The sequence below is a fragment of the Pogoniulus pusillus genome, chromosome 21 (assembly GCF_015220805.1).
Source record: "Pogoniulus pusillus isolate bPogPus1 chromosome 21, bPogPus1.pri, whole genome shotgun sequence".
Lineage (NCBI taxonomy): Eukaryota > Metazoa > Chordata > Aves > Piciformes > Lybiidae > Pogoniulus > Pogoniulus pusillus.
In genome coordinates, this window is record NC_087284.1 from 1,690,486 (window position 1) to 1,762,574 (window position 72,089).

Below are 72,089 nucleotides of genomic sequence, written 5' to 3' on the forward strand. Positions count from 1 at the left end.
CAGAGTTTGTTGTTAATTTTAGTGAGTGCTGTGCTGGTGACATTTTGAATAATCTGACCTTTTAAAATCCAGAAATAATATTTGGGTAAATTCTAAAGAGGACTCTCCAAAGTGCCTGGCACAAAGTAGAATATCATTTAAAATGTTGCTGTGTTTTCTTCTTGATGCCTGTTGTCTGTAATCTGGACAAACAGATCCTGTTACTGCACAATTTTACAAGCAGTTTCAACAGACAGCAGGTTCTTTGAAGAAGAGGAAAGCATCTGAGTTTGGGTTGGGCTGCTTTCCTAAAAATGTAAAGTTTCAGTTAAACTGTCTTAAAGTGCTAGTGTTAGTTCTCTACTTGTGACATATTGAAGTAGCTACCACATCTAGCTGTTTTCCCCACTGAGGATTGATGGTTGTAAATTAATTACTTCAAGTTCATAAACTACCAAAATCTTCCTCTTGGAGCTTCAAAAGTACTCAGAGAAGACTATGAATGAAAGTGTCCATTTTCAAAATGCTCCTCAAAAGATACTTCTTGGGGTGCAGGAGTTATAATGCAAAAACCGGAATGTCTTAGAATCATAGAATCATAGAGTCAGGCAGGTTTGGAAGGGACCACAAGGATCATCCAGTTCCAACCCCCCTGCCATGCCCAGGGACACCCTACCCTAGAGCAGACTGCCCACAGCCTCATCCAGCCTGGCCTCAAACACCTCCAGACATGGGGCCTCAACCACCTCCCTGGGCAACCCATTCCAGCCTCTCACCACTCTAATGCTCAACAATTTCCTCCTCACATCCAGCCTGAACCTACCCATCTCCAGCTTTGCTCCTTTCCCCTTAGTCCTGTCACTCCCTCAGAGCCTGAAAAGTCCCTCCCCAGCTTTTTTGTAGCCCACTTCAGATCCTGGAAGGCCACAAGAAGGTCACCTCACAGCCTCCTCTTCTCCAGACTGAACAGCCCCAACTCTTTCAGTCTGTCCTCATAGAAGAGCTGCTGCAGCCCTCTGGTCATCCCCGTGGCCCTTCTCTGGACATACTCCAGCACATCCCCATCCTTCTTCTAATGCAGGCTCCAGAATTGGATGCAGTCTTGAAACAAGTCTTTATGTTGGGGAATTTTTAATGGACATGCTATAGAGTTACAGTTTTAGCTGTAGCCATCATCCTGTTCATCTTCCCAGTTAGAAAAAAAAATCTCTGATACCTCTGTATTGTTCCATTCTGCAGCCAGTAATGAGGCTAACCTGGCTCAGCATTTATTCTCCAGTGGTAGTCATACCTACATGTTTCTCAAAGGTAGGTAAAAGAATAATGTGGTCATGGAATAATATGCCTAAAGGTTATTTTATTGATCACTACCAGTAGCTGTTTGTCATCTTTAGTCTTGAACATTAAGATTTGCATTTGTTGGATCATAGAATCATAGAATTGTTTAGTTTGGAAAAAGACCTTGAGGATTACTGAGTCCAACTGTAAACCTAATACTTCCAAGTCTATCACTAAGCCATGTCCCTAAGTGCCACATAGACCTTTTAAATACCACCATGGATGGTGACTCAATCACACCCCTGGGAAGCCTGTTCCACTGCTTGATAACCCTTTCCTTGAATATTTTTTTCCTAAGATCCAACATAAACCTTCCCTTGTGTATCTTAGGTTGCTTCCTCTTGTACTATTGCTTACTTTTTGGGAAAAGAGTGATTTCCACCTTACTAGAATCTTCTTTCATATAGCTGTAGTGAGCGAGAAGGCCTCCTCTCAGTCTCCTTTCCTCCAGACTAAACAGCCCCTATATTCCCTCAGCCACTACTCTTTAAGACCTGACCTCTAAATCCTTCACCAGCCTTTTTTCTCTTCTTTGGACACCCAAAATTGCACACAGTGTTCAAAGTGTGACCTCACAAAAGCTGAGTACAGAGGGACAATCTGTTCCCTAGTTCTGCTGACCCTCACACCCACACAAACCTTTGAGAATTCCTCTTCTACTCGATCTATGGATTTTATCTTTACAAGTGTCCAGTTTCACTCAGAATTTTGATATCTGTCTTACTTGTAGATAGTTCTCAGAACACCATGTCTTCATCCATCACAGCTCCATTTTGAGGCAGAGCTCTATTTCACTGCCATATTCTGCTAGCAGTGCTGCCAACTGTTAATGAGTCCAAACCTGTATGTAATATTCCTTGGCAACAAACAGCAGAAATGTGTCATGTAATTTTATTATGCATTTTCTTTAATATATGTTATGTTTGCTGCTTGTTTACCCATTGACTACCACAATAGTGTTTTCATTGGTTCTGTTGTATGTTCTCTGGAATATCTACAGTTAGCACAGAAACAAACCATTCCATTGCTAGGTTCAAATTTATTGAGACCCTGACTATGTAATGAATCTTCAAAATCCATACCCATGCTAATATAAATGTCACTGGAAGAACCTTCCACAGCAGGTGAAACCAGCAATACTCATCCTGCCTTCCCAGTGTTGTGCTCTACCATAGCTTTCACTGGGTGGGTGCTTTGCATGCAGGCTCAGCAGCAGTTCTTGTGCCACTTTCCTGAATGGCATTACCTCTAAAGCCCTCCAGATGATTTTGTTATTGTTTGCTTGGTTTTGATGACCAGAGATAGCTGTGACTTTTAAAACATTTCTGTCACTTCACCTGATTCTTAGGGTTATAGAATGTATCGGCTTGAAAGGGACTCTCAAAAGTTACCTTGTTCAACTCCCCTGCAGTGATCAAGGGATGTCTTTAATGAGATCAGGTTGGTGAGGACCCCATCAAGTTTGACCTTGAATGTCTCCAGGGGTGAGGCCTCCACCAAATCTCTGGGCAACAAGTTGCAGTTATTTCACTGCTGTTATTGTAAAGAACTTCATCCTGACATTCCAATGTCGCAATGATGGGACAAGGGGCAATGGATGTTGCTCAAAGTTGAGACATAGGAGGAGGATTTTTTTCACTGTGAGGGTGACAGAACACTGGAACAGGCTGCCTAGTGGGATTGTGGCGTTTCCCTCTCTGGAGATACTAAAAATCTACCTGGCCGTATTCCTGTGTGATCTGGTACAGGTGATCCTGCTCTGCAGGATGGTTGGATTAGATGATCTTTTAGGTCCCTTTCAGCCTCTGACATCAGGTTATTTAACCTGATCTACTCTGGTCTAGTTTAAGACCATTGCCTCTCATCCCTACATACTCTTGTAAATAATCCCTCCCTAGTTTTATTGTAGGTCCCCTTTACATACTGAAATGCTGCTGTAAGATCTCCCCAGAGACTCTTCTTCTCCAAGCTGAACAACTGCAACTCACCCAGCCTGTCTTCATTAGAGAGGGGCTCCAGGTGCTTCCTACCATCCTACAGCTAGGAAGTCAGAGCCCTCAAAACCAACCTGGTGATACAGATTGTGCAATTACTTCTTATTCACTTCAAGAATGTTGTAGGCTTTAGTAGCTTGAATTGCTGGAATAGAATACTGAAAACAACACAGAAAACCACAATAAAATGAGGATAAATGGAATCTCTCAGAATTTGCAATGAGAATATGTCAAGTAGAGCCTGTATTGTTGCACAGGCAATGACAAATCTTTCTCAGCTATCTCAGATATGACTTGTTGCTACAGAGACACCCACAAAAAGACAAGAACAGCTACCCAAAAATGTGGATTTATTTTGAACAAAATTGCTTGGGACTCCTTTCAACACAATAGAATGACAAGTTCAGATGTTGTTCAGGAATGTACTGCTACACAACCAATTAAACTTTAACCTTAAGGTTTAAGGAATATTCTTCCTAGAAAGATGAATTAAAATGTGCTTGCAATCAGTCATGAAGGGAAAACTTTCATTCACAGAATCACAGAGACTAGAAAAGACCTCTGAGATCAAGCCCAGTCTATGACCCAACACTGATATCAGCTAAACCATGCCACCAAGTGCCTCATCTGATCTTTTCTTAGAGACCTCCAGAGATGGCGACTCCACCACCTCCTCAAGGGTACCCAACATATGCACTCACCAAAAGCGAGGTGAGGACTCATTCGATCCCTGGAAATATACTTAGATGGCATCCCATTCTAAGGCAGAGAAGATCTGCAAGGCACCTACAGGGCCCCTTCCTTTGAGGACAATCAACTCAAAGTAGCTCTGTAAGGGGACTCCATTTATTCTCTAAGTTGAGTGTGTGCTGTGGTCACTTCTAATTAGTTGATGGGCTGAGCTCACGCAACCACACAAAAGCAAGGTAAAAGCCTGGACTCTGGTTATTGACTTGGAGGTGGCAAGATGATCTCTATCAACTTCCAGCAAGCCTCAGCTTTTCCTCAGATGTCTCTAAGTCTTTTGTGTTTCTGTCAGGACATATTTGCCACATTCTCACCTTATGTTATAGTAGGATATCTTTCTTTTTCTCAGAAAATATTTAGGTTAATTTTATTTGCCCAGTGAAAATATTTGAAGGACCACATTGTTCTATACAACTGCCTGTGTTTTTTATGTGCTGCATATTTCTAAGGTCTAAAAAAAGCTTAATCTGATGAAGAAGGAAAAGTCACTAAAAAAAAAAAGTCGCTGCATCTATATATATCTAGGGTAGCCATCAATATTACTGGCAGCAACTACTGGTCAGCAGGAAAAGTGTGAGGAAAACAAGTCCTCCATTCATCTGCTGAGAAAAAGAACTGTATTGCCATTAGCAGGTGTGTCTATAATCCTGGGTACATCTTCATGACAAATATCTTAGATAACTCTATTATTTACTTTGTAGTTGACCATAGTATATAACATTTAATCTACCAAAACACAAGCAACTTTAAGGTAATTGTTTTGTTAAAAGAATTAATAATAGTGCAGAGATCCCCAGATGTCTCCTTAAAGTTCATGATGATAAATCAGTGAAAATATAACTTGTCTAATAAATTACTTTTAGTAATAGGTATGCTTGATATTTTATCTTTCCTACTGTTTAGTGTGACAAGTTCGGCTCAATGTGCTTCTTTCATTTCACTTTATTTGCTTATATTTTCTTTAAATATTGATATGAATTTTGGAAGGAAAAGCTTTAAATTTGAGCTGCACACTTGAGGTCAGACTATTCCCCAATTCCATCTGTGGAGGCTGTAGCTGAGAAGAGCAGTTTTCTTGAGTTTCCATTTAGAAGTGTTGATCACAAACACAGAAAATGAGGATGCCTTCTAAAGATTTTTGTTCAGTATTCTTTATTTTTCAGTGTTTTGTTTTATTTGTCCTCTGGGTTAGGAGCCTTAGAATGGAAACAACTTTTGTAATTAGACAAATTTCATTCGGATGCAGGAGCAGCCTATACCTAGCACCTCCTTCTGTGATGTGTGATGAGATCTCCAGTACATTGCAAACTAGCACAATGTGGCACTTCTAGAACCCAAGCAGTGCCAGGTAACCTGCCCACATTCACAGTGACCCTGTGTAAACTCAGTAGGTCATCAGTAGTATTGCATACAACCAGGATAAAGATTTCCTGTCTTTCTTGTCAGTGCTCAGCCTGTTGAGAGTGGGCACATACAGACAAAATGTAGCTTGTACCTGACTCACCTAAGAAAACAACATTGAGGTTAACATCTATTTTTAATTGAGTATAAATTCCTACTTTTCTGCTATGATGAATAAGCAACATTTTTGAAACCTAAACGAGTGTTGGTTAAAGTCCAAAAATTGAAGTTGGTAAGAAAATTTGGCACCTGTTTTTTAAAGAAATGGAGTTGCTGATTATTTGAAAGCTCTGCCAGTTTGATATTGAAAACAATCATCAGCAATTAACACAATCTGCTATCAGGACTAATAAGGAACCTTACCATCTCCTTTGTTCTAAGTTTTATACAAGGCTTTCATACGCACTATGTATACATTTACTTCAAAATGCAAACCACATCTCATTTAAGTGGTCACAACCATGCCAAGGCCTTTTAATAAAGATTGTTTGAGACTTTGCTTCTTCAAAGGTGACATTAAATAGCTGATTTTAAGCAGATAGTTATCAAACTCAGTCTTCCTTACTGTTTTTCAAGTTTGTGATGTTTAAAAAGAGTAAAGAAATTAATAATCTGCTCTATACATTTTGGGTTCCTTATGAGCTCTCACTGTAAATAGTCCCATGTACACATCAGACCTCTTTCTATAATACAACGATAATGCAAAGGAGGTTTTAGAATCAGAACCATAGAATGAGTCAGGGTTGGGAGGGACCACAAGGATCACACAGTTCCAAGCCCCCTGCCATGGGCGGGGACACCCTACTCCAGAACAGGCTGTTTTCATGTAATATCAAAGCTGTTATGGACCATTAATGGAATTAGAATAGGTTTATTTCAACTTACTTTTCCAGTAAGTAGAAATTTAATAGTTGCCATTCCTTGTGACATTTGTAACTATATGGAAACAAGTATTCTTGAGTTGTTAAGTCTTGCTCCAAGTAATCTATCACTGGCAGTTAGAGAGAAAATTGCTGTATTTGTGAAACTTACAGCAGACTCCTGTCCTTAGCTGTAGGATGAAAATTATCTGAGAATACTCTTGGAGTTGGGAAGTCAAGCTGAAAACCAAAATACTTTCTCTGTTGCTCCTTCCCCATAATGCCAGGAGAAAAGATAGTTTGATGCAAACAGGGCACTGTAAGCATTTAAATTTAGTGAAGAGTTTCTTCACAGCATCAGTTTTTTTCAGAACAAAGACAGCAATATTTTGTTCTCTGCCACCTTGTTAGGAGTAGTAAAAACTACAGTACTGTGGGGTATTTTTGTTTGTTTTGTTTTTTAATGTAGGAACATTGGCCAGAAAAAAATAGCATAAAGAGAAAATGAAATAAAATTGCTATTAAGTCTCAAGAAAGAATGTTTCTTTTTCTTTTTGGAAGTGACTCTTACCAACTGATTGCCATTCATTATTAGAGACTAATCAACTACTTTAAGTTTCTTCTTTGCTATTGTCTTCCTATATTGTTTAGGTGAAGACCACTATGAAAACTATGTATAACCTTTCAAATAAGCAAATGTGTCTACAGACTTTAAGGCTGAGAAATCAGATAACTCAGTATACGAGGAGCTCCTAACAAAAGGCTGAAGCTATTTCTGTTAGGTTGCATTAAGCAATTTACATTGTGCTTTGTATTGTTTAGCCAAACTAATCTTGGAAGTTTAACCTTTAAAATTTCATATTGCAAAGTATGTTGATCCAATTGTTAACTCTTAATGCTTTTAGCTCTATAAACAACATTTGACATTTACCAATAAGAAAATTGAATTTCTTCTTTGCTATTGTCTTCCTCACCAATGTTTGAAAAGCTTTTTCTTCTCTGGCAGGGCAATTTTGGTGTCACTGCTGTTCTTTTGGTTTTGGTTTTGCTTGGGTTTTTTTGTTTGTTTGTTTGTTTTTTAATGGTGAAATAAATTATGACATCAGTGCAGACATCACTAGAAGTTAAATGTTTTACAATGAAAAGTTTAAGGCAGACATTCATGTTTTTGCAGTGACCACTGTTTTCTTGCCTTTATTGAATAAACCAAAAATGCTTTAAAGAATAAATGGGGGAAAAAATTATTCTAGGGTGTGCCTGATCCCAAATCACAGCAGCACTGAACTAGATGTGTAGGCATGAATCGTCAAGAAGTGCCATTACTTTTGCTATGGTGCCTCATGTGTTTATACTTCCTTCTGATATATGCCTTCATGTAATGCTGCAATAGATACAGTGCTTACTGTTTAATTGTTTTAGTGCCTTTCTTGACAGGAGTTCTGAGGAACTGGGTCAATCTTCAGTTAGTGTGGCAATGTTTTGAAAGCACATCTATGGCCTGAACATCATTCCTGGTCCATATATTTTCCTGAAGAATCCACAAAAGGCCTTTAGGAAAGTTCAAATATTATGCAGCAACTTACATGCATGATGTTCCGGAGATTAAAAGAGTACTGGTAACCATTGGAAAGGAGAATAATTTACAGGACAGGCTCTGCAGCAGTACTGGTCTTTGATAATACTACAAGAATGCTACAGATTTGTTTTTTTTTTCCCACGTAATACCGAAGCTGTTATGGACAATTAATGGAATTAGAATATGTTTCTTTCAGCTTCACATGACGTAATGTCTCACAGTGTATGAGTTGTGTTTAAATGGCATGTACTTCAAAATACAAACATGTTGTGTACTCACCCATGTTTGCTCTTCTATTAATGCCCAAACCTGTTGGAGCAATCCGAAGACAAAGCCACAGACACAATGACGCCTTGGGGACACCAAGTGAGGAGTAAGAGTCAAGCAAATGACCACCTCAAAACTAGCCTAGTTCTGAAGAACAGTTAAGGACACAGGATTTTGAGAAATGTTGGGCTCTGCTACATATAAGTTGCTCGTTTAGAAACATAGCACAGAGGATCTTTTCACAATATAATTAAGCCAGGTTTAAATACAAAATGCAACTGATCCCGTGCAGAAAACAACAGTAGTTCCATTCTTCTATCAGATATTACTCCTTAATTAATTCCTAGAAAAAATGGGTGGACTGGAGCTTAACTTACATTCTGAGAGGTTCTTGGAGCTTCAAGTAAATTCGTGATTTAAAAAACAGCTGTTAAGACCCACCATAAAATTTACAAACACAGCATTTGCTCCTGGTAGGAGATTTTTATGCTGCATCCACACAGATTGGCAGAAATGGTAAATGTAAACTCTGGGTCTGCAATGGGAAAGTCTGGACAAGTCTCATTAGAGAAATATGCATTTGTTATCCTGGTGACAGGGGAAGGAGGACAGCTACCATATCTCCTTAGTATCTCAAGCAAGATGTGAACACTTTTCAAAAGTCCTACATATTTCTTTTGCCCTTTTTTTGCTAACATTGTTGAAGAATAATGCAGATCCCAGAATACAGCATTTTCCTTGATACGGTCTTCCGAGTTCTATCACAATAGACTGAGTGGTTTAGAATTCTGCATTTCATTTCAGTTGGTTTTTAAGTCTTACTTCCTAGAGATCTATATCTAAGCAGCTAACAGCATAAATAAAAGCATAGTGTCAATTTGAAATAGTAATGAGAGGCTAATGTGAACAATATGAGGCTAAACGGCTGAAAAATCATTAGTGTCACTGCAGATTGTCTATATGACTGTGTACAGAGACTATTCATACAAGGTATATGTATACAGTAAACATATGAGAAGCATGATCATTTTGGTTAAGATCAATGGAAACTGAGGTTTCTGAGCTCCACAAGGGAGATTAGCACAGCATCCAATCACAGCTCTATTTCACAGAGAATGTGCAGTCTTTTCTCCAGAGCTCAGAAGGTTTGGTTCCAGGTGTGTTGAGAAAATGAGACTTCAAAAAACTCTTAATTATTTTTCATTTACTTCTTCTTCAACCCACAGCATTGGGTTTTATTCAGAACATCTTAATGGGGATTATTTCTATTTTCTTTGCCAGCTGGCTCATAGACTTGTGTTGTTATGGACAAAACTCATTCAATACAAAATAGTCCCAGTGAATCATTAATTTTGTGTTAAATAAAACAACTTTTTTCCTTTTTCTTCTTATGCCTGATTTGTCTGCTTTAGATGAAGTTCCACTGTTCTTTTTAAATCAAAGAAAAATTACTATTCCCAGTCAAGCTTATAGTACAGAGTACATAATGTAAGGAAATGGGATTTGCACAAATCCTTCTTCAAAGCATTAGTGAGTCAATGCTACTATTTGCTTTTTCTGCATTGAAATAATTGAGAAAATACTTCAAAATTATGGGCTTTTTGCAATGAAATATTAGGCTGGTAGGCCATGGACTCAAGAGATATTAGGCAGAATTTTTTACTTCCTTCTGATTGCTTACAAAATAGGGAGAAATCACACAGCTGACCACACTGCAGCTACTTAATGCTGCTGTAAATAGATCATAATGAGCATGTAGTATACTTGATTGTCTGTGATGATAAATGAAAGGGTGCAAATTGTTCAGCATCACTGGAAGGAGGGGGAAAAGAAAACAACCTTCCTGATTGCAGATGCAAATGGTAGCAATTTTTCTTTCCTGCATTAATTAATGTAATTCATATAATGCATATTACTTCATTCAACAGCAAAGTTCTCATGTTCAGTTCACCAACATAAACTACTTTAATTAGTGAGTAATGACAATTTAGTTTAAAAAAAAAAAACAACCAACAAAAACCAAAGAAATAATTCTTCGGCTATATAGAAAGAGCTGTGATGCAAATACAGTTTATCAGCATAATAAATCCACTTCCCTAAAACTCTTTACAAAAAGAGCATGCTTAAAGCCATTTGTCTGCTTTCTTCCCTTCTAACCTTCCTTTGTGTGTAGTATTTGACTGCAAATCAGCATTTTACAGTCTCTAGTCTTCAAATCAGATCATCTTCTATAAGCATTACAAATTAAAAGAGCTTTCAGTATCTGAATTCCAGCACGGCATAGACAAAATAATTCATTGTCTAGAGACCATAACAATTTTTAATGTGCATTTACAGAATAAACAGAGGGCTGAATGGAGTTAAGCCAGTGGAACTGAAGGAATGTATTACAAAATCCACACAGTGCTGAATTACAAACTAAAGTGTGGTGTTTCATCAGAAAAGAAAGATGTCTATTGGCGGCATGGCACACATACAGTATTAAGAACTGGCTTTCATGAGGACCAAAGGATGTCTACTCTGAAGTTCTATCACACAGATCATAAGCAGTTTACAGAATTAATTTAATTTTGCATATACAGGAGCTGCAAAATTGGAGAAAATACACTCAAATATAGAATGCACACACACACAAAGTGTATATATATAAACCTACAGCTGAACACCAGAGATTGGCTCAAATCTAGAAGTGCCATCAGTGAAACAAGAAGCAAACAAAATGAGACGGGGGGGGGGGGGGGGGGGGGGGGGGGGAAACAAAGGGGAAAATAAAAAAGCCTCCCATATAAATGATAAAAAAAATATCTTCTTTTGTTTTCCAGAAGCAAGTCTGTTTAGCTGCTTTGTAGAACCTTTTTTTCTCCTTCTTATTCCTCATTAAAAAGAAAAAAAAAAAGTCTTTTTTGCTAAAACTTGTGGGGTATTTTATTTGTGTTGATGTCAAATCACAATGTTTTGTTTCATTATTTGGCCTCTGTTTGCTTCCATGCTGGAATGGTTCTTTCAGCACAGGGAACCAAATGTCATCCATGGTTAATTCTAACATACTGATGACTCAGAGGCTAACCTCTGAGAAGTCAAGGATGAGGCTTCCCTTTGCCGAAAGAAAAGGAGGTTTTGCTGTTACAAAACTTGATTACATCACACCAGTTCTCTTTAAATAAAAGATCTGCAAGACACCAAAGAAAATCAGATGTATAAGGAAAACATGTGGCATCCTCTTCTTTTTGTATTATAGTATTTATTGTAATATTTTTGTTTGTACTTCCTGAAGAAGGTGCTCCTTGTGTAGAGATTTAGAGTACATTGGGTGCAGAGTGGTGGTTGGAGGTTAGGGTCAACTTTGCTGTCCTCTCCATGGATTTTACAGGCGAATTGCTCTTTGCTTTAAGAAGAGAAAGTGATATTGGAAAATGTCAGCACTTTTAGATTAAAGCAAAGCACCCTTCACAAAGCCACAAACAAGAAGCAGGACAGAAAGTCCATGGCTTGTAGCTATCCTCGCACCTGCGGAAGAAGTTATAAGATATTCGCTCATCTTGAAGATTTCCAATGCTCCTTATAAGGCTGTTTTAAACACACACATTTATATACTTAATTATCTCGCCAGGTTGGCTCTGGTGCCCATGAATGTCTTGGCATGCACTGCAAATAACAACACATACAGAGTATTTCAGTCCCAGGGAGGCGAGCATTTTTAGTTTTGCTTTGCTTTTTTTTTCTTGTCTGTCTCTTTAAACAACATTATCCAGTGAAACCACACACCAAATGAGCAAATCAAAACAGGAAACTGAAACTACCTCAGACTGTTCTTTACAAAATCATTTCCAGCATTACATCTTTGCCTACAAAAAAAGTAATCCAACAGCTAAAGAATATTTCCTTGTGAAGCAGAGAAGGTACTGGCAAATGACTGTGTAATTTAAGAGTTCTGGAGTATTTGGTTTTGAGAAGTTATATTTCCCTAGATTTTTCTTTCTTTTAAAAACTCTGTGCAAGCAATGGTACATATGGCTACTTCTGAACCCCTTGTATTTTAAGTGTTTCAGTATGTTATCTGAATAAAAGCATACAGAACTAGACTAAGCTGAAATGTCTGCACACCAGAAACATATTACTTCAGGTGGAAATCACAAATTTAATTTAGCTGCAGTGCATATAAGAGGTCCAATTATAACAGGTTTATGCATGAGTAATAGATTTTATGCATGTGATTTATACTTGAAAAGGATAAATATTATTGATGGTTACAGGCATCAGTTCTATAGCAAAGTACTATTGGTATTATAAGCACCCCATAATAATGCCGGACTTTTTATAACTGATTTGTTTGTGGATTTTGATTTTGTTGTTTTGTTTTGTTTTCAGTCTATTAATCATATATAAGCTATTTTTGTAAAGGATTTAAGATTAAGCTGGATGTTGGATTTTGTTGTAGCCCAACATTTCTCTTCTCATCAAGAGCATACAGTGAAAGTAAAATCTTAAAGCAATTTTCTTATTTGAGTTTCCAGAATTTATCAATAAAATATTTCTCTGTATCTGCTAATTATAAACACAGCAAGAAATCTGTCTGTTCCTCTTTAGTAAATCCTCTTCAAAAACAGGCAATTCAGTAAATCCCCTCTCTGAGCACTGCTTCCTTTTGTAAATACGTGGTGTGAAAAGTTGCATGTACAGTACTTGCCGTAAAAGACTCATGGTTCTCTGTCACATGGATAGAGCTTTTAAATATCAGTGATATTTCAGTTGTCCATATGTGAATTTACTTTCTAAGTGAATGTGTACTCTGTTTTAGTAGTCTGCCAGGCTTCTCAAAGCATTTGCTCTGTATTTGGAACGAGCAAGCACACAAGTAAATTTGCTGTGACTTCTTCCTGTGTGTTGTTCTCATACAGGTGTGATTTACAAGCTTGTGCCCGAGGACCAAACTCAGGTTCTGGTTCTTTTGCAGCATGACTTTGTTCTCTCTTTTATGTAAAGTGTTAACCCTCCTGGGGAAGTGGTCTTGACGCTGACCCTCCCTGGGAGTGGGTCCAAACACTACCAGGTGTGATGGTTTGCCCACTTCCACTTCCTGCCTAACGCCCTATGAAACCAGAGGAACTTGAGGGTTCTCTCTCGCCCTGCCTCCCTACTTGCCAGCATTGCCTTCCTGTTCCTGCTACTCTTTCTTTTACCACATGGCCATCAGTCCACGAGAGGGCAAACTCATTGCCACCAAGCTGGGTGTGTTTGCATATTTTGTGTCTTCTTTTCCCTTCCCTATGTCTTTTGTAACTCCCCTACCTCAAGTACCTTTTATTTATTGTTACAATTTTCTCTTCCAGCTTCCAAATTGAAGTGAGACTATTTGTTTTTGTGTGCTTCACCTTTTTCCTCTCTACATCTAATTCCTTTTCTTTGGAAAAAAGGGTGAAGAGGGAAAAGCATCCTATAAATTCTTATTGGTTCTATTAACACTGGGAAATTTAAACTGGAACCAAGACAAAAGTGTAAAATCTGTCATTTGACAGACTTCCTATACTTTTCTTTCCCCTTAACCCTTCTTTCCCTGACTAGGTTAGCAGAGCTTGGTTAGAACCTTGTTTGTGTTAGACTAATGATTCTTTTCACTCATCTAATTTAACTATGTTTTGTTTCAGCTAGAGAAATACACAGCTGGAGACAATTTTAAATATTTTAAAATATGTACAGTGCAAAGAAGAACTACTTGGTAGAATCACATGGATTTTTTTTTCTTTTAAAGAGCTTTTTAACAATTCATGGCATCATTTGAAAGCTGTAACATGTTGAAGAGAAACATGATGCAAACCAGATTTGACAAAACAATGTAATACTGGGGAAAAGAGCACTGTGATATTCTTAGACAAAGCATTCTTTGATTTTTGTTTTGCTTGGGTTTTTTTCCATATGAAGACCTGTAGGTGCCTCGAGTAGGGCTCATATATTACATATATATGGAGAACCTCTTTATTCGTAATGTTCATTCTCTGTATAAATCACAACCTCCCTCCAATTCATGTCACATGTTTTAAATGCATGTTCTTCTGAAACAAGTGGGTGTTTCTTTATCTTACAAAGGATTTAGGTTAGAGCACATGCAGTAAATGCAAAGCAATACTGAACATGCAGGGAAAATTTAGGTGAAATACAACTAAAACAATTTCAGCTTTAAAGTGATGAAAGAAACTGTTAATGTTGTAAATCACTGTCATAAACAGTATCTTCTCTGTTGTTTTGGGAACTAATGAGCCAGCAGTGTGCCCAGGTGGCCAAGAGAGCCAATGGCATCCTGGCCTGCATCAGGAACATTGTAGCCAGTAGGACAAGGGAGGTTATTCTTCCCTCAGCACTGGTCAGGCCACACCTTGAGTGCTGTGTCCAGTTCAGGGCTCCTCAATTCAAGAGAGATGTTGAGGTGCTGGAAAGTGTCCAGAGAAGGGCAACAAAGCTGGTGAGGGGCCTGGAACACAAACCCTATGAGGAGAGGCTGAGGGAGCTGGGGTTGTTTAGCCTAGAGAAGAGGAGGCTCAGGGGAGACCTCATTGCTGTCTACAACTACCTGAAGGGACATTGTTGCCAGGTGGGGGCTGGCCTCTTCTCCCAGACAACCAGCAACAGAACAAGGGGACAGAGTCTCAAGTTGTGCTGGGGGAGGTACAGGCTGGCTGTTAGGAGGAAGTTGTTGGCAGAGAGAGTGATTGGCATTGGAATAGGCTGCCCAGGGAGGTGGTGGAGTTGCTGTGCCTGGAGGTGTTGAAGCAAAGCCTGTCTGGGACACTTAGTGCCATGGTCTGGTTGACTGGACAGGGCTGGGTGCTAGGTTGGACTGGATGATCTTGGAGGTCTCTTCCCACCTGGTTGATTCTATGATTCTAATTAGTATCTCCTGATGTGTGTCTGTTTACTGGCTTAGTTTTAAAAATGCTGTCTAACCTAAACTGATTCGTTTTCAGTAGTTAACAACCCTAATAAAACTGTCTCCTAGTACAATGGCTTGTGTGACTAGAAGGTGCACTCTTATCCTTTCAGTGATCTTTTTGACAAACAACTGAAGTTTAAATGTATTAAAGGTGGTTTGTTTATTTCTGGAAATGTGTTAAAGAACAATATTTATTTCTTTAATCTCGTGAACTCAAGAAGTTATTTTTATTTGGAAGGGTGAAAGCTGCAAATTTTATGTAACAACATTGCAAATCCAAAGCCAGCCATCTAAAAGGGTTTCTTCTCTTTTTCTGTTCTGTCATCTTTGATCATATTCTACTATTCTGGTTTCCATCACAATAAAGGACAGGCAATGAGAAGTAGTCAGAAATTTCCATTTTGACTGGAAATTTAAGTCATAGAGTGCTTAAATCAGAGATTTACTTTGCTTTTTCAGACAAAGTGTAGCATAGAATCAAAACCCAAATGTCTCAAAAATACAGAGTGCACATATTCAGTTTTTATGAGGGGTACAGTTCTGACAGTACTTAATAGTGTCCTTGGAACTGTAAGCATGGTAATACAAGTAAAAATCTATCAATATGACTCTGAAATAGCTAAATCAATGAGTCATTTCCCTGCTGTTTCTAACATTATTTTCTAATTAATATAATGAACGCTAAAAGACATGTCAGAGAACTAGGTAAGCCTGGATTACAGTTATGTTAACCTTCAAAGACAGTAACCTGGAAGAGGAGTGATACTATACATAGATATATTATTTCTACTCTTATTATTTACACACAATGTCTAGTTCATATTTTGACCTATTAGCCACTGGAATCACAGGATCAACCAGGTTGGAAAAGACCTCTAGCATCATCAAGTCCAAACTATCACCTACCCCTTCTAATTAACTAAACCATGGCACTAAGTGCCTCTTCCAGTTTCCTTTTAAACACCTCCAGGATGGTGACTGCACCACTTCCCCAGGCAGCACATTCCAATGTGCAACCACTCTTTCCTTGAAGATTTTCTTCCTAATGTCCAGTGTAAACCTGCCCTGGTGCAGTTTGAGACTGTGTCCTCTTGTTCTGTGACTGAGTGCCTGGGAGAAGAGACCAAACCGCTCCCACCCCAAGCCTCCTCTCCTCCAGGCTGAGCAACCCCAGCTCTCTCAGCCTCTGCTTCCTGTGAAAAGTAAATGCCCATGTACTATCTTTTGTGTCCTGCCACTGACATACTTCCAAAAGAGTGACTGTCCATTGAATACTTAGCCTTTTGTAAACAAATGCTGTGTTGTGAAAATAACTGTAGGTTTCTGTGTAACAGCACGAAAGAGTAGTTCATTCCATTAGGTTCTTTGTGTTTACTTATATGCCAGGAAAACAGAGAAAAATATATCCATGATTAATTGTGATCTTAGTGTCCTAATTGCTGAACCATATTTCATGGCTCACATCATTTGGACCAAAGAGCTAAATGTCAATTTCATTCTGTTAATGAGATTCATTTTAGAGTGTCTAAGTATAAAATAAAGCCAGCAGAAGTTAGAAAACACAACTAAACCCTAACTGATCCAAAAATTATTCATTGTATGTCCAAATGATTATAATCCCTTGCTTTCAGTAGTACTTCCCTGCCAAAACCTGTGTAAAAATGCATGATGTTTTGGGCAGCAAGCAGAAAAAATCAAATGCTGATTTCTTAATTTAGTCCATTTATTTTCCACAGATGAAAAATACACTGATTTGTAAACAAAGCAGCTGCCTCAGTCTACAGTCTTGTTTTGTCCTATTTGTATCTTAAGCAGTCAACCCCCTTAACTCCCAAGTGTTTTTCATATGCAAGAGTTGAAATTTAGCCTTGTGTTTCCTAAGGCTTGGGAAGTCTCTGCCATCTGAGCCTCAATGCCCATCAGAGATTCTGGAAGATGGATTCTTGAAGTTATGTTTACAACGAGCAGTGGAGTGCCATATAGATGACAGAACCAATCTCTTAATTCACCAGCACAGCTTTAGGATTTGAAAAAACATAACATTTTGTGAGGGTGTCCCTGAGTTTTATTTAATTAGTAAGTCACTGTTCACATGGAAATACTAATGCCTGAGTAGAGTCCCGGTGGTTTGTTGACTACTTGAGGAGAAATACAGCCAGTCACATAGAAGTCCATCCTTCAGTCTCGGTGTGTATTGTGTAATGTCAAAAGACACCTGTCTATATATGAAGGATATGTCTTCAGTTTGTGCTGAATATTAATCGATTTTGTTGTACTACTGTTGGGAAGTTTAATTTTGCATGATTTTTTGCTACTATTTCCCATTTTTAAGAGCCTGGTTTGTTGCTTTGCAATAACTGTCTTTGACAGTGTTAGATTTGAAATAGCCTTATCAGCCTCAGCTGAAACCATATAAACCCATAATTCTGCATTATTTCCATGTAAGTAAAAGTTCCTTAGATGCCTTCCTTAGTTTTACTGGAGATATTAATGAACTACAGATAGTCTTGGAAATGGTTGCATTTTCACATCCATAAACATAGGAGCAACCAACTATGGATTATTTTATTTGAAGTACTATTTGAAGATGTCTCACACAGGTGTTTGGGGTTTTTTTATGTTGTTGTTCTTGTTTGGTTTTATGGGGTTTGATTTTTTTGTTTTTGTTTTGTTTTTTTTGTTTGTTTGTTCTTTGTTTTTTGTTTAATATAGTCTTCCTCTCTGTCTTATCAATTGTTATCAAATTGATATCAAATTGGTATCATTTTTACTTTTCAGAGTTTCAGAAAGCTGAGTTACTTACATTTCTCCTCTAATGCTGGAATATGTGCACACACTCAGGAAGAAAAATTCTCTTTCACAAAAGTAAGTCTCCCTTTTCTTCTTGAAGGGAAGGGTGTGGCCAGCAGGAGCAGGGAGGTCATTCTGCCCCTGTACTCTGCACTGGTTAGACCACACCTTGAGTACTGTGTTGACTTCTGGGCCTCTCAATTTAAGAAGGACATTGAGATGCTTGAGCGTGTGCAGAGAAGGGCAACGAGGCTGGGGAGAGGCCTTGAGCACAGCCCTACGAGGAGAGGCTGAGGGAGATGGGATTGGTTAGCCTGGAGAGGAGGAGGCTCAGGGGAGACCTTATTGCTGTCTACAACTACCTGAGGGGTGGTTGTCGCCAGGAGGAGGTTGCTCTCTTCTCTCAGGTGGCCAGCACCAGAACAAGAGGACACAGCCTCAGCCTGTGCCAGGGGAAATTTGGCTGGATGTGAGGAGAAAGTTCTTCCCTGAGAGAGTCATTGGACACTGGAATGGGCTGCCCGGGGAGGTGGTGGAGTCGCCGTCCCTGGAGCTGTTCAAGGCAGGATTGGACGTGGCACTTGGTGCCATGGTCTGGCCTTGAGCTCTGTGGTAAAGGGTTGGACTTGATGATCTGTGAGGTCTCTTCCAACCTTGGTGATACTGTGATACTGTGAACATTCTATCTCTGCTATTAGTTATTGGGGAACTAAATGACAAGGGGTTAGGAGTCAGTATAATCTTCAAACCTCCTAATGTAGACGACATTTTCTTACACTTCCAGTCCACTTTTTTTCATTGCATGTACAGTAGTGTGAACTGCCCAGGTTTGTCTTGGGCAAACATAAAACACAGGGCAAATCAATTCATCTAACATGCCAGAAGAGAAGTTCTGAGTTACAGATTTATGCATTGCTTTTGCATTTTGGAAGAAAACTGTCACTTCTAAATTGATGGAAATTTGCAACAGGCTTTGTATGGAATTTCCCTTACTTGAACTTATGTCCAGCAATTAGATCTGCTCATCTGTTGTGTCTTTTCTTTTGCCGGTGTTTCCCAGAAAAACAGATGAAGAAAAATGATAGATTCCTATATCGGTGATTATTAATTGGCTTTCACTACAGTGGCCAGACCAATAGGGATATTCAGTGCTTTCACAGGACAAAAGAAAGTGACAACTTTCCATCCCTGAGTAGAGGAGAAAATTCTGCCATTGCTTTGAGTCACAAGAACTCCTGCAACTGCTCCTAGACTAAGGTAGGTCACAACATTTAATTTGCTGCCAGTTACATCCAGAATCACATTGTAACACAAAGCTGAGGTGGAAATATTTGGGAGACAAAAACCCTGAGGAGACTCAAAATATAGGTAGCAGGTGGTAAGGCAGCAAGTGGTAAATCTGTGCAAGTTTAACGACTATCAGTATAAACAGAGAGATAAAGAACAGTGGGACTTTGAGTGGCTTCCACAATTTCACAATACCAAGATGGATAGAAGCATAATTCTGAGTATATTGTTGTGAGCAAACATGGGCTTTTACATTCAGGTCACCTTCTGCATCATTATTTGTATCAGCCCATATTTAAGGAAAGATTTACATCTTGTTCCTCCTCTGTAACATATCTCTGACTTGGGGCTTTATTTTCAATTCTTCAAATAATGATCTTGTTCATCTCTCATTCCTTAACCCCTGGACTAGAGTAAGGCTTCCTGATTGGGACATCATGCACTATGAAGAAGTTCAAATGATCTCCAACATCCGTCTGGAGAAAGTGAATGAGATCATCAATATGATTTGACCTTGTTGATCTTCTATTTTGAAAGGAAGGAGGGAGGGTTGACACCCCTAGATGAGTAATTGAAATGGGAAATTCATCAACATCTCTGGGTTGTCATACTCTCCTAATGTAAATACCCAAAAATCACGGTTGAATTTGAACAAGTTTTTCAGGAAGATGAGCTGGATAGTGTAGTTGGCTTATTTAATCTCTAGTGTAATTTCTGTTCTCTTTTAGGTCCTTTATCCTTTAATGCACAACTTATACCCCATCAGTGCAGTTCCTTCTCTTCTTATATGTATATTTGCTTATAAAATGTTAATAAGAAATCCTGATACAGTTTTGCATTTGCTTTATGACCATCATTCAGTTCTGTAACAGCTATCCAAAGTTTTGTTCAAATGCTTTTGCTTTTTGGAAACTTATTTTAGTCTGAAATCAAATCTGGCTACCCAGACAGACCACTGCATTAAAAAAAAACAGTTCCTGAAAATTTTATTTCCTTAAGATTTTCATGTGCTAGATTCAGAAAAAGCTTAGAGTAGTGAAGTCGCAGTATGCTCATTTGGTGAAAGGAAGTGTAGATTACTTTTCTCCGCAGGTGATAAGTGGGGCAGAGTGTATTGGAGTCAAAATGGCTCACACACCTTTGAGCTTAGACATATCTTGAAGCATATTTCTCATTCCAACAGCTTAAAGCACTTGTTTGTTGGGGGATTTTGTTTGTTTGTTTGTGCTTTTGGTTTGGTTTGGTTTGTTGGTTTGTTGATTGGTTTGGTTGGGGTTTTATTTGCTTTTTTGTGCTTAGGTACCTTAAATTTCCTGTGTTCAACAAAGGATGTAGTAAGTTACTGATGTTCCTGAATTGTTGCTAGTTATATAAATATGACCAGTTCCATTACTATATAAGTAGGAGATACCCTAATTCTCTTTCTTCCTTTAGTTGGTATTTGAACCTTGCAAGTTCTAAAGATTGTGGTTTTGGTTTGTGTTTGAATCATAGAATCAACCATGTTGGAAGAAACCTCCAAGATCATCCAGTCCAACCTAGCACCCAGCCCTATCCAGTCAAAAACATTTTAATACCCATGCCCCAAAGTCCATTTAATGTAAAGTCCTCTCATCCAGGACTTTTTTTTCTTTATATTTGCATTGACTCTGTCCTCTCATGTGTAAGTAACACATTGACTTTGGCAGCTTCTATTTCAGTAACAGTACTTTTTGGAAAAAATGGTTGAGAGAGATGTTTGCAAAGAGTTTGTGAAACATCAGTTTGAGCTATTTAAATAAAACTATCACAAAAGGCAGTCCAATATCCAGTGCCCATTGCAACTGTGGGGGGCAAAGAGGGGAGAGGTGCAAAGTCAAGTAAATGAAGGCCCTGAATTGGTTAATTGCTATTGCTTCAGAACCACTGGCAGCATGGTTTAGGACTGTTCTTATCAGCACTTGAGACCTTTCTTTTTCATCTGTCCCTGAAAACCATGAGTGTAAAATGTCCTACAAGTTTTTAGTGCGTGGCAGAGAAGCATAGAAACCAGAGCATTCTTGTTTGTTTGTATGAAATGGCTGATGCCAAAGCAAATGGGGTTTTTTGGGTTTTGGTTTGTTTTGTGTGTGTGGTCATCTTGTGGTAACCTATTCTCATCCATTTACTTGCACATAGGTATGTCTCCCTGTAAGTCAATGCAGGAGCCAAACAGCAATTCTCTTGATTAATTCTTTCGTTAAATACCCAGCTTCAGCTGCTGGACTAAATGTGGCTCCAGTACAAACTGCTCAGTGTTTTTTAACACATGTACATGTAATATGAGCCACATTATCGTAACTCTCTAAACCAAACTATTTATGAAAGACTCAGAAGAACTTCAGTTGCAGGGGGGAGTCTATGTGAGGAAATGTAGAATGTGTCTTTTTCTTCCTGTGTCTTTTGTATCTTGTTCATCCTGCCTTCAATGAGAAAAAAACCCTTAAGTGGGATGACAATGTTGCTGTATCATAGAATCATAGAATCATAGAATCAACCAGGTTGGAAGAGACCTCCAAGATCATCCAGTCCAACCTAGCACCCAGCCCTAACCAATCAACCAGACCATGGCACTAAGTGCCTCATCCAGTCTTTTCTTGAAGACCCCCAGGGACAGTGCCTCCACCACCTCCCTGGGCAGCCCATTCCAATGGGAAATCACTCTCTCTGTGAAGAACTTCTTCCTAATATCCAGCCTATACCTACCCTGGCACAACTTGAGACTGTGACATCTTTGACAGCACCATCATACCAACAAAAATATATACAAAGGGCTTATTAGATAACAGGCAGAAGGAAAAATATAATTCTTTGTAAATATTTGGGGTGAGATACTCAGTTTCTTTTCTTGCTTTTCACACCTGACACTGCTTAGACTTATGTCTGACACACAGTCAACCTCATCTCCTTCTATTTATATAATTTATGCAAGAGTATTTTCTTAGAACTCAGATAAGCTCCCATTTATCTGTACCCATCAAACTAGATGAGTCTGCTTTCTTCTGTTTCCTAGATAAAAATGTTTTGAAGTAGGGAACGTACTTTGCCTGCTGGATAATGTGGTTGTTACAGAGGTTAGTACAGTGCCTCTGACTAACGTGTGTTCATCAACAGCAACAAAGACACAGATAACAAACCAATAGGTATATGTCACATAACTATATCCTTAAACAGTATTATTCTACTAAAGGACTTTGCTCCATCTAAACGTCTAGTTAGATCTAGTGATAGCTCTTGGAATAATAACTAATTTACCATTGCTCCTTGGCAAAATATTGCTTTTTTTAACCTTTTTTCCAGTTGCACACAATGAATTGGAGGCAGATACATCATCTTTTTTAGTCATGTAGGTGCTGTAGCCTTATGGCTGTAATTCAGTGGCCAGAATCCTTATTCAGCATCCCAATAAGCAGCAGCAGTAGAGGGAACAACAGCAGCAGAAATAGGAGTAGCAGAGCAGAAGCATTCAGGTTTGCTATCTGTGTCTTTGTTGCTGTTGATGGGCACATGGATCACATGTATAAAACACTGGGAATGCTGACTGTGACAGGTAACTTTCACATTTTTATTCTTCTCAGCACATTAGTCATCTCTGTTCCAAGATAATAGCATCTGTCAGCAGGTGTGGGAACAAACTTCAGCAAGGCAGATCAGACTGAAACACCCCCACACGGACAGCAAGTTGCACTGCCAAAAGTATGATGGAAAATTCCTTATGATAAGGTGAAATAAAGGGTTTAGGGCAGAGCCTTCTCTTCGTGGGGACACCAGAAATATCATCAGCTGCTCTTCAAATGACATCCAGGTTTATCATCAGTTACAAGTTTAATTACTACTGTAGCTGTAAAGAAGTTTATGTGTCTGAAATATCATCAAAGGTCATGAATTATTCAATCAAATGGATTCTTTTTTGTCCAAAGAATAAGCAAATACTAAGAATGTTAAGCATTCTAGCTAGTCCAGCCTAAAAATTCAAAGATAAACACTAGAAAAAAGTTGATGAAAGCTACACAAAAAATCTCAACCAACAAAATGCACCATGAAAAAAAAATACCTTCCCCATGAATCAAAAGGAGCTAAAAAATGGCAGTTTTCAGGTATTTCCCTTCCCTTCATTGTGCTCCCAGACTGTCCTAAGCTTTTTATAGGTGGTGTAAGCCAGGTAAAAATTAAACTCATCTTCTAATTCACTCTCATTTTATGAGTAGAAGAGATTTCATCTTTATCCTCAGGCTTGAGCCGGATTTTTTGCTATTGTAAATACCATACTTTTAATGTCAGCAGAGTTGTACCTATTCCAAACAATAACTAATTCTATCTTTTGTTTGTTTGTTTCGGTTTGGGTTGGGTTTTTTTGGTTGGTTTTATTTTGTTGTTGTTGCTGGTGGTTTAGTTTTTGTTTTAACAGCTGTAAAGGATTTTCGTAATGAAGTAGTGCACCATAGACAGGAAACAACCTGTATCTTATCTGAAGCAAGCAAAACTATTCACTGTTTTAAAGTATGTGTGTCAAGTAACAAATAAGTTGTGCTCTGAAGCATGGACATACCATCAGTTTCAAAGGCAAGCACTGCTACATATGCTGCAACCTCTGATGACCAAGTTTAAGCTTCCTGATTGTGTAGCAATGAAAAGCAGTATGAGTGAGGTGACAAACAACTCAATAGTGTTTATTTTTATCCCTGCTTTTCCTTCCTTCCTTCCTTCCTTCCTTCCTTCCTTCCTTCCTTCCTTCCTTCCTTCCTTCCTTCCTTCCTTCCTTCCTTCCTTCCTTCCTTCCTTCCTTCCTTCCTTCCTTCCTCTCTTTCTAAATGTAGTTCTTCTACAGTCCTTCCAGTGGTTAATTACCAAAGTTATATGAGGCATATATATAAAAAAATGACTGTGATTCTGCTGCTCACAGAACTCTTGTACTGTCCTCTACCAGTCCTTTGTATATCAGTTTTGTTCTAAATGTTGGATGAGTCTGAAAGGTTCATTTTTAGATAGTTTTTCAAAAAGAGAGATGTGATTAGGTGCATAAGAACTAATGGCAAATGGACAGAGAAATATGCTGGTAAGGTTATGACAAGAATAGAAAAGATCTCAGTATACATTAGTGTAGGTAAACACTACTGTAGATGAAGAAAGTGCAAAATAAGTTTCTTAAACTTTGTGTATTTAGTTCTTGCTATGTCTGTCCTCATTGTTTCTTGACTGGCTTCATAAAAGGTAAATATATAGTGCAGTATCCAAACCCAGTTTTCCATATTTTCATGCCAATAATATGAAAGGTATCTGGAAAAGCAACTATTCAACTGTAGTCCAGGCTTTTTATTTTTATTTTTTAAAAAAGAGGGAAAAAAAGAAGGAAATCTGCCATGGAGCCCCTTTGCTACAGTATCTAATCTGCCATTATCTGCTTTCTCAAATTGCCTCTTACCCCTATTTGTGATTCTCTAAGGTTATTTAACCTTTATTTCTAAACACGGGCACTTTTACAGGAGATTTCATATGTTTAAGAACAGAATCTATTATTGTCTCAACAAACCTGAAAAGACCTTGATTTTCTTCTATGATTCAGCATTACTGTTTAACCATGGGCATTACTCAAGATGGCAATAGTATCTCTGAAATCAGAGAGGCTATGTTTAAGTATAGCCTGTACTCAGGCTGGCGTGGCCATATGGGATTGACTAACTGCTAAAACTTCTAGAAGAAACAAAAACGAACTCATGTTGTTTGGTGAGTGTTTTGTTAGTTACTGAACCTGTGTTCTTGTAAGAGGAATAGAAATAAAAAGGTGACAGTGGTAAAGTACCAGCAAATGGTAATGACGGTGATAGTTGATTATGAAAAGTAGAACTTTTTATTATGAGCTTGAACTTCAGATCCACCAAAATTACTTTGTTTATTGCTGGATTCAGCTGGACTAGGCATCAGGAACGAGAGTTTAGATACTTCTATTCATTTGACTCTATCAGCAAGTATCTGCATGTAAGAAGTTAGGGCGTGGATTTTTTGGAAGAAACACGAGGCAGTAGTGAGTTCATTCTGCACTGGAAGTGCTGACCGAAATAAAGGAGGTAGCTGCTGTTGAGACCTTGCTTTGTCAATGAAATTATCTGGAATAGATGATAATTTCTCAGCGGGTGCTTTCAGTTTCAGGGTTAACAGTTAAGATGGATAGAATGGATTCCATTGTTCAGGGAAGTTAAAAAAGTGGAGTGGTTCACTCCAGAAAGAGAGAACCAATGTAGAGGTTTCAAGTTAAAATTAGAGATGGCATCATATACAGATGTAAAATGGGATAGTCCTTGCATCACCTTTTTGTAAGAGCTTATGAGAATGGCTGAACAAGGCTCAGAACAAAACTCTCATTGGCATTGTTGACATTTGTATTACTGTAGGCTTAAAGAAACAGAGATCTGTTGTTTTGCTTTGCAATAACCATAGTAATGGCTGGCATCTCACAACCTCATGTACGCTCACAGCTTCTAAAACAGCAGCCACAAAGGCCAAAGACCTTCTCTTAGTGAACAAAGCAGTAATGTTGGCTGTCACCATGGTGAAAGCTAGAGCAGAATTTTTGTCCCTTCACTTTAAGAGGACATGTAACATAAAAGAAAATAAAATCACAGTTTGGTTTATATCCAAGAAGATTCCAAAATGGACATAAAATTGTGCTAATGAATAAAAGATTTGTGGATTTTGTAGAGAAAAATGAGCCTGGAAGAAATGTTATCACTTTATTAGTATCAAAAGATTGAAGAAATATGTTTTCATCCTTTTTATTTTTTTTGCACTCATGCCTGGTGATCAACTTCTCAGTGTGATTTCTGATGCCAAGCATACAGGCCATTCTACCTCAGACAAGGACCACCTCTTTCTTTCTGCTCTTTTTCAAACCACTTAATGCAGCTTTGCCATCATCACAGGAACAGTTTCAGTATGCAGTTAGGATAATAGCTGAATTTGTTACTTCAGGAAAGGACAAAAATTGTGCTGGAAATGTGCAGTCAGTATGTAAGTAGTCAGAAAATTGCCTTAATCTCACGTCTTCATTATTAGTTACTCCCTCTTGAATTCTCCCAACCTGATCCTCTCCAGTCTGAAAATCAAGTAATGACTTTGAGTGCTTTCACAGAGCATTGGCAGAACAGGAAGAGTTCAGGGCTATATACAAATTCTCAGCACAGCAAACTTTGTGGCCTCTTGTGTTGCTGGAAATGTTATTTGATTGTAGATATAACAGAAACAGTGAGGCTTGGTGAAGCCATGTAGCTTCCTTTTACCTGAACTAATTGCGGCTCTTTTACCTCAGTTAATTGCAATATTGCTCAGAGCTACAAGGCTCTGTGACAATTTTATGTTTTTACCACTGAACCAAGATACATTGTTGTGAATTATGTAGGAAAAAAATGTCTATCACTCCACCCACATAGGACATGTTCTGGATACGTGCTGATTAGCCTGTCAGGTTATTCAGATTCCTGGTAAATTGTGAAGGCTTACTCTGTTTGCTGCAGCCCATAAACACAAAACAGGAGGGTCAAGCTGCACTAGATTGGACTTTCTCTCTCCTGGTTTGGCTTTGAAGTAGACATTAGCGCTTCTTAGCACTGTTATCTGAAGACTGTCTCAGGGAGATGTTCTCTTTATCTCTTTCTTCCTACGTTGACTCTGGGTTTCACTAACAGCAGCAAGTATCTTTGCACTCATACAGTATTTCTCAGAGCAGCACAAAATTCTGCATGGTTCTCATATCACTTTAATTAGTCAGTCCATGCTATAGGGATCCCTCATAGTTAACATGGATACTTTTAATTTCGAGTAGAAGAGGGGAAAGGTAGCAATATCTGTTCAGCTGGGAAATGCTATTCTAAAATGGCATAGAAACTGCATTTCTAGAGCTACCTAGTAAACATGCATTTTAAAGAAATACATGCAATTCTGCAGTGTGCTTGAGTATAGAAGGAGTTAAGTAGAATGCTAGCTGTCCTTCAAAAAAACTTTTTTTTTTGACTAAATGTTTATATAATTAGTCTATATTTCTTAGAGGCCAAATTCTTCAGAAATAATTGAATATACAGTGCAACAGGAAAACTGAATAACTCAATCATTTTGCAGTGTTGTGTTTCCCTCTGATACAAAACTATTTCTTAATAGTCTGTAAGCTTGACAGTAAAACTCACTGCTTGGCAATAGCTATGCACTAGCTCTCAAATACTGCAAAGCATTTGATAAAGTATGACACAATAACCTATGATTAGTAGTACAATTCTCTTCAAACAGTCTGCAGTCAATGTATTTCTCAACATGAACAAGCGTATCACAGTCACTCCCTATGTCTTTCAAATATAAATGTGTGGTTAACAATGACAAATTTGTATTCAGCTATGTTTCTTTCTTCTAGAGGTACATCACTTACACATAAGCACACAGCAGCCTCATACGTGAGCATCTAAGATGTTGAAGAAGCTAAACTTTTCTAATTTGATAGCATAAGAAAATTGTGGTGATTCAGTATCAAGAAAATTATTATCTATGACACCTTTTTTCCTGCTTTTCTGAGGTTTCACAACGGATGTCTTTCCTTGCTGAAGCTGCTCCTCAAAATTACATAGAGCTAAAAACCTCCACTGCCTTGTATTCCTGTGGATATCTCTATTAGTGTAGCGTGTAAGTGGAGTGTAGCGTATTAGTGTAAAGTGGAGTGAAAATGAAAACAGCAGCTGGAAAATCAGACTCAGATTTTCTCAAGAAAAGGAAAGTAAATCTTGATTATGAAGAGTTAAACTGATATTCATCCAAAATATCACTGTGTAGCAAGTGACCATTAATAGTGAAATTAAGCCTAATATAGATTCTTGGTATTCCTTGTTTCTTTAGTAGCTGAGTGTCACCTGTGACAAATATAGTATTAATCTGTGCTTAATTGTAAAGCAAATTAATTAATAAACCAAATTATATCCCAATCTGATTTAATTAAAAATATTTATAATTGATATTGTCTGTACTTAATCTGCAGCAATCTTTGCTCAAGGGGAAAAACTAGAGATTAAGCTTTTCTATGCTATTTTTTTCCACAAGGACCTTTCCATGTAATAACCAACTAGCTCTCAAATAACAAACATCCAAAAGTCCAGTAATCAGGTTAGATATTGCTTCAAATAAACAATATTATGGATCAGGTTATTTATCCAAAGTGATTTATGTAGATTAGGTGTTATGTGTATTCTTTGGCTGCAATGCAGTGCAGTCTGTTGTTACCTATTTCATAGACCTGTTAACACAGAACTGAAGAGAAACCATTCTATGGACACCTACTACTTTGAAATGTATGAGCCCAATGGAAAAGAAGTGGTTTATTCTTAGAATGATGTTAGAATGATGTTATGTTGGAATGATGATTTAAATAAAATAAAATAAAATATTTATTTTCTTCTAATCACTTTAGCACTTTTTGGAAGAGATTAAAAAATTAAAATTACTCATTTTCTGGAAAAAAATGTATAAAACATTTAAATGATTTTTTTAAGTATAAGAGCTAAAATGGCATATGGTAATATGTCCATCATCTTGCCCAGATGAAATATGATGAGTAATCATATTGTTCTATACCTTCCACATACTCAATATTGTTTTATATTCTACGTTGTTCTGTACTGTTCCACAATATGACAAATAATTATATTGTCATAATCTGTAATTAAATGCATTTTCCTTTTAAAAATATTTTCCTAGTAGTAAGGCTGTAAGATGAAAGTGATTTCAGAGTATCTGTGCTATGAAATTTTTTCTGTTCCAAGTTTTGATTTTGATGACATGGCATTTGCTATCAGAAAAACGATGCATCATGGCAGAGTGGCCTCCATCATATATTTTAAACTGGGTTATGATCTGCTTTTCACTGGGCTCTCAGTTTAAATAGAATTAACTCAGAAACACTTCAACAGTTGGTTTTCCAACAGATTTTTGGTCTTTTACAGCATGTCCTGATTTTTATGCAGTAGTCAGTAGCTACCTGTGTATTCCTGTACTTCTGCATAACTGTGAATTTTATTCCATTGATGTAGATAATGCAGACTTATATTGCTTATTGCTTACTTATATAGTGCTGTAAAAACTCTCCCAAACAACAGGTACAGTGCGGTAATTTCTTCATGACAGGCAATTAAAACATCACTGGTTTAATGCTGATTCAAAGCCAGAGGGGAAGCAACGTGACAAATAGACATTCTCTGACAAACCCATGGCCATTCTAATGGAGAAACAGTGTGTCAGATCAAAAGTCTGGTTGGATTTAGAAGTTCCCTATAGAAATAGGATTGGCACTAGGTGTTAGAGATAGAAAAGTTAGGTGACTGGTGTGAAGTGATTTAGGAAGAAATATTTCTGGATGGGTATTTTATTTAATTATCATGAACAACCATATTCAAATTAGATGAATCATTTCCTGATATGCCCACTCTGTCCACACACACTGCATGGTAAGCTAACCTTTGATTAGAGGACTAACCTTAGCTGCATAAAGTCATAACATTTTGACATATAGGGATGTAGACATAAAATTCATATATAGGGATTTGAGGCTTTTTGCTGCTTCTGTCCAGAAACTTATCCTTCAGCTTTCAGAAAGAAAGGAGATAGAAAAGCTAATGAGCACCACACTTTTCCTCGTCACAATTACCTGGTTGAGCTAGCCTCATTTTGCATGCTGGTAAGCAATCAAATGAAAGCTCAAAATGCTTTACTATACCTGATTGCGGACTTTGTTTGGGGGTTTGGGCTGCTGCTTCAGGGCTAGAGGTGGCATGGACACGTTGATTGGCAGAACTATGGATGCTACTCGGAACAGCTGCTGAGATGTTTTTGCGAGGCTTTGTGTCTTGCAACCACATTGGAGATGCCTCAAAGGCTTGCATTCGCCGAGAATGGCTATTAGCAATGACTTTGAGAAATGCCTGGGCCTTGTATTCCTGAAGATCTCCATAGTTGGCATCGGTCACCCTGCACTCATATAAGCCTTCATCCTTTTTTCTCACTTTTGAAATCTGGAGCTTGTGGGAGATGTCATTCCCTTGTACTTTCACTGTCTGCAAATTTGCCAGGAAAAACAGACAAACAAACATGCTATCAGGTATTACTCTTTCTTTGGGAAAACTCTACTAATGTAGAATCTCTCCAGAGAAGTCAAGTGCCAAATTGTTCAATGGTGTGATGGTGCTTAATGCAGGGAGTCTACATCAAGGATGAGTATGGTTGTTTTTATATATAATGATGTCTGCCATCTTCTTTCCATACCTGCTTATGTGTTTTGCCCTGAAGTGCTTATTGTTTGATAAATTGAAGACCAATACTTGTGAATACATTATTGTTTTAAGTAACTGGGTAGACTTTACTGATTGTTTTTTCTATCCAGCTCTGTATTGTCAGCTGAGTTGAAAGGATGGATTGCACACTTTCAAGCATGACATATGCAATATTAATTACATAGAAAGTGCTGCATAGTTATTTGATCCTTATTTATTCATATCTACTGAACAGCACATATTCAGCAAAAACATTAAAAACATTTCATATTCATTCATAGAGTTTCTGTATGTCCTATTCTGCCTTCATTTGTTCCCATGAAGCATCTGCAAGGTGGACAGTGCTGCATAGCACTAGTGACAATACCAGAATTTGGTTTGGGTTTTGCATTTGAAACTTAGAAATTGTTGCAGTCACCATGTATGCATGGTTATGATTTACGCTCATTATCTTGTAAAACAATAGCAGTGGTGAATTTTAGTCCATTAAAACAAACAAAACCCCCTAAACAAAAAAAAGCAAAACCCCTCATCACAACATTCAGTATATTTTACTGTTTCCTTAATGAATATACTAAACTCCCTTAAAAGTTTACTCTCCATTTCATGAAGACACTTTCCATATACTATTCCAATGGAATAGTACCCAAAGACCACACATGAGCCTCATTTGAAAGGTAGTCTACAAAGGTAACTGAAGATATGGTCCATGACATAATTTATAGTGTATTTGAAAAAATATAATAAGAAATGTAAGTATGGTCTGAACCCTCATTTATGAATGTTTCAATTGTATCTAGTGGCACTTTGGTGTGGTGTAATTACTTGGTTAGCTATTTGCAGGCTTCAAAGAACAGCCAAGTAAAGGGTTCCATGGCAGCTATTCCCTGCTATCTCTTGCTGGTTTAAGTTTTACTAGCACTTAGAACCCTTGTTTGCAGCTAAAAAGCACTTCTGAGGGGATTGTGTCTGAGAACAGGGAAATGTCTTGAGCTCATAAGGAGCACTCACGCTACAGCATCTGCTAAGTATCTGTGTCTTTCCACTGCTGCAAACACCACCCCATGGCCCCACCCCCATACATTTCTTGGGACACAGAGGAAGGAGACTCTGGATTCTCCTGAGGTCAGGGCATGTGGCTGTATCTGACTCAGGGTATGAACCTCTTGAGGAAGACATCCTTTCCCTGGACAGGAGCTGGAGAAGTGTTGCTGATAGTTTTGTTGAGACAATGTTCTGTTTTGATCTCCAAATGGCAGATCAGTAACTCTGAATCAGACACTCACTTTCCTAAGAAATTCTCAGGGACCAAAGAGTGGAGGTTACTCCCAACAGGAAGGTCTTCTCCAAAGACTCTCCTGGGTGTTTTTTCTCAGCCACCAGGTACGATTTTGAAAATGCAGTCATTTACACTGTTTCGCACTACCCTTTGAGGACAGTGCAGCTCCACAGCCGCACTTCAGCCTTAAAACTAGCTTTGGAACCCTGTGGCAGACCTAGCAGTTATTTACCCCAGGGTAAATGGAAGCAAGAGGTACAAGGATGGGTGCAGATCATCTCTTTCTTGAGATGGAACAGGGTCTGTCAGTCTACGGCCCGGGGCCCCACTGGCCTATGCCCTTTGCACCCAGATGTCCCCAGGGCTGCAGGCTGCGTGGGTCAGGGCTGCTCTTGCACCCTCTGCCAGGGCTGACAGGAAACAGCTGCGGGATGCGGCCGCCTGGACACTTCAGCTTGAGGTGTGGATGGGGAAAGGATGCGGGAGGGGTGGCAGCCTCGCCGTACCCCGCCGTGCCTCCGGCGAGGCGGCTGCTGGCAGCTCCCCTCTGGTTTGGGAAGGGCCCGCCCGGCCGGCGGCGGCTACCGGCGCCATGCAGCGCCACTTACACTGATCTTCGTGCCGTCGCTATCCAGGTCTCGTTCGGGCAGGAGCTCCACCTGCAAGGAAAGGAACGCTGCCGTGGATGGCCGGCCCTGGCCCTCCCCTCCGCCGCGGGTGCTCCGTCTGCGCCCCGGGGCCAAGCCCGGTGAGCAGCGCCCGTGTGTGCCGCCTGCGGGCAGCGCCGCCGAAAGCCGGCACCAGTGGCGCGGCACTGCCCTGCGGACCGCCGCCCGCCGCCTCTTTTCGGGCTGGCGGAGCGCCCGGGCTGGTGCGGAGGTGGCAGCGGAGGAGGGGATGAGCGGCCGTGGATGACAATGTAAGTGGACATGCCACACTCCGTCCTGCTGCAGTAGTGCTGTTGTATGGTTTTGAATGTGTTGTGGGTTTTTTTGAAGCGTTGGCTTCCTCCTGCATCTCCTTCTTCTGGCAGCTGCATGCAGAGTTAAGACTGTCAATATGACTGCAAGAGCTGTAAATTGGAGGGTAGGTGTAGAAACTCGCCGTTTGGGAAATTAAACATTCCCACAAGGAGCAGCCTCTGAACAGCTGCTTTCCAAAGGGAAAATGAGAGAAGAAAGAGGGGGGGGAAGGCTTTGTAAACACGAGTGGTTTTGTAAATATCTGTAGCTGCATCCTGGGAGTGACAAGCACCAAAATCATCCCTTGAGGTGGGCAATTTTCTCTGCGGGCTACTGCACTGTTATTTCATGGTCAAAATTAAGTCCCCAGGGAGATCCAGAACATCTTTCTGCTCCACTCGCTCCCCTCCCCCCTCCTTCTCTCCTTCCCTCCTTCTCAATCCTAGGGTGGTTTGGGGACCTTGCAGTGAAGGACCAGTACCTGAGTGCCTGTGACTTCAGCTTCAGCCTCTTGGTCCTCAGCTGCCCGCAGAAACCACCACTGGATTTCAAGGTACACGGAAGTGGAACCGCTTTGAAAAGCACAAGACATCTCCACATTCTGCCCTTCAGTGGCTGTGACATTTCGGGGAAACTCGGTGAATTTTGCTGCAAAACAAATATAATAACCTGTTACCTACCCGTTGTTTATTCTCTGCTTTTAGAGTCATACACCCAGGTATGACTTTCCTCCCTTAAGCACAAATCCATTTTATTTACACTCTCAGCTCTGCTTATGAGAAATTCCATAAACAGAATCACAGAATCAATCAGGTTGGAAAAGACCTTTGAGATCATCAAGTCCAACCTAGAAATCCCCCTGCTCGCTCCCATGGGCTAGTAAAGTTTTGTGCAATGCAGTATTTCACCAGATTCACTGAGGGATTTTGCTCAAGAACAGTTTGGTAGATGTAGACTGATTTGTTCTATTTTGTAGGGCTGAGCTGGAAAAGTGTGAATTGATAAGCCTTCCATAGCCAGCTGGAGAAGCTGCTGGAAAGGGCATTCTTCCGAAGTGTAGGTTATCACCATGCATCAAAACACCCATTTCAAAGACTTCACCTGAGGTAATTACTCTTTCTGAGAACCTCTGCTTGCATAATTAGACCAAAACCAGTCCATCTTCTGTTTCTCAGTTTTGACAGATGCTTTTAAGACCTTGGTATCCCACTCCTCTAATAGGAGGCCTATTTCAGTGTACCACTCCTAGATTTAACAACTAATTCTGATGGATATAGTCCAAGGCACCAGATCCTTAAGTCTTAGTCTTTACTCCCTTCTTGCCCTTTCTTATAGCGTACTTTAAAATGTTCTCATGTAGTTAAATGTAACAGTCAAGTGGGGGGTACTACATATAAACAATAAATAAATAAAATTTGTATTTCAAGAAGAAAATTTGTATGAGTCTGAAGTATTGCTATGTGCTATGCACTGCTACAGATTGACTAGAGCACATTATGATGCCAAGGAAATGTTGCTTGATGTCTTCTCCTTTCTTCCTTTATCCAGTCATCCTAGTTAACCCAGAATTGGTGGGAGCAATATAGGCAACCAATGTTACTTCTTTCCCCTTTTACATTTGTGCCTGACGACAGATACTTAGCCATTAGCTTTGTATTTCATCGTGTCTCTGTTTGATGACAAAAGGACTGTCCACTTATATATTTGGGGCATGTTAGTTTATTCGGGGGTTGTTTATCTTTCTTTTGCTCGTTTGCTCCTTCCCTCCCTCCTGATCAGATCATTCGAGCAGTGTGAAGGTGCAGGGGGCAATAGTGCCAGCCTTCCACCGAGTCACACCGCCAAGCACAAACTGGCACAGGCTCGCAAAGCCGCCATGGAGCTGCAAAGCAGGGAACGGCGGACAGCGGAAACAGACAGCAGGCGGAGGCAGCGGGCAGCGGGAGGGGGGCAGCGAGCAGCAGTCACGATGGTGGGCAGCAGGTAGCAGGTAGCAGGCGAGGGCAGCGGTCATCGGTCAGTAGGCGAGGGCAGCGGGCAGTGGACCGTAGGCGGCGGGCAGCAGGCGGGGACGATGGGCAGGGGACAGCAAGCAGTGCAGAGCGGGCGTGGGCAGTGAGGGCAGGGGCGGCTCCGCGATCTGTCCATGGTGCTGACAGCTTCGCCGCAGCCTCGCGGTCCCAAATAACTGGTTCCTGCAGAGCCGAGGCTGCTTGAAATGCAAGGCGCGCCGTTAGGCGAGGGATGAAGAAGGCAGAAGGGTAGGGGAGAGGTCTTTAAAGAAGTCATGTTTTCCTTTTTTTTTTTTTTTTTTTGTTTGTTTGTTTGTTTTTGTTGTTGTTGGCGAAGAGGCAGAAATACACAAAATAGAAATTAATATCTAACTCTGAGAATTTCAGAATAATAGGAGAGGAAAGGGAACATAACATGAAAGGAGACTGCAATATTTTAAGGAAGGCAGTAGATTTAGCCATCAAGTATGTGGTATGAATGCAAAAATTATGCATGCACGGGTAGGTGTTTATTGTATGCATATATGCAAACATGCACAAACAAATACATGTATGTCCAATGGCAGACACCCCATCACCCCATCACTCTTCTGCAAGGTGCCTGCTAATTCTCTCTTTGAAATCAGGTAAAGGAAGCCTGTTTTATTTCCAGTTTAAGGAAACTTCTCGCTTCCTTTACTATTTACAGACAAATTTTAAGCTAAGCAAAACCCTGATGTTTAGTGTTCTCATCTCCTATCCATTGTGGTTGGTTTCCTTCTTTTGATTCGCTTCTTTTTTGCAACCTACTCCCCCCCCCCCCCCCGCCCCCCCGCCTACCACCCTCCTCATTCTCAGTCTGTTCTAGCATGTAAAAACACACATACATGTTTGATAATAAGTGATCTTACCTTGCATAGAAAGTCCTTGTTGAATATACATTACTGAAAAGAAAATTAATCCAACATAAGCTAGAAAGATTCCCATCATTACAAGATGAAGAAGTCACATCAGGCTAACAAAAGACAAAGGTGCCCTCAAAAAAGAAGAAGTGATATGTCAGTATATGTATGTATTTCTAAACATATAAACAGAGGTGGTAAAACGTTATAGAAAGACTCTGTATTCTAGCCCTAGCTGCAACACCAGCAGCATTCTGCTACCCAGTGGAGTCTTTTTCCTTGGGAAGAGTGAGTGCTGCAATATAGTGTGGTTCAGAGGAGCTGTCTCAGGCACTGTGCTGCTTCAAGTCCAGATTCAGATTCGGGGAAAGAAAAAAAAAAAAAAAGCCAAAGCCCAAAAAAGTGTGTATCAGCTGCCTTCTCTCGCTGTTTTTCAGATACCTGGCAGCTTCAGCCAGCATCAGCTCTTGCTGCTCAGAATGGCGTGATGACTGCCCTCCCTACACACTGATCCAGCTTGGGAAAAGGGGGGAAAAGGGGGGGTCGGGGGGGGGGGGGGGGGGGGGGAGAGAGAGAGAGAAGACCATTGTGCTTGTATTGCTTCAACTTTTCCCTCTAATGGCTGCAATAATGCCTTTAACCCTTCCCTCTCTGGCTGTTCCCTACACCTCTACCTGTTTTGACTCTGCTGGCTCTGATACTGGGGTAAAGTTGCTCCTTTTTTTTTTTTTCTTTCTTTTTGATGTGGTGTAAAGCTTGTGAATGTAAGAGAGAGGTTGGAGTCTTTATTGTACTGGTGTATTCTTCAGTGTTACCTCCCAAAGCATGAGGACAATGCAGTGGTTTGATTTTTGGTGAGTTAAGCTGTTTCTGTTTTCTCCTTTTTGTCTCCCATTTACAGCATCTGAAGGGAAAATAGTTACTTGTTAATCCTATTGTACTCACTGCTACCTGCTCCAAATAACTATGCTTCTAGCACCTTACATTAAAATGTTGTTCATTTTGTTTTCAAAGACAGTGATACATAGAATGTGCTTAGGATAAATGTGTTTACATAGACTTCTATGGAAAAAATATCTAGCTAGATAAAAATGCATTTTGATATCCTAGAAATTACTCACAGTAATATATACATTTGTGTACACCAAAGAAGGTGTTTACATCATAATAAATAATGTTTCCTCCTGCTGTGAATGTTTTATTCTCTCTTCTCTGTTTTCTGCCTATGTATATTAATAATGCTTAGACAAGAAACTAACCTTGACTGTATTAGGCATTCAAAACATCCTGCAGAACATCTGCACTGAGGGAAGTTCTATGACTAAAATCATCATGATGCTTGTTGTAAGAAGCTGTCTAAAAAGTGCTGCTTGTACTAAACAAATACAAGATGCCTTTACAAGGTTGAGACAAAGACTAAATACAATTTGAAAATAGCACCTGATAAATACTCAGACTGCCCAACAGCTGAATTTAACTGCAAATCACAGACTAAAAAAAAAAAAAAAAAAGATACATAAACTGTACAGATTAAAGAGGATTTAATCTTCATGAACAAACATTTTTCTGTTGGATGAACTACTGGACAGATTCTATCATTCCTGGCAGTGTGAGAGCAGCAGATCCACAGTGGTGCAAGATGCAACTTTACTTGCTGCACCATCCAGATTATTACATGTGTACAACACATCTGACATAGCTGCAGAGATCTCTTTTCCAGAAGTAATCTGTCTGGAAAGCAATCCTTTGGTCTACATTTTAGCAGTTAGGGAATAATGTCATGATTTCCCATAATTACTTATCAAAATAAAGAAAGAATTTCCCCATCATAATGGTCTATTCCATTGATGACAAATCTTAAGTGTAGGAATAATTCTGAATAAGAAAATAAGTAGAATAAATTAAATATTATTTAAATTATCCTCCAGTAAGAAAAACAATTATGCTGCCTGAAACATTTTCTATTACCAAAGAATTTTAATTAAAGGAGGCCATGATAGATATATTCAAAACAAAACAAAAAACAAATCTGCAAAATGAAAGAAAAGCACAAGTCACTAAATGTAGTAGAGCTAAATTATTTGAAGTAGAAAGGACTGTGAGTGGCTCAGTGATTAGACACACACTATAGGAGTCTTTACAGGTTCATACTGTGAACGTTTTAATAATATGCATAGAAGAAATCACATCCTTTTCAAACGGGCAGCCAGTATCCTAAGTCACTCCTAAAAATGAAGGCTGATTACAAGATTCACTTCAAATGCATGTACGTCATCAGTAATCAGTAGAAATTATGAATTAGAGCTGTATTATCAGCAGCCAAGTTAAATATAAATTAGACAGGAGGAAAAGGAATCTAAGGAGCATCACCTGGTTTAGATGCAAAGTGAAAAACAAAAATAGATATTTTTGCCTACTCAAATTGAAGACAGATAAATTAATCCATTTGTAAATTAGAAACAAGAGTAATCCTCCCAAATATGTTGTAGTCAATGAGACTAATGAAATCTTAAATCATTGTCATAGGGAGGTGTATGGTTGTTACATATTTGTTATTTTTATTTTATTCATGTGCTGCAAGAAGCCTTAGAATTTTGTCAAATATTGCAAGCAGAAGCCAGAAATAATCTGTGTTATGCTACCAACGTTGAATTTCACTCCTATGGATGTGGCTTGTCTACAGTCTGCCATACCCTAGGAATCTGGGCACTGAATGTGTCTAGTTACTTGGTAAGAAATCTCTTCCCTTCCTGTTGTAGAAAGAATGGTCATGCAGTCTAATTAATATGCCAAGGATCAGTCATGCTTTATGGCATGAATGATATGGTTTACCTGAGGCTTTCACTTCCACTTTCCCCCCCTTTCAATGATTCTAACAGATGAGTCATCTTTGGGCACTCTCCCAGGTCACAGGCAGTATGTAAATGCACAGGTGAATGGCTTTTCAACTTTTCAAATATGTCAAGGAAATCTAATATTGGAAGATTCATTTATGCCTCTTTGGAACTGAATTGTGTCCTTAATCCTGTGCCTTCTTGCTACTTCAGTACATGTTCCAGATCAAGTGGTCCTTCAAAACCTTAAAGAGCCATGCAAATTCATCACTCTGCCCAGTGTCTGTGCAGCCATTTCAACAATGAAGGAAAAAAGTAGCTGTGGAGATTATGATTCCAAGTTCAATAAAGTTTAGAAAGGAAAGCTATTTTTCTGCCAATCAGCACTAAGGTTGGAGTGCTCTAGTCCTACATAGACATCAACTGGTATGGGCTGTCTTACTCTGCAGGAAACTGGTCAGTTGACAACTTACCTCTCTGTATAAGACCATGTCTGAGTACTGCTATCCAACAAATTCTGTTAAAAAATGCCATTATATATTTGTTTAAAAAAACAGACACACATCTATACAGTTTAAGCCAGTAACACAGGAAATGAATTAACACAATTCAGACCAGTGAGAGCCTCAGCTATTCTCAGAGAATTCATAGTCTTTGAAGGACACAGTAAAGTTAAGCAAATAACTATGTTTTAAGTACCTCTGGGACAAGGATTTCTCGTATCTGTGTGTGATGTCACTGTGGGCTCTCAGAAATGGTAAAGTATTTCATAGCTATGTCATATTGAATATAACACCATAACCTTGACAGAGAATAAAGATAGAACCTTCAAAACTAGTTTCACTGGGGTTACTAGTGCAAAACTAGTTGCACTGGGTGCCCAGGTGGCCAAGAGAGCCAGTGGCATCCTGGCCTGCATCAGGAATGGTGTGGTCAGCAGGAGCAGGGAGGTCATTCTGCCCCTGTACTCTGCACTGGTTAGACCACACCTTGAGTCCTGTGTTCAGTTCTGGGCCCCCCAGTTTAGGAGGGACATTGAGATGCTTGAGTGTGTCCAGAGAAGGGCGACGAGGCTGGGGAGAGGCCTTGAGCACAGCCCTACGAGGAGAGGCTGAGGGAGCTGGGATTGGTTAGCCTGGAGGAGAGGAGGCTCAGGGGAGACCTTATTGCTGTCTACAACTACCTGAGGGGTGGTTGTGGCCAGGAGGAGGTTGCTCTCTTCTCTCAGGTGGCCAGCACCAGAACGAGAGGACACAGCCTCAGGTTGTGCCAGGGGAGATTTAGGCTGGAGGTGAGGAGAAAGTTCTTCCCTGAGAGAGTCATTGGACACTGGAATGGGCTGCCCGGGGAGGTGGTGGAGTCGCCGTCCCTGGAGCTGTTCAAGGCAAGGTTGGACGTGGCACTTGGTGCCATGGTCTGGCCTTGAGCTCTGTGGTAAAGGGTTGGACTTGATGATCTGTGAGGTCTTTTCCAACCCTGATGATACTGTGATACTTTGATACTTACTCATCTGAAGAATGCTTACCAAATGATGCTTTTTGTTTCTTCAGTTGGATTTTCTTGTTACTCTTCAGCATAAACACAAGACATATGATCCATGCTTGTGGTTTGTAAATGTGTAATTTTGTGAAACTAAGCATTTGGCCTCTGATATTTCTATGTTAGTTATGTCTTTCAGGGTTTGAGGTGATGGTGGTTAGGTTTCATTTTCCTTTTTCCCCTGCTTTCATTGGCATTTATATTAACTATCTATTAAGCCAGAAAAATGGTGGAAGAGAAGAGATTACAATAAGTTAGAAATAAGCACTGGTTTACCCTATGATCTTTTATTTGAAATACCTCACACTCTTGCTTTTCAGATCAGGGACATCCTATTTTATTCTTTTTTTTTCTTGTTTGGTGATATTCCATGGTCTGAAGAAATACAGGTTGCATACACTCCAAACCAGCTCATACATTTATTCATTCTGCCTAAATTTTCCACAGTCTTTAATGCTAAGTGAAAATATGTAGTGCCTTCAGAGAGTGAGCAGACTTGCAAAGGGACCAACTGCACACAAACGCCCTACAGTTAGAATCTGGAGAATGAAAACAAGGAGCTCCTTGTTTGATCTCCAAATCTGGAAATGAAACAAGGAGCTGCAGCACCAACAAAGAGATTAAAGGTTAGAAAATGTCATCATGCATTTTGTTCATTACCTAAATTAATGCCTTTCATTTTTTTTACCTGGGCTCATACTTCACTCAGTAGACAAAACTATCCAAGGCTAATATTGTCTTCCTCCTTAGTCCCGGGAAGTAAAAGATACCATTGTACATGGTACTTCTGCCTTATTTTTTACAGGTATTGGATGAGAAGGGATGCCTTCCACTCAGGGCAGACGAGTTCTGGCTCGGAGGAGCAGAGTCCATCTCTGCCAGAGTTCCTGATGATGCTGCACAGTCCTTTTATGAGATGCTTGGTAAAGGTGTACTTCTGTTTTCTGAATGCCTACTTCAAGATCCTGCAGGCGGAGATGCACTGAGCAGTCACAGCTGCAGTTAAAGTGAATGTGTGCTCTACTTGATCATCCTTCTCTCTAAACTGGAAAGATACAGATTTGATGGGTAGAAATTGTCTGGATGGTCGCATCCAAAGGGTAGCCATCAGCAGCTCAAAGTCCAGATGGAGAATGGGGACAAATGCTGTCCCTCAGGCATCTGCACTGAGACTAGTGCTGTTCAATATCTTCATGAATGATCAAGACAGACTTGAGTGCACCCTCCACAAGTTTGCAGATAATACTAAGCTGACTGGTGTGGTTGACGTGACTGAGGGATGGGATGCCATCCACAAAGACCTACAGAGGCTAAAGAAGTGGGCTCTAGTGAACCTTATGAGGTTCAACAAGGTGAAGTTCAAGGTCCTGCACCTGGGTAGAGGCAGTCTTTGGTACCAATAAAGGCTGGGAAATGATGAAATTGAGAGCAACCATGAAGAAAATTACTTGCAAATACTGGTAGAGGAGAACCTGGACATAAGCCAGCAAGGTGCACCTGCAGCCCACAAGGCAAACTGTGTGCTGGGCTACATCAAAAGAAGTATGTCCAGTAGGTCAGGAGAAGTGATTCTGCCTCTTCACTGGTGACACCTCACCTGAAGTTTTGTGTTCATCTCTGGATTACTCAACACAGGAAAGATATGGATCTCCTGGAGCACTGAAGATGATCAGAGGACTGAAGCACCTCTTCTACCAACACAGACTGAGAGAGCTGCATCTTTTCAGCTTGGAGAAGGCTCCAGGGGTGACCTTAGAGCAGCCTTCCAGTAACTGAAAGGGAGCCTACAAGATTTCTGGAGAGGGACTTCTTATATGGACATGTAGTGACAAGACAAGAGGCAATGGTTTAAAATAAGAGCAGGGTAGATTAATATTAGACTTTGGGAAGAAGTTCTTTACTGTAAGGATGAGACACTGGAATGGGGTGCTCAGAGAAGCTGTGGAAGTGAGTAAGAGCAGGCAATATGAGACTTTAAGCAACCTAATCTAGTGAGATGTGTCCCTGCCCATGACAGGTGGCTTGCAACTCTATAATCTTTAATATCTTTTCCAACTCGAGCCATTTTATGATCCTATGATTCTAAGGTGCAAACTATTACAAAATGTGACAAAAGAAAGCATGACCTGAGTCCTGACTGACTCCACATTAACTGTTGCCTCTGTGTCTCTGCTGCCTTTCTGTAAAGTGTGGTATATTATCTTGTCTCTTCAGAAGGTTTTTGTTAAGATAAATTAGCTTTCATGACACTCAGAGAGCTTTATGCGATGAGCACCACAAGGAAGCCCATAATGGAATGAATAATTCAATCTTCAGCTCAGGATTTGAGTGGTGTGCACGTGTAAGGCCTAAGGACACACACAGAATAATGAACATAGCCAAAATAGCAAAGGCATGCTCATTATTTGAACTTATTCATCAGGCATCCTGGATGAAGGGGAGGCAGAGTCTAGAAGAAAACTGCATCATACTGCATTTAAAGACTATGTGATGTTGAATATGAAGATAGGCAAGGTCAGTTCTTGCTTTGCTGTCTCTTGAGTACTGGATTTTTCAGTTCTAGCACTGCTTTTTCATACAGCTTTTTGCACATAATGAACATTTTATGGCCCTCTCTCTACCATTGCTTCTCCCTACCATTAGTTAGATGAGAGGTAAACTCACCCAACTTTAAAATGGGACTTTGGGCATCATTCCAAATGCCTTTTTTCCCTGCTTTTCTCTGCTTGTTTGGTGGGTTTTGATTTTGGTGGGGGGTTGTTGTTTTATTTTGTTTTGGTGTGATTTTTTATTAACAGGAAAAAAAGAAAAAAAACAGTATTTTAAGCATAGTCTGAGCCCTGGATTTATGGAAAGCACACAAAGCTCAATACTCTATGCAGAAACCCTTGATCCTCTATAGTTCTTCTTGTGGATCTTACCCTCTTTTTGTATTTTTGGCTGTTCTGTTTTTTTTTTTCCAGTTGATTCATACCCAGAACAGTTTAGAAGTATCTTTACAGTATGCTAAATTCATATTTATGACTTAAGCTATTGACCAGTCAGCCTCACCTCCATCCCTGGAAAAATGATGGAGCGGCTTGTTCTGGAGGTCATCTCTAGGTCCTTGGAAGAGAAGAAGATTATCAGGAGTAGTCAGCACGGATTTACTGAGGAGAAATCCTGCTTGACTAATCTGACAGCATTCTATGATGCTGTAACTGAATGGGTAGATGCAGGGAGACTGGTGGATGTAGTCTACCTTGACCTTAGCAAGGCTTTTGACACTGTTGCTTGTAACATCCTTGTGAACAAGCTCAAGAAATGTGGGATAAAAGGACAATGAGATGGATTAAGAACTGGCTAAACAGTAGAGTGCAAAGAGTGGTGATCAATGGTGCCAAGTCCAGCCGGAGACCTATAACTACTGCAGTTTCCCAGGGATCAGTGCTGGGATGCTTAACATCTTCATCAATGACATTGATGAGGGGACAGAGTGTCTGTTTAGCAAGTTTACTGGTGATACCAAACTGGAAGGCTTGGCTGACACACCTGAAATCTGTGTGGTCACCTAGCAAGACTTGGACAGACCGGAGATCTGGGCACAGAGGAACCTAATGAGGTTCAACAAGGGTAAGTACAGAGTCCTTCACCTGGGAATGAATAATAAATTGCACCCGTACAGACTGGGAGGTAATCGAGTGGAAAACAGCCCTGTGGAGAACCTGAGAGTCTTTGTGGGCAACAAGCTATCCATGGGACAGTAATGTGCCCGTGTGGCCAAGAAGGCCAATGGGCTCCTAAGATGTATTAAGAAGATCAAGGGAGATCCAGCAGATCAAGGGAGGTTTTTCTCCTCCTTCACTCTGCCCTAATGAGACCTCACCTGGAATATTTAATTCAATTTTGGGCTCACCCATTCTGGAGGTACAGGGATCTACTTGAAACAGTCCAATGGAAGGTTACAAAGATTATTAAGGAACTGGAGCATGTGCCCAATGAGGAGAGGCTGAGACCTGGGGCTTTTTGGTCTGATGAAGAGAAGACTTAGAGGGAATCTAATAAAGGTTTAAAAATATATAAGGGTTGGGTGTCAAGTGGGAGGGGACAGACTCTTCTCGGTAGCACCCTGTGATAAGAAAAGAGGTGATGGATATAAAACACAGCACAGGAAGTTCCACACCAACATGAGGAGGAACTCCTTTACTGTAAGGATCACAGAGCACTAGAACAGGCTGCCCAGAGAGGTCATGGAGGCTCCTTCTCTGGAGAGTTTCAAGGCTGTCTCGATGCATTCTTGTGTGACCTGCACTAGATTATGGTCCTGCTCTGGCTGGGGCGTTGGACTCGATGACCTGTGGAGGTCCCTTCCAACCCCTGAACATGAGCCAGCAGTGTGCCCAGGTGACCAGGACAGCCAATGGCATCCTGACACGTATCAGGAACAGTGTGGCCAGTAGGACAAGGGAGGTTATTCTGCGCCTGTATTCAGCACTGGTCAGGCCACAGCTTGAGTCCTGTGTCCACTTCTGGGCTCCTCAATTCAAGAGAGGTGCTGAGGAACTGGAATGCATTCAGAGAAAGGTGATGAAGCTGGTGACAGACCTGGAGCACAGCCCTGTGAAGAAAGGCTGGAGTTGTTTAGCCTGGAGGAGGCTCAGTGGTGACCTCATTGCTGTCTACAACTGCCCGAAGGGAGATTGTAGCCAGGAGGGGATTCGCTCTCTCCTGCCAGGCAACCACCAATAGAACAAGGGGACACAGTCTCAGGTTATGCCAAGGGAGGTATAGGCTGGATGTTAGGAAGTGATTGGCATTGGAATGGGCTGCCCAGGGAGGTGGTGGAATCATTATCCCTGGAGGTGTTCAAGATGAAACTGGATGGGGCACTTAGTGCCATTATCTGGTTGATTGGATAGGCCTGGGTGTTAGGTTGGTCTGGATGAGTTTGGAGGTCTCTTCCAATATGATCTATTCTATTCTATTCATTTTTTTTTCAGCTTTGTGCCTCTGAGGTTGTTGGTCTGAAATATATATAAAAAATAGGGGTGTTTCTTGGAAGAAGGACACATTGGAGAGCAGGACATTGGCTGGTCTGTTTTATTCATGCTATTCAGCATGCATTAGTGAGAGATTTCCTCACCACATAAAAAAAAATACAATAAGAGAATGGTTGGAGACAGCTATCAGGATGCTAAGAGTGAAGATTTCATTCCTTTCCTTGAACTAAGGCAATGCTAAGGCAAATCATACTATCCATAAAATAATTTATGATGGTTTGGGAAAGTAGCTTCAAAATTTACTTGATTCTTCAAGATCTCTTAATGGAGTAATAAAGGAATACTGTCTGGAAAATTTATCTTCCTTTAATTATTTAGTTTCTCTCTTTTTCTTGCCTTCATTGACACAAGAATGCTGGATGCAACAGCACAATAAAATAGCAGCAAAGAAGGCAGAAGAGGTGTTACATCTTTCAGCTCTGTTTTGTTAGTTTGAGATTTTGTACTGAAACATGAAGGTGTCGTTCAGGCTTAGGGAAAAACTGCTTTCATGCAAGACTAATTCCTTATTTAATACTTGAAAATACTTCTTCTCTTGGTGTATAGTAGGTGTTGCCAATTTATTTTTGAAATTATTCAAATAAGTCTTTATTTTTTAAATTATTCAAGTAAGTCTTTATGAACAACACTGGCATGTGATGATTTTTGTTAACTTGCCATTTCTCATAGTCAATTAAGACTTAAGGACATGCACAAGCCATATAAACTTAACTGCCATACAAACTTAAGAATTCTTATCTGCTGTAGCAGTCATGTTTCAGAAAAATCCCAGTCAGTATCAAAATCCACCTGAGTACTGCATCCAGTTCTGGAGCCCCCAGTACAAGAAGGATGTGGATGTGCTGGAAAGTGTACAGAGAAGGGCCAGGAGGATGCTCAGAGGGCTGCAGCAGCTCTGCTGTGAGCACAGACTGAAAGAGTTGGAGCTGTGCAGGCTGGAGCAGAGGAGGCTCCCAGGTGACCTTCTTGTGGCCTTCCAGCATCTGAAGAGAGCCTACAAAAAAAGCTGGGGAGGGACTTTTTAGTCTCTCAAGGAGTGACAGGACTGGGGGGAATGGAGCAGAGCTGGAGGTGGGGAGAGTCAGACTGAATGTGAGGAGGAAGTTGTTGAGCAGGAGAGTGGTGAGAGGCTGGAATGGGTTGCCCAGGAAGGTGGTTGAGGCCCCATGGCTGGAGGTGTTTCAGGCCAGGCTGGCTGAGGCTGTGTGCAGCCTGCTCTAAGGTAGGGTGTCCCTGGGCATGGCAGGGGGGTTGCAACTGGCTGCTCCTTGTGGTCCCTTCCAACCCTGACCAATTCTATGATTCTATGATCTAACTATGATATTTCTGTCTACGCTGGATTTCGTGGACTTTTGGTTTATGTTTTCAATCTGTGCTATACCTAGCCCATATGTTTTCAATCTGTGCTATACCTAGCCCATTTGTATACACTTCTTTAGGGAAGAAAATTCAGGAATAGCTAAGGTAGATACAATTACTGTGACTTCTCCCTGCAAGCTGGCGAACTGGAAACTGGATGCATCATTTGATCTTTGTTGGACAAGATCGCTGGATACTGTTTGAGATCATTCAACCAGAAAATCATGAGACACTTTGAACACTTCTCATCTGCAGATTTCATCTCCTTATAGCTATTCTGAAATGCTCTTATGGGTTTTTTTGTTTGGTTTGTGGTTGGTTTTTGTTTGTTTGTTTTTAAAATTATGTTTTAAAGAACTGAAACTAAAGGAAATTGTCCTTCACAGAGTCGTGCAGTGAAGTACACCTAGCTCGGAGAGGGAGAGCTCTCTGATTTCATGGAACAGTAATCTTTCATTATACTACAGATGAGAGCAAACCCAAGAATTCCAAAATAGGGCAGGCTGTTTGTCAGCAATGGATATGGTGTATCCCCTCGAGGTAAGAGAGTGACAATGCAAAATGTGTGTTATAATGTCCTTCCAACACATTGGAAAGCTTCCTGGAGATGCTGAAAAACACTGTGATAGAGTCAACTATGTACACATTTTTTTTCCTTCCCAGTAAATAAATCTACTTTCATAATTTTAACTACAGGTACTTCTTTTGTTTTATTTTTTATGCACTTCAGGGAAACACTTATCATAGCAGTTTCAGCATTGTGTGTGGTGGCTTGAGAAATGGCACACACACCCCCAATATAAATTTACCAGGCCAGCTCAGACAGCTTAGAAGCATAGAAGATATCTATTTACAGCTAGCTAAAATTTACAAGCTTATAATACAATACATGTGTCGAAAAATATCTTTATAAACATTTACAAGTATTTGCAACTTAGAAATAACACAGACATTCCCCCTGGATTGTTCTTCAAGCTCCCTGGGACAAAACCCAGAAGGGCTCCCAGTGACCAGACCTGCTCCCTCCTCCCTATCCCACTACCGCCCAGTAAGAAAACTGAAAAGCCCACAGCTAAGGTTAGAGCAGAGATCAGTGCAGAAGAGTTAAGGAGCAGGCAATGCAAGAACCAGACAGGAGAAGGACAGACTAAGGAGTTATTTACATAGCAGACTTTTCTCCCAAGTAGCGAACAAATGGAATTGTATGTATTTATCTTTTGTCGTTCTTCTGAATCAGATACAACTCTTCATCTATAATTTCAAATGAAACTAGAGTGTTAACTCTGTAACTACTACAATGTGAAAAGAATACTTTTTATTGGAAAAGAGAAACCAAGACTGTCAGCATTTGCCTTTGAGCATTACTTTGCTGCATTTTCCCACCTATGAGACAGTAGCTTTCAAGTAGGCTCGATAACCGCCAGGCTATTTTCACAATACAGGGTCAAGAAGCCAAGGTAGAGTAGAAGCTTCAGAGACTATTGCAAACTGGGAAAGTTTGAGTTAGAAAACAGAAGCTCATAAGAGCCTAGTTTTCATCCAAGCTTCACTGAAAAAAAAAACCAAAAACCAAACAAAATCCAATCTTTGACATGTTCACCTTATAAGCAATCTCCTTTTCTTTGTTCTTTTTTTATTACTGTTGTTTTCGTTTTGGCAGTTTGGTTTGTGTTTGTTTGGTCTGTTTGTTTCCTTTCTTTATCAGCATTTTTTTTTCAACTTATTAAGTATCCACTTTACATCATGAATCAGTAAGCAAAGATTCTATTGGTTTTGCACACATCTCCATTCATTAAACAAATTTAGGTTCTTTGAATGAAATGTGAGTAACGATGGGAAAATTTACCCTCTAATACCCAGACTGGCGCAATAAATCCATTGTACTAGATGACTGTGAGAGATTATGCAAAATTAATAATCTGGACTAATTCTGATATCCAGGCAATGATTGTTAGTAACTGTGAAAACTGTTTATTAACATTAAAACTCGCCAGAAACTTATTCACAGATTCAAAAAACCGCACAGGTTGGAAATTTATACACACAGGGCACAGGCAAAACCTGTGTGTATACAATTATTATACTAGAAGAGGCTTTCAAGTATTTACTCACAAAATTATAAATCAGACAGTACCCAAAACATGTGGAACTCTGTTTGATTGGCTGCTGAGCCTGGATTCTTCCCAGGCTTCTGGGGAAAGGAGGCAGACAATTTCTGACCTTGTCTCCTGACTCCTCTGGACGATCTATGTACCTCCAGAACTTCTAGTCTTAGCAGGAAGACTTTCAGGGCCAGGCAGGATGTCTTACGATGTGTGGTCTCAGCACAGTGTCATGCTGGGGGCTATGCAAAGCGACCGCATGCAGGCATTTGGAGCCTGTTCCTGGTCAGCTCTCCAGGCAAATTCGGGATGCAAAATGAGGCAGCAGCAGCAGCCCTGTGCTACCTGCTTATTCCTTTTATCACTATATCAATATCCAGCCCAAGAGTAATGGGGCGTTGGACATAGATTAGCCTATCAGAATGGCACTTTGCCAGGCCTCACCATATTAGGTGAAGCCAGGACTTTCGCCCTCCGCTCCCACAGTTGCCTCCCCCCAGGACAGAAGTAAGGGGGGCAGGGGTACATGTCTGGGCATGGGTAAGCCCATGTTTGCTCCATCAAGCCTACCACCACAATGACATCCATTGACCAGCAGTCCACAACCCAGAGGGAAATGCCTTTTTCAGTCAGTACTTATATCTACTTTTTACAATGTTCAAAATGGGATTTTAAATGGGAAAACTTTGTAATTCTGACTGTTTGAGCTTAAGGAGAAATACTCCTTAACCACTACACAAGCTTCTCATTGGTTAAGTACAGGTATTCATCACCATCAGTGTATGAAAAGCCTTAAGGATTATTTGTGATTCTGCATTTTGACACCACAATTATTAATTAGAATCTTAAAGATAGAAGTGGATCCATGAATATGCCTGTGATTAAATGTCATGATTTGTTGATTGGAAATGATTGATAACTTGCTTTGTTTTTCAGGATCATTTATCCATAAGATCTAACTTGAGCATAGAGGGGCTTTTGATTGATTGAAGGGATTTGGTTTAGGGCTATCATATGAAATACTTATAGGCCTCAGATGGAGATGCAGGGGGAGCGGGAAGTTATGGCCAACTCTCAGGCTTGCTGAGAGTGGAAAGGTGGAGGATTCTAGATGGTTTTAGTCCAATAGACTTGGCTTAGCTTGTGGTTGCATTCATTCTACCTGGTTGCCTTTTGAATACATGCACTGGTAAATGGACTCTCTCTTTAAACTTCCAATCAGTGTGCAGTATTTTAATTCTTACTCTCTAAAAGGAGTAAGAGTCACCTCTGTTATCCAGTCCTGGGTAGTTTGTGGCCTCAAACTATGACAATACAAAATAAGCCATAAAAGGAAACAAAATAAATTTTCATTGGGCTGAACTATAGCTTCCCATCTCAGGAACACTCTTAGTACATCTTCATTTTCAAACTGACACAAAGCAATTTAAATCAATGGGAATTTTAACTTTGCTGCCCCAGGATTCAGCGTTTATGTTGACCATATAAAAATCCCATCTGTTTCACTCACTTGGACATTGCCAATGTGCTCTTCAGAATCAAACACTTTTAAATTATTCTCAGAATTATCATTCTTATATAAAAACAGCATTTCTGGGCTGAGTAGTCAGCCTGCCAACACTGCACACTTGAGTTCAGGAAGTCCCATGCTTCGGGAATATGATGAAAGAACTTCCATGAGTACAGGGCTTGATCCAACTCCAATCCAGTTGAACTGGACAATAAAATTCATTACCTTTTTTAGTCAGTGCTTATTTTTTTTCACTTATTCTTAAGCATTCCTGTTCTTTTAGGGTAACACAATCTGAGTTACCTAAGAAACACCACTTCACAGAATCACAGAATGTCAGGGACTGGAAGGGACCTCCAAAGATCATCTAGTCCACCACCCCTGCCAGAGGAGGATCACCTATAACTAATCACAAAGGAATGCATTCAGGCAGGTTTTGAAAATCTCCAGAGAGGGAGACTCCACAACCCTCCTGGGCAGCCAGTGCCAGGGTTCTGTCACCCTCAGAGTGAAAAAAATTCCTCCTCATGTTTACATGAAACTTCCTATGCTTCAACTTCCACCCATTGCCCCTCATCCTGTCATCAGGCATCACTGAGCAGAGCCTTGCTCTGTCCTCCTGGCATTCACCCTTTGCATATTTATAAATATTGGTGAGGTGTGATGGTTTGGGTGTTCCCTGCCCCCCACACTTTAGAAATCACCCAGACTAGACTCAGGTGGCTCTGGAAATATGAATGAAGCTTATATTTATAGCTGGCACAATATACAAGCAGATATTTACAGTATATATAGTTATAGACAGAAATATACAGAGTAAAAAGGTAATACAGAAACACAACTCCCCTCCCAGAAACCTGAGTCCCCAGGAGGAGCTCTCACTTGCCCCTTCACCTTCCTCCTACCCCTCTCAACCTTACCCCAGTCCCAAGGAAGAACAGAGGTTCGGCCAGAGGGTTAGGAAGCAAAGTGGGTTAGGCCAAAACGGAGGCTGAGGTTAGAGAGATGCAGCTCAGCCAGCAGCCCCAGCGAGAGTGATTATCTATGTTTTTATTTCTTGTTCCTATACATCTCAGCAAGCCTGTGAGTGAAGTAGACATCACCATTGTTTTCCTTCCACAGCCTGTAATCTAGTTCTTCTCTCCAGAACATTCTAGCCTGCTTCAAACTAGCACGAGGTCATCACTCAGTCTCCTTTTCTCCAAGCTAAAGAGCCCCAGCTCCCTCAGACTCTCCTTGTAAGATTGATTCTCCATTCTCTTAATCTCTTTGTGGCTCTGTGCTGGATTCTCTCAAGCAGTTCTATGTCCCTCTTGAACTGGGGCCCCAAAACTCAACACAGTGCTCCAGATGAGGCCTCAACATGGCAGAGTAGAAGGGCAGGACTACTAGCCACATTCATTTCAATACACCCCAGGATGTCATTGGCCCTTGTTGTAATAGTCCTAGATAGGCCAAAACAGGCTTATACATGTCCTGGCTTGTCCAGACATGTTTTTCTGCTCTCCCTCCCTCTGTTTTTGGAAGAAGCGACTGCAGGAAAGAGGACAAAGGACCTGGAGCCACTGAGTCTAAGGACTCTGGCTTGCCCAGACTTATTTTATTCTTGTTTACATCCTGTGTAGGTATTGATAAAAAGAAATGAGCAGCTAATACTACGTGTTCTGCCCTTGTATTCGTGCTTGCTTGATTCTGCTGCTGTCTGCTGCCATTGCTCTCTGCTTCTGGCAGTGTTATGCCTCACTGCTTTATTGCATCCTGCTTATACCTGTCAAGATGAGAAGTCCTGGAAGGGACACACAGATCATCATTGTGTTATACTCTACATAGAGTAATATGGTAATATGGTTCACATGGTTGTGTATACTATTTGTATAATGCATATAGATTGTACTCACTGTGTGTATGTGTAACCTACTGTGTTTTGTACAGGACAGCCTAATCCATATGTGATAAGCCATATCAAAGAGTATTCACTGCCAAGAAAGGCAACATGCTTGTATCCAAGGTAATCCACACAAGACAGTTAGTTCCCAGAGGAGTAACCAATTGCCCTCAATCTAAGTGGCCCATTTGGCCACAGGGTGGCCAAGAGATGAACAGGTAACACAATGTGTTCTGCCATATTCATGCTTGCTTCCTTCTTGATGCTGTCATTGCACACTGCTTCTGGTAGTGTTCTGCCTTGAGTGCATCTTGAACTGCCTGGAAACTGCCTCCCTCAAGTTTACCAGGAACAGGCTCCAAACGCCTCCACGTGATAGGCCTGCATAGCCAGCGTGACATCTGTGCCAAGACTGCACATCACAAGACATCCTGCCTCCACCTGAAAGTCTCCTGCCAGGACACTGAGCCCTTGAAGGGACACACGGATCATCCAGAGAAATCGGGACCAGGTCAGAGATTATCTGCCTCCTTTCCCCAGCACTCTTTGAAGTCTAGGAAGAATCAGAAGCCTCAGTGGCTTACAAGGCCAACAGAATTCCCTGAAAGTGTTTAGGGTACTGTCTGAAGTTGTAGCTCGCCCCATGAGTCAGGAGATAATTTTTGTGAGTAAATATTTAAAGCCTCTTTTAACCCACTTAGCTTTCTGCCATTAGCAGAAAGGAGCTCCTTGAGTCTATCTAGTGGACAAGTGGTACAGTTAACCTCAAGCAGCATATTGATTGCAGGAACCTTCTCTTCCAGTTCAATTAACGATATATATTTTTGCTAGTTATTCCCATGTCTAGTTATTCCTTTGTATAATCTTTCCATGACTGTGCAAATAACTGAATATTATTAAAACTGGGGGGGTGGGGGAGAGTCCTGAATAAAAAAAATAATAAACAATATTAATTTGGAGAAATTATAATCTCATGTTAATTAATTATCTCACTGAATAGCAGCACAGACTTCCAGTGTGGCAACCACTCCACCCAGTTTGGTGTCATCAGCAAATTTGCTGACAATGAACTCTGTGCCTTCATCCAGGTCATTGATGAATATATTGAACAGAACTGGCTCCTGTGTTGACCCCTGTGGGACTCTACTAATCACAGGCCTCCAACAAGACTCCATCCCATCGATCACAATTCTCTGGCTTCTTTCCTTCAGCCAGTTCCCAGTCCACCTCACTACCTGATCATCCAGACCACACTGCCTTGATTTAGCCAGAAAGATGCTGTGGGAGACAGTGTCAAATGCTTTACTGAAGGCATGGGTTTAGGAAGGGCAGATCCTGCCTCTCCAACCTGATCTCCTTCTATGATCAGGTGACTGCTTGGTGGATGTGGGGAGGCCTGTGGATGTGGTCTGTCTGGACTTCAGCAAGGCCTTTGACACTGTCCCCCACAGCACACTGCTGGCTAAGCTGTCAGCCCATGGCTTGGATGGCAACACTCTGTGCTGGGTTAGGAACTGGCTGGAGGGCCGGACCCAGAGAGTGGTGGTGAATGGTGCCACATCCAGCTGGCAGCTGTCACTAGTGGTGTCCCTCAGGGATCTGTGCTGGGCCCCATCCTCTTTAACATCTTCATAGATGATCTGGATGAGGGCATGGAGTCAGTCATCAGCAAGTTTGCAGATGACACTAAGCTGGAGGCAGATGTGGCTGGGTTGGAGGGCAGAAGGGCTCTGCAGCAGGACCTTGACCACCTGGACACATGGGCAGAGTCCAAGGGGATGGTGTTCAATAGCTCCAAGTGCAGGGTGCTGCACTTTGGCCACAACAACCCCATGCAGAGATACAGGTTGGGGTCAGAGTGGCTGGAGAGCAGCCAAACAGAAAGGGATCTGGGGGTGCTGATTGATACCCGCCTGAACATGAGCCAGCAGTGTGCCCAGGTGGCCAAGAGAGCCAGTGGCATCCTGGCCTGCATCAGGAATGGTGTGGCCAGCAGGAGCAGGGAGGTCATTCTGCCCCTGTACTCTGCACTGGGTCCTACTTCTTACCCTTTTTGAAGATTGAAGTGATGTTTTCCCTTCTCCAGTTCCCAAGCACCTCTCCTGTCTGCCATGACTTACTGAAGATGGTAGAGAGTGGTCTGGCAGTGACCTGTGCCAGCTTCCTCAGCACTCCAAGTGCATCTGTCAGGACCCATGGGCTTATGAATGTGCAGATTACTCAACTGCTCCTTAACCCAGTCCTCATCAACCAGGGAAGTCTCCTTTGCCATGCTTTCCTCTGGTGCCTCAGGTGTCAAGGGCTCCTGGGGACAGTCTTCAGCAGTGTAAACAAAGAAGGCATTTAGTTACTCTGCCTTCTTTTTGTGCTCTATCACCAAGGCACCCACCTCACTCAGTAGAGGGCCCACATTGCCTTTACCATTAGCTTTTCCTGCATTATATTTGAAGAAACTCTTTTTACTATTCTTGATCTCCCTTGCAAGGTTGAGTTCCAGCAAGGCTTTAGCCTTCCAAGTTGCCTCTCTACATCCTCTTACAACAGTCTTGTACTCCTCCCAGGTGGCCAGCCCCTCTTTCCATGATCTTTAGACTCTCTTCTTCCACTTAAGTTTTCTTAGCTGTTCCTTACTTAACCCTGAAGGTCTCATGGCTCCATTTCATGATTTCACACTTGTTGCAATGCACTGATCTTGACCTTGGAAGAAGAAGTCCTTAAATGTTAATCAACTGTCATGGGTGCCTCTGCCTTCTGGTATCCTATCCCATGAGATTTCCCCCAGCAATTACTTTAAAAGGCCAAAGTTTGCCCTCTTGAAATACAGGGTTGTTGTCCTGCTTGATATCCTGTTCCTACCAGATGAGATCTTGAACTCCACCAACTCAAGATTGCTAAGGCCAAGGCTGCTCTCAACCTTCCCTTCTTCAACTAGACCCTCCTTGTTGGTGAGGATAAGATTCAGCAGTGCTCCCCTCCTAGTTGGCTCCACTGTCATTTGCATCAAGAAGTTATCATCAATGCACTGGAGGAACCTCCTGGACTGTGTCTGGCTGAGTAGCTCTTCCAGCCAGTATCTGAATAGTTAAAATCCCACATGAGAACCATGGTCTGTGACTGTGAGGCTGCTGTTAGCTGCTGTAGAAGGCCTCATCAACTTCCTCATCCTGATCTGGCATCCCGTAATAAACACCCACAACTCTATCACCCATGCTACCCTGTCCTTTAATTTGTACCTGCAAGCTCTCAACTCTCCCCTCATCCACTCCTGGACAGAACTCAAGACTTTCTAGTTGCTCCCTCACATAAAGAGCTACTCCATCACCTCACCTTGATGACCTGTCTTTCCCAAAATAGCCAGAGTCATCCATGACCACATCCCATTCGTGGGAGCTGTCCCACCACATCTCTGTAACTGCCACAAGGTCATAACCTCTTGGCTTCACATGCATTGCTAACTCCTCCTGTTTAGTCCCGATGCTGCATGCACTGATGTATAAACATTTCAGAGATGGAATTGAGTGCATAATTTTCAGCATTGAAGGGGGAGGGACCCTCTGGTTATCTAAAATTCCAACACCCTGCTCCTCAAATGCTGGGCTGTTACACCCAGGATTCTTGTTGGCAAGGCCAGCTACATCCCTGTTCCACATTCTAGCTAGCTTAAAGCCTTGTCAATGAGTCCAGCCAACTCATGTGCAAGGATTCTACTCTCCTGATGGGACAGCTGAACTCCACCTGTTGCCACTACACCCAGTAGGTAAGTAGTATTTCTTTGTTTCTTTCCTCACTTTGATTATTAGCTTGTGATCTTGACAGAACAAGAAGCACATGACCTGAAGTAAAACTTCTGAATTTCTGCAGTTCAATTTTACTTTTCCTGTGTTCTTTCTTTTCTTCTTAAAAAAACCCAAAACCATTCCGAGTTACAGAGGAAATTGTGGGATATAGGAAATACAAAAGGACGCACAGCAACCCTAATGCTATAGAATGGCTGCAAGTATCAGTCTTGAAGCATTTATAAAGGATGCAAATTAAAAGCCAGGAGGGGGGAGTTGCAAGAAGAGAATGGATTTGGATGCAGCATGCTGTGTAACCAAACAAAAGAGTGTAGCCTTTCATTGTTTAATATTCCTAGCAGTAAGGTGGTATCACTTGGGATACTGAAAAGTAATGCATGGTGGGGCATATAATTAACTGAGTCATGAAGAATAATTATGCAAGTGCAGCTCAGTATAATGAGGAACTGGTTTGGTTTTTTTCTAATATATACTATCTTGACATTAAGTACAACATTTAAATGTAACACTAATTCCTCATCTGGAAATGGAAAGAACTTTCAGATACAGGAATTTCAAGGGAAAAGGTGATTTTACCATTTTGTGGAATAATACATTCCATACTTTAGTTAAGTAATATAAAATGTTGTCTATTAAGGGCTTAAGGTAATTCCAAAAGAAGATTGTGAGAATTTCCATTGATTGAAACAGAAACTGGCTCAAACTCTCTCTTGAAATACTTATATTTTTCTCTATAGTTACACAAGTAAAGTGACATCACAGAATCATAGAATCATAGAATCATAGAATCATAGAATCAACCAGGTTGGAAGAGACCTCCAAGATCATCCAGTCCAACCTAGCACCCAGCCCTGTCCAGTCAACCAGACCATGGCACTAAGTGCCTCATCCAGGCTTTTCTTGAAGACCCCCAGGGACAGTGCCTCCACCACCTCCCTGGGCAGCCCATTCCAATGGGGAATCACTCTCTCTGTGAAGAACTTCTTCCTAACATCCAGCCTATACATACCCTGGCACAACTTGAGACTGTGTCCCCTTGTTCTGTTGTTGGTTACTTAGGAGAAGAGGCCACCCCCCACCTGGCTACAATGCCCTTTCAGGTAGTTGTAGACAGTAATAAGATCACCCCTGAGCCTCCTCTTCTCCAGGCTAAACAGGCCCAGCTCCCTCAACCTCTCCTCATAGGATTTGTGCTCCAGGCCCCTCACCAGCTTTGTTGCCCTTCTCTGGACATGTTCCAGCACCTCAACATCTCTCTTGAATTGAGGAGCCCAGAACTGGACACAGTACTCAAGGTGTGGCCTGACCAGTGCTGAGTACAGGGGAAGAATAACCTCCCTTGTCCTGCTGGCCAACCTGTTCCTGATGCAGGCCAGGATGCCATTGGCTCTCTTGGCCACCTGGGCACACTGCTGGCTCATCTTCAGCTGCTATCTATCAGTACCCCCAGGTCCCTTTCCTCCTGGCTGCTCTCCAGCTACTCAGTCCCCAGCCTATAGCACTGCTTGGGGTTGTTGTGGCCAAAGTGCAGAACCCTGCACTTGGCCTTGTTAAATCTCATCCCATTGGCCTCTGCCCACCCATTCAGCCTGTCCAGGTCCCTCTGCAGGGCTCTCCTACCTTCCAACAGATCAACACCTGTCATTAATTTGACAATCGCAATACACACTAGTTAAAGCCAAGTTTCTGGGCTGCTCAGAAGAGGATATTGTAAACTGGGATTTCAGAATGAGCCTGTTCATGAAGGGCAGCTCTAGGACAGCCACAACAGCAGCCTTTTTCTGCAATTGCAGAAGATTACAAGAAAGCTTAATTAATATGTGATTTGGAAGAGTGAAAAAATGTCTCTCTAAGATAATTCTCTAATTCTGCAACCTGTCTTTAACGGCAGTGGGTTTCTTTCACTATGTGAGGTGTATTTTAACAGGAAAAACAGAAGACATTTGAACTTCATCCTTGCTGCTGGCATCACACTCTAAGTATATATATATGTGCACGCTATATATACTTTATATATTAGATATAATATATATTACATAATCATATATTGTATTATATTATATTATATTATATTATATATGTGTGTGTGTGTATATATATATATATATAATCCATATATACTATATATATTTTTAAATATATATATGTATATATATAATTGTAGAATCATTGAATCAACCAGGTTGGAAGAGAGCTCCAAGATCATCCAGTCCAACCTTTCACCCAGCCCTATCCAATCAACTAGACCATGCCACTAAGTGCCTCATCCAGCCTTTTCTTGACCACCTCCAGGGACAGCAACTCCACAAAATCAAATATATAAGACATCCTCTTCTGGTGCTAACTGGATCTCTGTTCTGAAAACAGAGGAGCAATCCAGATGCTTATACTAAAGATGTGTACTGATATTATTAAATTCCCAACTTTTTGGCATGGGGATAATAAATATACAACAGAACTTAGACTGACCCTAAATCTCTTTAGGAGAGCAGCTAGAGACAATTTAGGCTGTCCTAAGTTGTCATTTATGCACTAGGTGCTTGTGTGCAGGCAACCAGTGCCCTCAAATGGTTTCCATGGTTTTCTTCATTCTTCTACAAAATAAAAAAAATCAAGATTGTCTTAATCTGCTGCTGATATGCAATCCAACAATGCTGTCACACCAGCTTCAAAATGAAAGTGCTGCCTGGAGCAAAGTATTATGGGTCTTGAATTTCAGATTGTAAGGAGAGATTTCCTGTTCCAGTTGCTGCTGTTGGGTTCCAGCTTTTTGGGTGTTGGCTCTTTTACATATGAATGGTGGTGACACAGGTGGGAGTTAGATATCACTCAGATTTTCTGCTTCATGCTCTGCATTTGGCTGCACTTTTTCTACAAATAGGCTAAGCTACAATAATTGTGCATTTTATTATTAGTGAAGGCAATTCTCTATTATGTTATATTATTTATATTAAACTCTTCTCTCACTCTCTTTATCTCAACCTGGAATTTTTGTGTGTTGTATTTCCCTCACTTTTGTATTGGAGGTAAACAGGCAGGTTAGCCCTTCACATCATGTTAAGTTGTTACAAAGATAAAAAAAAATCATTTGTTCATACTCATAACTTTGTAGGATGAAAAATTAGCTGCGTATGTAGAATTCCATTAAAAATAAAAAGAAATCCTGATGGAAAAAAGTGTGCTCTGAAAATGTTGTTGAATCTTTCCTTAACTTCAACTTTGGCAGCAGAGGAAAATAAGATCAAAGAGTTCTGCCTTCTGTTTCTGTTAGATTTATTTTTATATATATAGATAGATAGATATATGTATATAGGCAATTTCCCTCAGGAAAATTTTGCTAAGGTTTCAGTAGAAATATTTTCTCTTAAACTATAAAAACTTCACCTTTTGGTGCAAAAAGAGGTGTTAAGTTGTTGTTGCTGTTTCACTCAGAAATCAAATGATATCTTATACACTTAATAGTCTGATTCTATAATTTCAGATCAATATTCTCTAAATAGAGATACAATTTTGAGTCTAAGGAGGAAATAGAACTCAGAGCTCACATCTCTGTACAGACTAATTCAACATCTCAAAAGTCCCTGTAATGGATTAATCACCTGTTTCCTTTCAACACTGTAATGGATTGAGGAACTTCCCCTCCACCCAACTGAAATTTACCAGACCAGATGGCTTGGAAGTAAGATAAAACTATATTTACAGCAAAGCCAAATTTACAAGCATATATACACACACACTGTATTCACATGTATTTACAATTATTTATAATTGAGAAATAATACTGAAATCCAGACAAAAAAGAAGCCCAGAAGGGGCCAACATCACTCTCTCATTCTCCCAAGCAGAAAACAATCAACAAGGCTTACATGATGTCTGGTCAGCCAAGGTTAGTAGAAGATATTAGAATAGAGCAAAGGAGAAGTGAAGAGAGCAAGCTTTCAGCAGCAAAGAGGGCAAAATTCTTTACATTTGGCTTTTTATCCATTTTAGCAAACAATGAATGGCAAAGACTTTATCATTATTTTCGTTTCATAACCAATGATCTGATTTCCTTTATTTGAATGTTACAATCATCCTTAAACCAGCACAGACACAGAAGTAAGGGAAAAGTAACACAAAAAACTTCAACAACCCAAAAACTAACAATGAAAAATTGCCTCTGGCCTCTTTGCAGAAAAATTGAGGAAAAATGCAGAAAGTAGCAGCGTGAAGTAGAACGCAGCAAATTAAACCTCAAGCTAGTGAGCTATGCCTCCATCCCTCCCACATCGCTCTGCCACCCCAGTGGAAGAGACCAACACCCAAACCTGCACCTGAAAGCAGCAACTAAAATGAGAAGTCTCTCATCTACAATAGGAACTTCAAGCCACATGGTATTTTGCTTCGTCCAGCACTTTCATTTTCAAGCTGTCATGACATGACCATGGTGTGAACAGCAGCAGATTCAGCACAATCCATGACACTCCCATCTACAAAAGGCATTCTATAAATTGTTATTGGTTCTATCAACTATATTGGAGTCTCTGGGAATTGAAGTTAGAACTGAGACAATGAGCCAGCAATGTGCGTGTGAAGCCCAGCCAGCCAGCATGTCCCAGGCTGCATCATGAGCAGTGTGGCCAGCAGGGCAAGGGAGGGAATTCTCCCCCTTTATTCTGCTTGTGTGAGACCCCACCAGAAACACTGTGTGCTGTTCTGGAGCCCCTAATGCAAGAAGGACATCAAATTATTGGAGTGAGTCCAGAGGAGGGCCATTAAGAGGATCAGAGGGCTGGAACAGCTCTGCTACAAGGACAGGCTAAAAGAACTGGGACTCTTCAGCCTGGAGAAGAGAAGGCTTCAAGGAGACCTTGTAGTGGCCTTCCAGTATCTGAAGAGGGTTGGGGAGGGACTATTTACAAGGTCTGGTAGTGATAGGATGAGGAGTAATGGGTTTAAACTGGAAGAGGGGAGACTTGAACTGGATGTTAGGAAGAAGTTCTTTGCAGTGAGGGTGGTGAGATACTGAAGATACCCAGGGAGGTTGTGGATGCTCCCTCCCTGGGACTATTCAAATCTTGGTTGGATGAGGCCTTGAGCAACCTGTTCTAGTGGTAGGTTGGAACTGGAAGATCTTTGAGGTCCCTTCCAAGCTAAACCATTCTATGACTTCTCCAATTGAAACTATGCAAACCACTAACCATCCTCTGATGCCAGTTATTCTGTCATGCTTTTTAAAGAGATGACAGATTGAGACTCTCAAATGAATTGGAGAGAAATGCAGAATTGTATTTGAAAGGAAAAGATACAGAAAAGGAAATCACAGGGCAGATACAAGATACATAGTGACCCAACTCAAAACTACTCTACAGTCCCCAGTGCTCTAATCCTCCCCTGCCAGCAGTTCTTCCACCCGTAGGCCCAAATGAAGCCCCCGGAGGCCACAAACGTGCCCACTCTTCACATGTTTACCCCAATAAGCAGCTCCCAACAGACAGCAAGTAGGAGGGAGAGGAAAGGAGAACAAGTGGGCCTTGCTGCCAACTTTTAAAGAGATAGCAAAAATATGGGATTGAATAACAATTTCACACTTTCCTGTGTCCACCCCTAGACTCCTCTAGTCCCTAAAGGATTTCTCTTAACCCTATAGTTCCTAACCCATGACAGCCTAATAAATGTTGAAAGTCAGAAAGTGTCGAGTGCTACTACAGCAGTGCACAAGCAGCAGTATTGCAATCCAGGACTCTCTGATCTCCATCTATAAACTGATTCAACAACTGGTGAGATGAGAAGTGAACATTTGTTATTATGGTTATGAAACATGAATTATGAGTTATTAATGTAATTATTTATTGATTAAAAAATCTGAACTTATTTACAGGATCTCTCATGCTTGATCACGCGAATAGGTTAGAGGAGATGTACAGTACACAGGGCAGCACCGAACAAATTCAAGCAAGTGAGAAAAATTAGCAAGACACAAACAGTAAGCTTTGGGAGATTCTGGCAGGGCAATATGCTGCTTGTCCTCTAGGGGGACGCGAGAGGCTCCTTTCTGATGAAGCAGAAGGCACAATTGCAGTTACAGAGCAAACAGAACCAAAGCAAAGAGCTTTAATTACAAAGAGGCTTTCTAGAATATTTACTCACACATTGGTATCTCTGGATTTCCCAGACTGCATTTTAGACCCAGAGAGTGCCCAAAACACTTGGAGGGCTGCTGTGAGTGTTATAGCAACCATTGGAAGCTTCTAAAGCTTCCCCAGGATTCTGGTGTTGGGGCTTGCATGGTCAGACAAGTGTGATGTCTTGCAGCTAGGCAATAACCTGCTCTCTCTCTGCTATAAGTGACCTCTCCAGCTAGAAGTAGCTTATCACTTTCAATAGCTGTAACTGCTATAGTGCCAGTAATGCAGCTTGCTCAGGGGGGCACTTGGCTCTCTGGCTCTTACCCCTGCACAGTCTAGGCTGTCGTTGCCTGCCAGTAGGGTTATTCATTCTAAGGCCAGCCAGTTTCAGGCAGCTTTTTTTCAGTGACTTATTGCCTAGGCTAAGAAGGAACTTATGACTCTCCCTGGTGTATCCTCCACATTGTGGGAAAACACTGAAGGTGAAAGGCTGCTGTGTGGCCTTCCAAACAAAGGAAGCTGCTGACAGAGAAGATGAATTGAGTCTGTTTACAAAAATTAAGGCCATCCAACTGGCTTTAGATATAGTTGAGTGAGAAAAATGGCCAATGCTTTATCCCTATGCAGACCTGCGGATGGTGGCAAATGCTTTGTGGGAATCTCTACAGCAGTGGAAGGAAAACTGGCAGTGCAGAGATAAACCCATCTAGGCACCTGAATTGTGGCAAGATATTGCTGCTCAGGTAGACACTCTATGGTTTAAGTATGTCATGTGGATGCCCATGTACCCAAGAGTTGAGCCACTGAAGAACTGATGCCTCAGACCATCAAAGAAGGGATGCAATATACAAATGGGCTTGAGATCAAGAGGTAGACTTAACCATGGACTCTATTACATAGGTTATTCACGAATGTGAAAAGTGCTGCAATCATATGGGCCAAGCAGGCAAAGCCTCTGTGTTATGGGGGATGCTGGCTGAAACATAAATATGGGGAAGTGTGGCAGATTAATTGCATCACACTGCCACAAATCCACCAAGGCAAAACCTATGTCATTACAAGGGTAGAAACAACCACTGGATGTCTGGAAACAAATCCAGTGCCTCATGCTACCACCTGGAACACCATCCTGGGCCTGGCAAAACAAGTCCTTTGGAGACATCACAGTATCACAGTATCTTCAGGGTTGGAAGAGACCTCACAGACATGACACTCCAGGAAGAACTGAGCCTGATAATGGAACTCATTTTCGAAGCAGACTGTCATGATTTTAAGCAAGACAGGTTGTCTTTTGCTTCTACAGCAAGGGGCTAAAGGAAACTGCTCACACACACCGTTTGAGAAATTAGAAAGTTTAAATGGACAGCGAATTCATACACCACAATGTGACAGCTTCATAGTGGTGAACATAGCAAAGCATGCTAGAATACAAAGAAATCTGTAATCTGGTATTACACAGAAACTCATTAAGCCAAAACTTCACACAAACCCAAAAATCCCAGGCCCAAATGCCCCATCCTTAGCATGCCTCTCTACTGTCATGCCAAAAGCACTCTGATGCATCGCAAAATTAAGCCACTCCAGGCCTAATTTGCAGCATTGTCAAGGTCAGCCAGTCCTTATCTCCCCCTCCAGGGAGATAAGAACCTGTTCATCCTTCCCAGGAGCAGAGAGAAAAAGGGGGAAAAGGGAAAGAAAACTGATTCTTCAGCTGAATTTTTAGGGATGTGGGACTTATGAGTATGAAATACAAAGATTACACTTTCCAGTGCACCTCCTGCACCTCTCTAGCTTGCAGAGGTCTGTAACTTCGTAGTTCTTAAAAGCATATAGTCTCATACAGCCACACAGCCTTATAGATTTTTGGTCCTGGCATTGAGCAGGTGCAGCATATCCTCTATCACACATCAGCTGATGGAAAGGGCAAACATTACAACAGCCTACTAAAAATAATCTTAAGGGCAATGGTAGGAGGAACCTTTAAAAACTGGGATGCACATCTAGCACAAACCACTTGGCTGCTTACGCCAGTTCTACTAATCAAGCTGGCCCTGCTGTTACGAATAAGGGGGAATAAGGCTCTGCCTCCCTTGTAATGTGCTACAAAATGTGTAAAGGTTCAGTAGTTTGGCTGAGGATTATCTTCACGGTAGGAATGGTTACAGTTAGTTTGTGAATAGTATTTCCAAAAGACAGATCCAAGAGTAGCAGTAATACCCCACTTAAAAAAGGAATGAATTTCCCAGGGACTTCAGAAATACATAAAATACTCAGAACACTATTTGATGCCTGTGGGAATTCCTCTTTTTATCCCTTTTTATTGGAGAATACTCCTGAGATATTACAGCTGCTAACTCCACGTGCATGGTGGTGAAGATCTGAGAGAAAGAACTCCCTCAATCCACAGCTCAGCTGTTTTTGTCAAAGCCATATAATTTTTGTCACATGTCACCAGGAAAGCACGTCCAAAGCCAGACAAACAAAGGAAGTGGGTGATAGGAACAGATAAGGATCTGTTCCTTTGCCCAGAGTTGTCCCAGCATGGGGTCTCTGCCTTACTGTGCCTGGCAGGGCATGTGGCTAGGGGGAATGGCTCCTGTGAGCCTTACTGACCCGCATCCCTGGCTGGGGGGGAGGTGTCTCTCCCTGGCTCTGTCTGAATCAGCTTCTCTGATTCCTCCCATCCCATCTTTGTGGAGGGGAGGGAGGGGCTTTGGAGGTACTGCCACATCTGCCAATCCAGTCTGCCACACATTGTAGGAGATTGAGTGAGACACTTTTGTGTCTTAGGGAAAAAGGTCTGGTTTATTCCTGCTTCAGGTAAAAGTAAACCCCCCTGTGGAATTGCTTTTGCCCAGTGACTCGAGTGCACATGGTTATGTGAAAGAATGGAGAAGTTGAATATGTTGATGATACTCATGTCAGCTTCAAAATGTAAGTGACAGCTGGAGCAAAGTATTATCACACACACACACACACACACACACACACACAGAGTATCATCAGGGTTGGAAGAGACCTCACAGATCATCAAGTCCAACCCTTTACCACAGAGCTCAAGGCCAGACCATGGCACCAAGTGCCACGTCCAACCTTGCCTTGAAGTGCCCCAGGGACAGCGACTCCACCACATGAGAGGCTTCCAATTGCTGCTTTTGAGTTCTGCATTTTGTTGTGCTTTTCTGTTGGAATAGTGGTGAGAGAGGTAGGATTTGGCTAGTTCCCTTCATGCTGTGCTTTTTCTGCAAGTAGACTAAACTAAGGTAATTGTATATTATATTATTAGCTACATGTGCATTGTATGATTATTGTCTCACTTACTCACCAAACTTTTTATCTTGCCTTTTTTTATTTCAGCCCATAGGTTTTTTTTTCTGTGTGTTACTTTTCTCTCGTTTCTATATAGGGAAAAAACTGTGTTAAACTAGCACAGTACCACAAGGTGATCTCATGATGTATGTTGCACGACGTTAATTTCTGCTAAGGAGGATGTTGATGATATGGAATAAGGAGTGGATAATGTATTGGTTTAAGCTGACTGATCCTACTAGAAGGTGAAAGGGATAGGGGATGGATCTACTCCACCCTCACAATGGTGCAGTGTCAGCTGGATCATATATTCTACACCATGCTAACATCATGCTTACTGCATGACAGGAAGGGGCTGGCCAGGGTTCATGGGACTTGAAGGATTTTCTACAGTAGCTTGTAAAGTTTCCTGTCCTGAGTTTTTTGTGGTATTTTTTTCCCTGGCTTCTGAAGAGGGATGTGTCCCCTTTGGTTTTGGTTTTAATGGCTACAGAATTTCATGTTTCAGTTGGTTCCTGTTCTGCTGCTTACACCAGTATTGTTTTTTACTTTTGAGTAATCTGATATCAATGGAGTAGTAAAGTGTCCTTACTTTATCTCAGGATCACAGAAACACAGAAATTTCCAAGTTGGAAAAGACCCTCATGATCACCAAGTCCAGCCTATAACCCTACTCTACAAGATTCACCTTAAACCATAGCACTAAGCACCACATCCAAACCACCCTTAAACACATCCAGGGTCAGCAACTCAACCACTACCCTGGGCAGCTCATTCCAGTGTCTGACCACTCTCTCTGTGAAAAACTTTTCCTAATGTACAATCTAAACGTACCCAGTCTCAGCTTGAGGCCATTCTCCCTTGTTCTGTCTCCAATTACCTGTGAGAAGAGACCAGCAGCAGCCTCTCCACAATGTCTGTTCAGGTAGTTGTAGACAGCAATGAGCTCTGCCCTCAGCCTCCTCTTTTCCAAACTAAACAGCCCCAGCTCCCTCAGTCACTCTTCATAACACTTGTTCTCTAGGCCCTTCAGCTTTATTGCCTTCCTCTGGACATGCTCCAGCACTTCCACATCTCTCAAGGTGTGGGGACAATCACCACCCTACTCCTGGTGGCCACAACATTTTTAATACAAGCCAGGATGCCATTGGCCTCCTTGTCTGCCTGGGCACACTGCTGGCTCATATTCAGTTGCCTGTCTATTACAACCCCCAGATCCCTTTCTGCCAGGCAGCTCTCCAGCCACGCTGCACCAAGCCTGCAGCATTGCTTGGGATTGTTGTGATCCAAGTGCAGGACCTGGTATTTGGCCTTGTTGAAACTCACCTCATCAATGTTGGCCCATTGGTCTAACCTATCCAAGTCACTCTGAAGACCCTCTCTACCCTCATTCAAATCAACACTGCCACCTAATTTGGTGTCATTTGCAAATTTACTGATGACATTCTTTATGCCTGTGTCCTGAGATACTCCAAATTCCTCTTCTCCCTCTCTATGGGTTTGAATGGGAGAAGGTGCAAAAACTGCTTCCCCCCTGCCCTGAGGCTTGAAGAGGGGCAGCAAAAGGTGCATGTGAGCTGACCCATGTGGAAGCCAGCACTGAAAGCAGGCTGGTGGTTGGCTGGGTTTTTGCACCCAGTATAAATGCTAAATTGACACTTTGTCTAGAAAAAAGATAAACAGAGCAAGGGTTCCTGCCTGGAGAGTTCCCATCTTGAGAGTCCCCTGCCTCTGCGAAGGGCAGGCTCCTGTTGTAATTGGACTGTCCTAGCTTTTGGATGGCTCCTACCTTTTGTACGGGTCTTGGTTTTATCCCGTCCCTGATTTTGGATGATGCTCCCCACTTCTGCACACTTTTGTGCAAACCTGCAGGCTTGGCAATCCTGGGGTCCTTTGAGAGAGAGCCGGCGGCATCTGGATCGCTCCCTCTCAGACCCTACCAGTAGCCAACTTCCTGGCTGCCTCCCAAGACTGCAGATGCTAGCAGTTTTGGCTCTCCCCTGCTGCTGTGAGGGCAGCATCATTCCATGACCATCTCACATGGGAAGAAGTGCTCGAGACATTTACAGGTTTGACAGCTCTGTCACTTGTCTCAGACTTCTGCAATGTGGATCTCTATTGTTGGATATTGCCTGCAATGTCAGAAGGCTGCTCCTGCAGTGGAATCCAGTAAAGGCTCATTGCTGAATACCTATCTCACTTTTATGAGTAAGACCTACTGTTCCCTTAATCTTCTGCTCAGCCTGATTGATAGTGGGGTAAAGCTGCATTTATAGCTTAGCCTTTTCCTTTTCCTCACTTTCTAAATACCTTAATTTATCTATAATATCCTTTTGGAAGACATTTCTGAGCAAACTGAATCTGTTAATAAACTAATTTTATATGTAGTTTGGGGGTGAGGTTCCAGGGAAATAAAATAAAATTGTTTATAATTCCTGACTTGGTCACATTAATTCCCTGCCTCCACGACAGCCTGAACCAAGGTTGTCAATAAAAATGTCAAAAAGAAGTGGCCCCAACACAGATTTCTGAGGCGCACCAACGGCGACCAGCTGCCAATTGGATTTAACTCTATTGACCACCACTCTCTGGGCACTCCTGCTCAGCCAGTGCTTTATCCAAGAGGCAGTGTGCCTCTTGGATAGACAATTTGTTTACAAGAATTTTGTGGGGAACAGTATCAAAAGCTTTTCTGAAATCTAGGAATACAACACTGTGGTGGTTTGGGTGTTCCCTACCCCCCCAACACTTTGGAAATCACCCAGACTAGACTCAGCCAGCTCTGGAAAATTGAATGAAGCTTATTACTTACAGCTTAGCTCAATATACAAGCAGATATTTACAGTATCTGCAGCTATATACAGAAATAGACAAGGCTAAAGGTAATACAGAAACACAACTCCCCTCCCAGAAACCTGAGTCCTCAGGAGGGGCTCCCAACTGCCCTTCCACTTTCCCCCTGCCCCTCTCAACCTTACCCCAGTCCCAAGGAAGAATGGAGGTTTGGCCAGGAAGCAAAGTGGACTAGTCAGAGAGGCTAGAGAGAGAGTTGCACCTCGGAGCTTCCCAGCAGCAGTAGTTGTGCCTTATCTATATTTGGATTCTTGTTTTTATACATCTCAGCAAGCCGTGAGGGAAGTAGACATTACCACTGTTTTCCTTTCACAGCCTGTAATCCAGTTCTTCTCACCAAAACATTCTAGCTAGCTTCAAACTAGCACAGTTGGGCAGGACTGTAGGAATGAAATGCCTTGGATCATGAGGGGGGCTGCTTCCTCAGGGTCCCCCACCTCCTTCTCACATAAGCTGGAAATTGTACCATGCATTAGGCAAGCCTACCAAGGTTACCTCACAGTGAGGTCATTGAAAATCTTCTTTCTTTTTCTGTTCCTGATAGGGGCAGAATTTTGCCTCTGCTGATGCCAGACAAACTGATTAAAACCCATTTTTCAGAATGCTGACTCATTAAGCACTCATTATTTCCCCAAGACCTGCCTTTGACACTTGGTGGTAGGCTTTTCCAAAACGAGGAGACAGCTGGTCCTGTTGGAAAGGTGTGAAGGCTGCTTGAGCAGGGTGGATCAGGCAGAGCGCTTGAGTCTGAGTCATCTCAGACAGCAGGCTCCCCAAATAGGTGGTTCTTAAGTGCTTTAGCCACCCAGTGAGAAATGAGGATGATATTACAGGCATACTTTATAGACCATTGTAAAGGTAAAAGCATTTCCGTTTTTGAGACATGGTCATGATCACCACAAAGAAGTCTAAACAAATGGCTTTGAAGGAGAGTTTGGATAACATAGTGAAAACCAGATCTAAGGCCACAGTTTCTGAAAATGAAGACATATTTGAACACATTATTATTTTCCTGAATGTAATCCATACTTGCACTGAGGAAGTCAGGAGTGAGTGGCTGGAAAGCAGCCAGGAGGAAAGGGACCTGGGAGTACTGATAGATAGTAGGCTGAAGATGAGCCAACAGTGTGCCCAGGTGGCCAAGAGAGCCAATGGCATCCTGGCCTGCATCAGGAACAGTGTGGCCAGTAGTACAAGGGAGGTTATTCTTCCCTCAACTCTGGTCAGGCCACACCTTGAGTGCTGTGTCCAGTTCTGGGCCACTCAATTCAAGAGAGATGTTGAGGTGCTGGAAGGTGTCCAGAGAAGGGAGACAAAGCTGGTGAGGGGCCTGGAACACAAATCCTATGAGGAGAGGCTGAGGGAGCTGGGGTTGTTTAGCCTAGAGAAGAGGAGGCTCAGGGCAGACCTCATTGCTGTCTACAACTACCTGAAGGGACATTGTAGCCAGGTGGGGGTGGCCTCTTCTCCCGGGCAACCAGCAATAGAACAAGGGGACACAGTCTCAAGTTGTGCCAGGGAAAATATAGGCTGGATGTTAGGAGGAAGTTCTTCCCAGAGAGAGTGATTGGCATTGGAATGGGCTGCCCAGGGAGGTGGTGGAGTCATCGTCCCTGGAGGTGTTGAAGCGAAGCCTGGATGAGGCACTTGATGCCATGGTCTGGTTGACTGGATAGGGCTGGATGCTAGGTTGGACTGGATGATCTTGGAGGTCTTTTCCAACCTGGTTGATTCTATGATTCTATGTGTGAGTATCTGACCAAGTAATAAAAAGCCAAGACTGAACGTGCATTGTAGAGATGGCCTTTTCTGTATGTCTGTCATCTGATTTTATTTTATGAAGCTAAGGGCATTTTTTAAGACAGCATGTGTGTAATAAAAGCCTAATATAAAAATAATGTTAGCTGTGCTCATAAAGCTCTCAGTAAGTTAAGAAAAATCCAGTGACCTTATTCACATTTTCCTTGCTGATGCATTTAAAGACAAGGTAATTTGTAATTTGAAGATGAGGCTGATTTTGAGAATAATAAATGGTGTGGTAGCTGCCAGAAGCAATAGGAGCAAAAGCTACTGAATAACTGTCATCCATCTATCCTTTCTGATTTTTTATTGTGAAAACATATGGCTCTATCTGAATTCTGTGAATCCTTCTAGACTTTACTTCTCTGTCTTCTTTTAATCTTTATGCTTGCTAAATCCTGATCCCTGTAGAACCTCCTCAATATTTTAAATCAGAAATGAACATTTATTTTTATTCCATACTGTTTGGGAGAAACAGTTTGATTCTTTTGATAGGTTGGACTGGATGATCTTGGAGGTCTCTTCCAAACTGGTTGATTCTATGATTCTATGATTCTATGATCATAGGCAGACTACAGGTTAATTCTGTGGACTGCAAAGAATCATAGAATCATAGAATCAACCAGGTTGGAAGAGACCTCCAAGCTCATCCAGTCCAACCTAGCACCCAGCCCTGTCCAATCAACCAGACCATGGCACTAAGTGCCTCATCCAGGCTTTGCTTGAAGACCCCCAGGGACGGTGCCTCCACCACCTCCCTGGGCAGCCCATTCCAATGCCAATCACTCTTTCTGTGAAGAACTTCTTCCTAACATCCAGCCTAGACCTACCCTGGCACAACTTGAGACTGTGTCCCCTTGTTCTATTGCTGGTTGCCTGGGAGAAGAGGCCACCCCCCACCTGGCTACAATGCCCCTTCAGGTAGTTTTAGACAGTAATAAGATCACCCCTGAGCCTCCTCTTCTCCAGGCTAAACAGGCCCAGCTCCCTCAACCTCTCCTCATAGGATTTGTGCTCCAGGCCCCCCACCAGCTTTGTTGCCCCTCTCTGGACATGTTCCAGCACCTCAACATCTCTCTTGAATTGAAGAAGTTACTCCAGATTTAGAGATAGGGAATATGAGTATTACATGGGTCAAGAACTGGTGGAAGAAAGCTCTGCTGTAAGAAACAAAATTTGTGTTAATGCAGAAAGCCATAAAGGGTTATTTCTCCATTAACCACTGGTGAAAATTCTTTGTCACATCATCACAAACCTTCTTCTGCAGAACTGTGAATTTATTGATTCCAATGAGAAGATACCATTGCTGGGAACTTGTGGTCAGTGTAAGAGCTGATTTCTGGCACTTAGATCTGACCCCATGGAGATCTCCAAAGATCAACCTTGAACTAGAAGCCATCTGAATTCCAGGTTCTGAAATTACATCTTCACAGAAGCAGTGTAAAGCAAATTACTGGTGTTGATTAAAAATAGGCATGCATTTCTTCCAAAGGCTCATTTTTGTCTGTCTATAACTTTATCATGTGCTCTATTTTTCTCTTGAACTTGAAGTTTGACATTAAAGTTCTTACAACAGAAGGTCATACTTTAAATACTGAGAAAGTGTACCTCTTTTCTGACCAACCAGAAAAACCACTATAGCTTTATGTAGCTTATTTATCTGATCTCATTTTTTACTACATCTAGTTGCATTGACTAGAAACAAAGAATGTGGAAGAATTAAGTCTTTGGGTCTCAGCTGTGCATTGCATCAGTCAGGGAAAAAAATCACTGTGCTTTTTCATATAAAGGAGAGTTTAAAAGCAGGCTATACACACATATCTTGGGTTTTTTTCCCTACAGTGAGCTACTCTGGTATGGCTACTGATAATGAGGTGCATCAAAGATCTTTAACAGCAAGCTATAAAGTCTAGGTTCTCATTTCAAAAAGGACAAGAGCCACTCTGAAGTATATTGAGGCATCAGATTTGAAGAACCTACAAGAACATCTATGGAGACTTGCATTACACAGATAGTGAGAACAGCCTCAGAAATCTATATCCTTTATTTTCATGTAACTGGCTGTGGTATTAACCCTTCAGAACTAGCCAGGGAACACCAATAGACAGTCCTGGCTGCAATAAATGTGTATATGTAGGAAAGTAGGTAGATAGTTATTTAAATATTTAAATAACTTGTGCTTGTTGCCTCTTGATGATGCACTCTGGATAATGTATACCTGAGAAACTTCACCTATATGTGTTTGTAATGGTGTGGATACTTCAGAAAAGACTGTTGAAATGATGGAGAGTAATGCTGGTGTAAATTTGTGTAATTAATTTGAGGCCATTTAAAATATCTAAATT

At 41.2% G+C, this 72,089-nt stretch overlaps 1 protein-coding gene across 3 annotated transcripts; it reads right to left on the minus strand.

Annotated features, from left to right (window-relative positions):
- Nucleotides 1–11,383: 11,383 nt before the first annotated feature.
- VSTM2A (V-set and transmembrane domain containing 2A) lies at nt 11,384–36,130 on the minus strand. 3 transcript variants are annotated; one of them, XM_064160776.1, is made up of 5 exons: nt 35,620–36,130; nt 33,199–33,365; nt 32,364–32,414; nt 29,924–30,260; nt 11,384–11,669 (listed from the first exon to the last, which is right to left on the minus strand). In XM_064160776.1, the coding sequence occupies exons 1-5, from the start codon at nt 35,696–35,698 to the stop codon at nt 11,593–11,595; spliced, it is 711 nt and encodes a 236-aa protein (XP_064016846.1). In that variant the 5' UTR covers nt 35,699–36,130; the 3' UTR covers nt 11,384–11,592. The 3 variants fall into 3 exon arrangements, with proteins under 3 accessions (XP_064016846.1, XP_064016845.1, XP_064016847.1); XM_064160775.1 differs by having other exon boundaries at nt 11,384–11,547; nt 35,620–36,129; XM_064160777.1 differs by lacking the exon at nt 11,384–11,669 and adding an exon at nt 11,676–11,807.
- Nucleotides 36,131–72,089: the final 35,959 nt, after the last annotated feature.

Excerpts from the sequence above, each read along its gene's own strand:
- VSTM2A (XM_064160775.1), bottom strand. The coding sequence starts at position 35,698 with ATGATGGGAATCTTTCTAGCTTATGTTGGATTAATTTTCTTTTCAGTA. Across the intron at positions 32,415-33,198 it reads CTGAAGTCACAGGCACTCAG|GTGGAGCTCCTGCCCGAACG; the intron begins GTACTGGTCCTT and ends CTTTCCTTGCAG. Across the intron at positions 11,548-29,923 it reads CAAACAAAGTCCGCAATCAG|CAAAGAGCAATTCGCCTGTA; the intron begins GTATAGTAAAGC and ends CTCTTCTTAAAG.